Source organism: Carcharhinus amblyrhynchos, chromosome 13 (genome assembly GCF_965287045.1).
Source record: "Carcharhinus amblyrhynchos chromosome 13, sCarAmb.v2.hapA, whole genome shotgun sequence".
In the NCBI taxonomy this organism is placed as follows: domain Eukaryota; kingdom Metazoa; phylum Chordata; class Chondrichthyes; order Carcharhiniformes; family Carcharhinidae; genus Carcharhinus; species Carcharhinus amblyrhynchos.
In genome coordinates, this window is record NC_137336.1 from 44,201,402 (window position 1) to 44,273,490 (window position 72,089).

Sequence of the window (72,089 nt, forward strand, 5' to 3'; positions counted from 1 at the left end):
GAGTGGAATCCCTTCCTATTCACAAATATTTGTGGATTCTTAAAGGCAACCTGTCTGCAGTTGATCACCCCCTGCATGTTAGGCATCCCTGCAATGGTTGCAAACCCTGCAGCCCAGGCTTCCTGTTGTGCCTGGTTCAGGTTGAAGTTGATGAACTGGCCAGCCTGGGCATACAGGGTTTCAGTGACCTGCCTCACACAGGTGTGCATGGCAGATTGGGAGTTGCCACAGACGTCTCCACTAGGGGTCTGGAAAAAACCAGTCCCGTAGAAGATTAGAGCAGCTGTCAATTTGACAAGACACTGAGAGTGGATGCCCTCCCACCTCAAGGTGCCAGGTCCTGCAACAGGTTGCACAGGTGTTGCATGGTCTCCTTTCGGAGTTGGAGACATCGGTGACACTTGGTGTCTGACATCTGCTCGAAGTGCACTCGTGTACAGAACTGCCAGGGTTTCTGCTTCCTCCTTCTCCTGCAGTCCCCCTCTGGATAAATGGTGGCCACCTCCTGCCTCTGATGGTTGTCTCCCTCCGGTCCTGGAAGTGGTAAGGCCCAGGCTCCTGTGCTCACAATTCTTACTCCTGCTCCTCTTCCTCCTGGTTTCAGCAGCAACCAAAAGAACAGCAAGATCTATTGGCTGCATAGAAAAAGCCATGTTCTAACTCTGAAGTGAGGATGGGGAGAGATGGAAAGAGTGTAGAGGTTATGGAATGCAGCTTGCCCCTAGTCACTGCCCAAAACCCTGCAATTCTATCAGCCACATGCTCCCCAAAAATCACATCCTCCCCCCAATTTCCCCCAGCCACATGCTCCCTACAATCACAGCCCCTCAAATTCCCTCAGCCACACGCTCCCCACAATCACAGCCCCCCAATTCCCCCAGCCACATTCTCCCCACAATCACAGCCCCCCCAATTCCCCCAGCCACATGTTCCCCACAATCACAGCCCCCCAATTCCCCCAGCCACACGCTCCCCACAATCACAGCCCCCCAATTCCCCCAGCCACATGCTCCCCACAATCACAGCCCCCCAATTCCCCCAGCCACATGCTCCCCACAATCACAGCCCCCCAATTCCCCCAGCCACATCCTCCCCACAATCACAGCGCCCCCCAATTCCCCCAGCCACATGCTCCCCACAATCACAGCCCCCCCCAATTCCCCCAGCCACATTCTCCCCACAATCACAGCCCCCCCAATTCCCCCAGCCACATGCTCCCCACAATCACAGCCACCTCCCAATTCCCCCAGCCACATGCTCCCCACAATCACAGTCCCCCCAATTCCCCCAGCCACATGTTCCCCACAATCACAGCCCCCCAATTCCCCCAGCCACATGCTCCCCACAATCACAGCCCCCCCAATTCCCCCAGCCACATGCTCCCTACATTCACATCACCCCCCACCAATTCCCCCAGCCACATGCTCCCCACAATCACAGCACCCCCCTCCAATTCCCCCAGCCACATGCTCCCCACAATCACAGCTCCTTGCAAAGCTGAGAGTCTGCAGCAGTGCTATTTGCAAGGGCTTTATGCACATCCTTCAGCTAGAAATGAGCTGAGTGCACTATGACCCAGCAGCTCTGCAAGTCCCAAGGTCAGTGCTGTGACCTGGGTATGGGCTGCAAGTTAGACATCGGAAACCCTGCAGAGCAACAGCCTCCCCGCCTCCCCCCCACATACTTGCAGTGCCGCCATCGGTCCGAGATAGAAAATGGCCACAACAGCGGGACACACAAGTAGCAGAGAGTCATTAGACACTATGCACTTATCTCTTCACTAACCCTCACTGACAGACTTTTATGGAGCATGCCTGATTCACGCCAATTCGGTGGTAAAGGGGAAGTGCTGGTAAAGTTGGGTGTCCAGCTCATTAACTCAATTTAAATACATTCAAATACATTTAAATTGCTGTCAGTCCATTTTGGATGCAGACCCGATTATGGCCATTTTAGGCCCTTGGTAAAGGGGGAACAGGTGCAGAGGTGGGCATGGATTGCTCTACTCACCTCAAGCCCAACTTTAACAAGTGTTCATGCCTGTTTTCAGGTGCAACTTGATGGCAAAATCAGGCCCAGTGAGACTCATTTCCCAAGAGAGAAGGAATTGAGTGACATGGTGAGAATTTTACTTCTATAATATCCCAACTGATTTAGGTTAATTAATTTTAAATGTTATTTCTTATCCTTTAGCTGATAAACAAGAGAAAGATGAACAATACTAGAGAGGAGTTACTTTCCTAATGTTCATGGTACAATTGAAAATGCTCTGGCAACACAATTTTTCAAGTTGCACAATGGGTGCTGAGTAATGGGTGACTTTAGGAACTTTCAAGCGGTTATTGGATAGGCACTGGAGCATGGGGAGTGGGACGGCTTGATCTTGGGTTTGGACATAGCTCGGCACAACATCGAGGGCCGAAGGGCCTGTACTGTGCTGTACTGTTCTATGTTCTATGTTCCAATGCTCAGTTCCATAGTTTGTTGTTGCCCATCGATGAAGAAGAGAAAGATGATGACTTAGTCTGAAATGAAAGTGCTATGAAGTCAAGCAGCTCAGTTAAGTGACACAGAAACAGCAAAGTCAAGAATACAGAAAGAGAAAAGCAATAGAAGAGATAGAAGAGGAAGACAGGAAGGAAACGAAACAGAGGAACAAAATCTCCATGCTGCTTTGAGAGAGACCATATAAACTTTACTTCATGAATGGTGATAATTAACAGCAAGATATTCGGTGCCTGTTCAAATCATCACACACACATTGTTAAATAGTTCCAGGATAATCTGCACAAGGTCTTATTTATTAACTCCAAAAGGCCCAGGAGATGGCCAGCTCTTTGTAGTCCTTACACGGTGTGAATCGTTGTATGGTCAACTCATGAGATTGGTCTTAGATTAACAGGTTGAGTTTTGTGAACATATTATGGAATATTTTCAACCATTGGAATGATATACAGGTCCATTACTCAACCCCAGCAAAGTGCCAGGAGTATCAATGTGCTGACATGGACATTACTGACACTGTGTTGCTGAGGACAAAGAAAACCTCAAAAGGAGGGCAGTGAGAGCTACCCCATGCTGATTGGCCCTCCATGTTCTTCAACTTGCCTACCATTCCTAATTGGATGGCGAACCTGGAGGCACATATTGGTCACCTTCTGGAAAATTGATTGGGAAGTTACACTGCTCTGGTGGCTCATCTATGAATTGTAAATGGTCCGGACAGACAAACAATATTCCTTATCTTGAAAGTTCAGCCTGTTAAAGCTAAATCTAATGCTGTGGATCCACCGTATCACCATTCACACCCTTTGATGGATGTTAAAACTAACCTTTTCCTGAGTCTTTTGGAATCCAGCAACCATTGAACAATGAATGTGTAATGATTTAAGCAGGCAGTGATTACCTTGCTGGAATTGACATCATTCTCATGGCATCCATGCATAGCATGAAAGCTTATTTTAGCTGTGACAAAAAGGTAAAGGGATTGGCAACTACCTCTGAACATCAAGCACCATCTCTGACAGCAGTCTCCAGGAGTTGCTCTTGCAATGGCCAATGGCCAACAGATGTCCTTGGGCCTGCCAATTGCACCTTTTAGTCATGAGATAACATCTTATTTTCAAGCACTCAACCCCCCCCCGCTGTGTTGCTGTCTCCTCTGAATAGTCAAGATTCTGACACAGCATGGTGGTGTGCGTGACCCTATCAAAATTACATGGCCCTTGGGAAATTGCAGCTAATTGCCAATCTCTCAGTTTACTCTCGATCATCAGTAAAGTGATAGAAGGGATCATCAACAGTGCTATCAAGCAGCACCTGTTTAGCAATAATCTGCTCACTGATGCCCAGTTTGGGTTTTGCTAAGGACACTCAGTTCCTGACCTTGTTACAGTCTTGATTGAAACATGGAGAAAAGAGCTGAACTCCAGAGGTGAAGTGAGAGACATCAAGGCCACGTTTGACTGTGTGCAGTATCAGGGAGCCTTAGCAAAACTGGAATCATTGGGAATCAGGAGGAAAACCCTCCACAGGTTGGAGTCATACCTAACATAAAGAAAAATTGTTGTGTTTGGTAGACGCCATTCATTTCAGCTTCAGAACATCGTTGCAGATTTGCTCAAAGTAGTGTCCTAGGCCCAATGAATTCCAGGTGCTTCAGAAATGAGGATGTCATCGATGATTGCACAATGCTCAGCACCATTTGCCACTCCTCAGATCGTGAAACAGGCCATACCTAAATGCAGCAAGACCTGGACAATATCCAGACGTGGGCTGACATGTGGTAATTAACATTCAAGCCACAAAATGCCAAGAAATAACTATCTCCAATGAGAAAGATTCTAATCATCACTCTTTGACATTCAATGGCATTACCATCATTGAATTCCCCACTGTCAACACCTGGCGGGGGAGGGGGAGGGACAGTTACTATTGATCAGAAACTTAACTGGGCTAGCCATATAAATACTGTGGCTATAAGAGTGGGTAATTCACCACCTCTCCATCTACAAGGCACAAATTAGGAGTGTAATGGAATATTCGCTACTTGCTTGGATGACCATAGAAAACATCCTTTCTGGTTGTATCACCGCTTGGTGTCTCTTCTGCTCTGTCCAAGACCGCAAGAAACTACAAAAGGTTATGAACATTGCCCAATCCTTCACGCAAATCAGCCTCCCATCCATTATTCTGTCTACACTTTCTGCTGCCTCGGTAAAACAGCCAGCATAATTAAAGATCTCATGCACCCCGGACATTCTCTCCTCCACTTTCTTCCATTGGGCAAACAATACAAAAGTCTGAGGTTATGTACCAACCAACTCAAGAATAGTTTTTTTCCCTGCTGCTGTCTGACTTTTGAATGGACTTACCTTGCATTAAGTTGATCTTTCTCTACACCCTAGCTATGACAGTAACACTACATTCTATACTTTCTCATTCCTTTTTCTTCGAACGTATGCTTTGTCTGTATAGTGCGCAAGAAACAATGCTATTCATTGTATGCTAATACATGCAACACTAATAAATCAAATCAAAAGTGCAGCTCCAACAATACTGAAGAAGCTTAAAATCATCCGGGATGAAGCAACCCACTTAATTGGTACACCATGCATGAACATTCACTCCCTCCATCACTGATGCACAGTAGTAGCAGTGCTTACCATCTCCAAGATGCACTGCAAGAACTCACAAAGGCTTCTTAGGTGGTACCTTCCAATCCCATGTCCACTACCATTTCAAAGGACTTGAAGTTCTAGAAGGATGTTCCTCTCCAAGTCATTCACCATCCTGACTTGGAAATATATTGGCCACTCCTTCACTGTTGCTGAGTCAAAATCCTGCAGCTCCCTCCTGTTATTGCTGATTTCCTGCAAACTAACCACAGGAGACTCAGAACAGGTTACGATCACTATTTTCAAGCATACGAAGGAAGAGCACTGCTTCAGAGAAGAACAGTACTGTGGCTGTACCTATACCACATGGACTGCAGCGGTTCAAGAAGGCAGGGCACCACCACCTTCTCAAGGGCAGTTAGTGATGGGCAATAAATGCTGGATTAGCCAGTGAAGCCCACATCCCTTGAATGAATTGAAAATATGTAATATGCTCATTTGGCTTCCTACCATTGTCCAGCGGGATGATATCACACTTAATAGCGACCTCAGAGATAAGTAAGAGGAGATGGGAAAATGCTGGGAAATGAGCACAAAGTATTTTTTCTACAATTTTGCTCGATTCCCCCATCTCAAAAGCAAGCTGGTAAAACTCTTCCTACATTTTTTTGTAGGAGATTCACACCAATCCCCTTTGCACCCAATACCTCTCCCAATCAACGCAAAATCATCTCTTTCAAATGATTTAAATGCACTGATGTCCAATTAATAATTTTGGATGATTAGTTGAGGTCCTATTATGATTTGCACGGATATTTAAAATTCCACACTTGCAAGCTTAGAGTCAGAGGTTTACAGGTTGGCCCAACTTGTCCGTGCTGCCTATTCTTTTTAAACCCGTTAAGCTAGTCCCAGTTGCCCACATTTGTTAACAGTTCATTCAATAATATAATAATCACTTAAAAACCAGTCTAAGAAATCAACAGAAATTGACATAAGCACAAAATAAATTGCTGGAATTAAACGCCTCGATACTTGATTTTTAGAAAAAGCTTGTGAATGAGTTTAAGGAAAGTTAAACTCAAATAAGTTCATCATTGAGCTTCTTTGATTGGTTAATATTAGATCCATATTAAAGTTTGTTCATTATACTTTCGGTAGGACACAATGAGATATTTCATATTGTAAATATATGTAGTTGATATAAATATATTTTATATAAATTTATATATCATTAATCATATAACTTTTGTCTGCAGCCTGCTTTAGTTAATTTCAGGTTTAGAAAAGTCTCAACCCTTACCAATCATAAATCAGTATAGATATATGACGAAGGCATTAGGAATTAAATAGTTCAATCGTTTTCCAGACTCTAAATTCTGTACAAAATTTATCGCGTAACTAAGACAGCAGATTCATAATTTACAAATGTAAAGGCACAAAGCAAGCCAGAATTACTCATTTCTCAGCTATTTTCTCAGGCAGAAGAGAGACAAATTACAATAACATTGCCATTTAAAGTGTTGTTTGAATGCTGATCCCATCAAAGTTTTTTTTCGTTTATATATAATATGCATTATTCTTTGGATCCTAACATAGCATTCCTGTATCAACTGACACATGAAACAGAATTTGGAGTTTCTGGCTTAACTTCGTTTTGTTTCTTTATGATGTCAGTTTCAAAAACTGTGATCTGTTCCTTGTGTTCTGCTAAGGAAATTCACCACAGAGAATGAGTCTTAGCTGTAGCAGAAAGGAATTATTTAGGCTGTGTAAGACTCCGACGCAGATAGAAATTCCACGCACTTGGGCAATTTAAAGCTTGTTAGTTTGCTTTCTCTTTTTGTGGCTATAATCTCCAGATCCAGAGATTGTCCATAGGGAGAAGGAGGAAGTTAATTGTTATAAACAACCTCTGAGGCAGTTCACTCACGTTCCCAGGCACAAAGCTGGCACTGGTCACTGAGCCTCTCAATTTTAATGATTTCCACATGGATGAGGAGAGTCTCAAGCCAAGCCTACAATATCGTTGAAGAACTCCAAATTTAGAAGAAATATGAAAATTGCCAAATACGGCTTCCTTAGTGGGTAAAGCAAGTTCTGTGCTCAACTGCCACAGGTCACAGCAGGGTTCATATGACTTAATGTGGCCAATAGGATTCATTCAGGGGTCTGTCAGTTGTGGCATGCAACTGCATTGCCTCTTTTCAGTTCATATAAGGTAAAAGAAAAGGGTTTTCCAAAGGAAGCAGCACAGAAAAGTATTCAAAAGACCCACATAATTTATAAAATTCCTGAGTTGTAGCTCTGATCCTCAGCGACAGTATTTATATTCAGGAAGAAAAAATTGAGGCTCTGTCCATTCCCAACAGGTGTGACTCAACAGCCAAGCAGTGACAATAGAGGTACGTACTGTTAATCCCCGTAACTACAGAACTGAAAGTTACAATGCCTAAATAAATCCGAACATTGTTTACACTTAAATTTAAACTTTAAGTACCGGAGTTTATATAAATTGTGTTAAGAATTTTAAACCACGTTTTAAATCATTAACAGTAAAGAAGATAGAGTTTTTTTTATTGCTTCTACAGGATGATGCAATCGTACAATATGCCTGTGGCAATGAACAATTTAGCCCTTTTCAGGCATGCATTCACAAGCTCTTATTATAGCTTTGGTTTCTCACCAAAGCGGAGTCAAATTTTCCTTTGCTTTTGTATTTAATAGCTTCAAAAATATTCTTTGATGACTTCCATCTGTTTCATGCATCATTTGCAAAATGCAAAAGTGTTTTTCAGAATATACTAGGCAGACTATTGTACATGTTAATGCATAGCTTTACATTATCCAAGATTAGATTTAAAGTCATGTAAAGTTTTGTATTAATGAATAGGTTAAACATGTCCGCAAGATTTCAATAAGTAAGTTCTTAGTTTAAACATGCAGAATACTTGGACTTCAGAGTATATGCAAACTGTTCTGTTAACATAGAATGTAATTCACAGCAGTGGTTGTCTCTGGAACAGAATACTAATTCCAGATGGTTCCAGCTGTCTGCATAAATAATTTTGACTTCCGGCCAAGGCACAGTGTGTTTTTTCTCATTTTGGCAAAAATGTATTGCTTATTTATTGCTTCATAATTAATATATGCAATAGGGTCAGAACAAATTTGTTGATCTGTTAAATGTATGCATGTTTATTACTTTGGCATTTATTGCCAATGATGCCATATCTTAAAATGTGACCAGAATAAAGGAAACCATACAGCAACCTAGTTAAGAACTGTTGTTAAATGTCTCCTCCAATTACACAAAATAGCTGAATTGCTACATGCTTGTGGATGCTTAATGTTAATTAAATATTTGCAAATCGCTCTCTCAAAGAGGTCCAGATTCTGGCTTACCCTTAATATGCATTCCAGACCGAAGAGAACCGAGAATTTGTGCTGGACCACAAATTAGTTTTAGTCTGAAGAATTCTCATTATTACTTTGTTGTGAATTTAAGACAAATTTATCACTCAAGTTAAGCAGTAAAATGCTTCAAAAATAAAGTAAGTACTTGTTCTCTAATCACAAATTCATGCATTCTTCTGCTGCCTCTGTTTTCGCATCCTTGCCTCAAAGATGCTGGGATAAGACAAATAGAGAGTGGAAACATTAACAAGATTGTGGAGGTTAAGATCTGATTGTAATTAAGGCTGCATTGTTAACGTAGATTGTTGGCTACCTGGCATTGCTGACTTAGTAGTTCTCAATGCTGCTACTGGATGGCAATAGAAAAATATTCTAATTTCATCATGGAACTGTTTCCATAAATTAATCAGTGCAGTCGGACGCAAAACAAACTTCTAAAGGTGAAGAGTGAAAGTCAAGCATGGGAATAAGAGCATCAGAAATAGGAGCAAGTTTAGATCATTAGGCCTTTCAGCTTGTTCTGCCATTCAATGTGATCGCGGTTGACCTTCAACCCAAATGACATTTTACTGCACTATTCCCATATCCCTTAATGCCCTTGGTATCCAAAAGTCTATCGATCTCTGTCTTGAATATACTCAACAACTAAGCACCCACATCTCTCTGGGGTGGAGAATCTCAAAAATCCCCAATTCATTGTGAAAAAATTCCTCATCACAGTTTGAAATGCCTGGTCCCTTATCCTGAGACCAGGACTGTCCCCAGCCAGAAGCTAGGCTCTTAAATCAAACTCATCTTGCTTTAGTCTTACACCTGTGACTAGTTTCATTCACTTACCAATGGAACATTAGGTGGAACTTATCGCAACAGCAGAACATTGATCTGGTGGGAAGAACAAATTGGAACTACTTGCTGTTCAGAATGGAAAACCATTGATGCACTTATGTGCCCCTTGTTCATTTCTCTTTTCATATAAGAGAAGCATCATAACAGGAAGATTGACATTTTAAGAATCAGAGAAAGGAAGAAGAAAGATTATTCTTTGTAGTATTGTAAAATCTTTCACTTTCCAACTTCATTCTAATGTGTGAATTTGTTACCAGATGTAGGTACTGCTACATACTTGGTATCAGTATGATTTTAAATTATTTCTTTGTAACTCATGGATGGAGCAAATGAACTGTATCTGCTTTAATTGTGCTTTACACTTCAAATGCTAAGTAAACTAAACTTCCACCAGTAATATGATTATACTATTGCAGGGTGCAATTCATTTTAGTTTGCTGTCAATACATTTACTTTACTCAAGTGTCCCGAAAGGCCACTGTAATAATATCCACTTGCAAATCATATTTTGGTTGAATCAATCCTAATTAATTTCAACTTTTATTTTTCATGCCAACTGTTTCACTTTTGCTCTTCTCCCAAAGGATTCAACTTCTTGTTAAAGAACATTTCCATGGGGGCATGGGCCAATCCTTGGTTCTTCTACAGCTAACTCAGAAAGGACAGGGGGTGAAAATGGGATTTGGCCTGACCTGCATGGTTCTGCTACTCACTGGGTAGACAGCAGAACCACTGAGAAAGCTAAATTCGACTTAAAAAATTAAAACCAAATTCTGGAGGTTTCAAAATAAAATGTGTGCTTTGCATCATTGTGTTGAGCTTATTTAACTTGTACGTATTATCATTCACTATAAGCACTGACTTTTACTTAGAGTATTTTCCTCAGCTTCAGTGAACCTACATTAATATTTTGGAGGTGGCTACAGTGTTGGCTTTAGCTCTGTGAAACTCCCCACTCATGCAGTTTGATGCTCAGATGATTTTGCACCAGCACATTTTAAATAAGCAAATCAAAATGACTTTTACCACAATCTTGAAGGCACCATTTTTAACAGTAGTGCCAGAATGGAAATGCCACACATACCATTAATGAAATATTTGGTCTTGTTATGACAGCTGAAGATATATAAAATAACATTTGTGGAACTTCAGGAGGGAGCACACTTCCATCCTGTGTACGTATGTAGCACCAATCCCAAAATATTTTATTAAATTGCTAATCTGCATAACCAAAAAAGTTTGCAATTTTGTAAGTCATATTCAAAGCAGATTAAACAATGGGGCCCCTGATCTTTACCTCCTAATGCTTTTCCATCAGGAAACATTTTATTCAGTCCTTAGAGCCAGATGGTGTTTGTGAAAGTTTTCAAGTGTAGTACTACATGCTTTAGATTTTTTATTTTAACTCCACTCCAAACATATAAAACATAAATGCTTGTGTAGAGAAGAGATGTGTTTAAGGTAACTTAGAAAACTGCACACTTATTTCACCTCAACTTGCAACTTTAGTGGAAAATGAGCTAAATTCCAAAGAATACTGTGTTGTGAAAGCAGGAAATGTGCTGGGAGACTGAAGTGGCCTCCTCCAGATTTAAGCTGATTCCTGTCTAGATGAATGCTGCAGATCAGATGACAAGTTATACCTTAAAAGGCAATGGCCAGGTTTGCACAGTGGTTTGGCTTTTATTTGAGTCTGTAGGTTTGATCATTTCGGTTTGTGTACAGACGTATGTGTTCTTCTCAGTCAACTGTAATTAATAATTGTTAATCCAAATTGTTGCCATTTTCTGCATGCATTTCAATAAAGAATTTAGTTTTCCATGATCTTATCAATATCAAAGATAACAATTGGGAAAGACAACACAATAATCCTTTAAAGTAACATATTGTTAGAAAAATAGTTTGTTGTACATTGAAAATGAAAAGTATTTGTACCTTGAAAGATAATATTGTATGATCAGAGAAATAGCTTTATTTGGAAATTTAACATGTGGAATGCTTAATATCAAATGTTATCCAAGTTTCTCTTTTATTATCTCCATTAAAATTTTAATGGAATCAGCAAAATTAGGTTAAATGTGTTCTGTACAAGGGATAATTACATAAATGAAAAAAATAGATATTTCTATTCTGGGCTTTGGTGGCAGTGGGGATAAATGGGGAAAGAGCAAAAAGGTAGGAATGACAAGCTAGCAGAGGGAAGAACTCAATAGTGAGGTCACCTATGATGTGTGAAGGTCTCTATCAGACTCCATGAAAATTGAAAGTCTTATCAGTCATGTATTGAGTTTTCATGATCTTCAATTGGCCTTACCCTAGAATATGAATTGTTACTAATGAATTTAGGAGAGCCAACACCAATTTATCTTATTAAAAAGACCAGATTAAAATGCTTTCAAAACAAGTACAGACAGATATTCATAATTATCTATAACATTCTGGGCAATCCAAATGGAGGAATTTGGTGACCCAGCATTATCCTTTATCTGCAGCAAGTGTAAGCGACAGGTCTGAACCATTTTCACCATAACGTCCTCTTCAAAAAATTTAAACATTGAATTTAAAACAAATAATAACCATCTAAACTTCTTTTAGTAAAGTCCATCTTGTATTGATTCAACATATCAACTGTAGCAAAATATAGAACACATTTATTTTACAAATGGTTTTAAAGTAGGTTTCTTATACAAAATTTTTTAAAAATATATTGGTTTTAAAACAAACATTATTCATCTTAATTTATTTTCACATTGGGCTTTGTTACGGACTAAATTACAAGGGTTATTTATTTATTCCAGGTGTTGGTTTATTTCCTTAGTTTTGTGATATTTTAACTTTTTTCTTAAACTACTATGGGTCAACATACAACATCTGGATAAGCCTAATACATGATCGTACAAGAGACTGTCAGAATTATATCCTGATCTTTTATTTTATAAAAACATCAAACTCCATAAATAAACTGAAGCTGTACACCACCTACAACACCAAAGAACAAGGTTATTCCTATGAAATAAATACATTTCTCGTGATTATATTCATAACCTCTGTGATGAAAAAATATACTGCTTTTGACACAAAAAGATGAAAGAAAACCTGTAACTAGGGCTCTGCATTTCAGGTTGTTGAATACTTGAGAATATTTCATGGTTAATATTAAGATGAATGTTTTATTGTAAGGGTACATGCACCTGGTCTGGAACATAATTATTTCACAACATAAATCGCAACAATATCAGCTGTAACCTGTGCTGTTATTGTCCAACCTTAACCTACTGACATTGTCCAAGCACAATTTTATTCCACCTAATTTGAAAATGCAGTACCAGTCAGGAACTCTGTACTCTATTAAGTTCTCTCCATGCAGACTTCCTTTTTGTTCTTTACCACAAAGTTGCATGCAAAGGGACAATTAACCTTAAACTGTAGTAAAATTCCTTCACATAAAATGTTACAACATGTTCTGTAGCATGGGGCTTCCTGAAGGGAAATGCATCCTTTGCTCTTAATGCTTTTGTGTTAAAGCAGCAGCAATCAGTACTTAGTGTACACTGGTTTAGGAAAATCTCCATAGCAGTACTGTGTTTTCTCCGTAACAAAATTATATAAAGCATGTCTACAGCTTACATTTATAAACCAATTTAAAAAACAAATCTTTTAGCTCCACCTCCAGTCTAGTTTAACATTTAGGGTCAGTTCCTGTGGAAATTTGAGGCAACAAATGGATATAGGCCAGTTATATAATAGATGCAGAGTTTTTATTGAAGGAAAGTAGTTTTAGCTTCTCTTCAATGTATTATAAATCAGAAGAAAAATCAGTCAGGTCACACTTGGCTAAATGGTATGAAACTCACTTTTGAAACTTAACTTTTAATCTGATCACATAAGTAAAGTGCTATTTTGTTGACTCCTGGTTACCATGAAAATGTAGCCAACATGTTGATACTTGTGCACACAAGCATTAATTAATCTGTTCCTCCTACAGCCAGAGTGGGCATAAAGCCATTAGTATAAAGCATTTCTGTTGACTCCGTTCAACAAATCAAATAAAAGGCAAAAATCTCTATGCAGTGGAAGCACTTAATAAATCACTCAGCATGTGCAGAGAACAGACAAATTAACATTTCAGATGCAGACTTTCATCGGGTGAAGGTGTGTACCATACCTGAAATCTTTAGTTGTCTGCACCTGCACAGTGTTTTACGGCAATTTGTGTTAAGGCTTTCTTTCAACAGTGTCAGTTTCAAACTGATACTTCCAGCGTGATATTTTTAATGATCAAGAATTTTGTCCATTATGGCTGACGTTAACTAGAAGCAGAGAATGGACAGGCAGCAAATGGAATGTGCCCTCTGCTTGCCTGTTTGTGCTGTTTTACAGCCCAAACCTTTGAGACTCATTAACACACTCTGGGAGAACGGAGAAATGGCTGACTCCCATGCCGAGCTGGTCAACATTTGGAGCTTGTGGGCAGCGGCAGATCTGGGATGGGGTGTGCTTAAGGGGCTAACAGCACGTGGCTGTTTTGTGTATGGTTCTCCAGCAGACCTTTGGGGGACTATTTATCCATTGATGCAAATGGGTGAAGCATACAAGTCGCACCTGATTGTCCTCAATTACAATCTGGTTTGACATTCAATCATAGGACCCTAATTCGTACTTCCTGCCTTAAAACAGGCAGGCACTCTGACCTTTGAACCATAGACTCTCTCCAAAAGGCAGCAAATGGAGTATAAGCTGCTGTTTCATTTACATCATATGGAGGAAATTAAAATCATCTCTATGAAATATTAAAGCGAGAAGAAACTCTGAGATGTAATCAGACCAATGGTGCCCACTGGTCAAAGAACCAACAGTAAATTCCCATCAGTTCTGTGTGTGGGGTGGGGTGGGGTGGGCGGTGGGGGGTGAAAGTGAGTGAGGGAGGTCAAGGAGGGTGGAGGGGGGGGTGGAGGGGGGTGTGCACGGAATCAAATGGCTTTCATGTATGTGATAACTCCCATAAGGTCCATGGAGAAGCACTGATTGATTGCCGTATGGGGCTCATTGAGTGAGAGTTCCCCTGGTAGCAGGCAGTGGTTTGCCCAGCTGGAACTCATTACCTCAGTCTTTTATAAGGCAGGCCCGGGGCTGGGCCGGCTGAATGGCATCCCGGGCAGTGACTAGAGTGTGCATATACACTGCGGTAGTTGTCCAACTTTGCATTCCATAAAAAAAACTATGTTTCTTTCCAGTCAGACTTCCTGAGTCATTACAATGCATTTGTGGCAGCTGTTGAGCCTTCCTTGTGTTTGAGGTCCAGACACATAGCCCTGTCTGTCGAAAGCTGCCAGCCAATCAATTGGGCACAGAGTGCTTGTTAATAAGAGGTCGCCTCCAAGAGGCTGCTGGCAAACCCAACAGCGTTTGCTGAGTGGCCTTCTGAAGGCACGGAAAAGCTATGTTACCCCATTTAATCCCTGTGCTACCACCAATTGTGTCAATTGGCTCATTAATGATCTTAATTGACATCCTACCACACGGCAGCTGGGAATCCTATGTATCCTTTTCCGCCCTCTAACTTAATGAGGGGAGGTTATGCTGCCACCATGGGGCTGACTCGGTGTCTCCCATGATTACGTGGGCCCAGCCACCATGTTTCCAACAGTGATGAGCCCCATTAAATCCAGCCCTTTCGAAAATTTTGGGGCACATTTGGCAAAAAGATTCTCACAGTAGTTTGGGTGTTTAATAACTACTCTAGATGTGTGCACCAAAAGGTTAAAGTGACTTTTCAGGCTGTCTGAGTCTCAGACATGGTTTGTTGATTCACCCTCAGTGTAATTACAGCTATTTGTGGTTAGTTCACAATGAAAATTAATCTGTTCTGTTTTGGTAAGCCATGTATGATATCATCAATTTATTTTTTTAAGACAAAAATGTCAAACATACATTAATTTGTAAACTTAAACAAAAAATATTGTGCCTTTATATATTTTAGATTTCTATGCTTTATTAGAGGACCACTGATTTCCTTTCAGGTCTCGTTTTACAGAATCATTCTTACAACTGAGTTCTGTTGGGCAAAAATTGTGCACTTTAAAACGTGCTTAGCAAAATGCTTTGAACAAAATGTTCCGACTCTCTATCTATTCAAGTAACATATGTGAAATTAATTATCTTTTTGCTCTGATGTTGATGCATGAAAACGCATGTTCAAATTCATAAAATATCTGTTGTGCATATTAGACACATTTGGCGGAAAATTGGAACATGCAGAACAGGAGCTTAAACAGATTGCTGTTGCTGAGAAAACTCTTGTGTTGGAACCATCCAGTGTACTCATATTTCCCTGCCCTTTCCCATATATAGTATTTCCTTTTCCAATGCTTATCCAATTCCCTTTTAAATTATATTGTATTCTTTACTTCAAATACCATTGGTGAGAGGGTATTCAATTTTCCAACGGCATTTTGAACAAAAAAGTTTAACTTTCCCTTTCTTTTTTTAGAATGCCAACTATTATTTAAGCCTCTTATTTTTGATGCTTCAACCAATAGAAACAATCTTTCACTGTTTACCTTCATAAAAACTTTCAAGATTTTGAAGGCCTCTAATAGGTCCTCACTAACTTATTTTTAAAAAGTCTATCATTCAAGTATTTCATCAGAAACATTGTCTTATGCAAACTATCATTCCAGTCATTTTTTCCATTATCTTTCCATGTCTCTAATATCTTTCATCTGATGGGGTGTCAAGAATTATATATAACACTCCCAGTGTACAAATTCTGTATCAGATCCTCGTCTTTCTACTTGGCGACTCTACATATAAACCCCCTTGCCGTTTTATGATCTTGTCTACCTGCATTTCTGATTTTTGTGTGTTTGCACTCCTAACTCTCTCCACTCTGTTCAAAATCCTCATACGTTTCCTTTCACTGCACTGCTTCGCAATTGTCTGTATGGAACTACATCTGCTATTCTTTGCCCATCCTACAAACCTGCTATTTCCTGACAGTCTGCCATATCTCAGTTGGCAGCAATTTTGCCTCCGAGTCAGTTGGTTGTGGGTTCAAGCCCCACTCCAGGCCATGAGCACAAATTCCAAGGCTAATGGTCCAGTTAGATGCTGGAAGCGTTATCTTTTGGATGAGATGTTAAAGAAAGGTCCCATCTGCTTCCTGAGCTGAATGTAAAAGATTCCACAGCACTATTTCAAAGAGGAGCTGGGAAGTTGGCTCTGATGTCCTGGCCAATATTTATCGAAGGGCAGATAATCTGGTTATTATCATGTTGCTCTTTGTGAGTATGTTCTGCGCAAATTGGCTGCTGTGTTGTCTACACTGCAACAGTGAAGAACACTTCAGAAGAACTGAATTGGCTCTGAAGTGCTTTGAAACAACCTATGGTCACGAAAGGTATTATATAATTACAATGCTTTCGGTTTTACAGTTGGTCATGCTCCTTAATTAAGCATTTCCATGCAAATCTCAATACAATTTCTCTTGCACCTAGATCCAAATAATTTGCATAAATGGAAGAGAAAGTAGAATACCAGTCACAACATGATCTACTTAAAACTAATCAAAAAAATCACTTACCCTAGGTTTCTGTCTCAAGATATGGAGCTACATTCTCTTTACTACCAAGTGCTTTAACTTTTGTAGCAAATTTAATGTATGGAACTTTATTAAGAGTTTTCTGAAATTTATATGTTCAACATTTGTTGCATTCTTTTTAATGACATCTGTGATTTCCTCAAAGTAATAATTTAACAAATCATTCTACAAATATATTTTACACTGCACGAAAAGGACGAAATGCAACGTTCACTAATTTGAACAGTTCTGTAAAAAAATACTCAATTTCTTACACCAGCAATGGAATGCCACCCTACCTTTGTGACTTTATCACTGGTGAACTATTTTTCAGCTGCAAATCCAATTACTTTATGTAGATCCTGTCTTATGTTACGGATCAGACTTTGAGTTCAAGTAACTGTTCATAGCTGAAATTACTAGACTGAAACTGAGACACTATTCAAGATTACAATCATCAGGTCTTACCAACAAATCAACTGGTGTGGAGAATATTAGTAATTTACAACATAAATCTTTAAAAAAAAGATACCTGATGGAACTATAAGACCCATTTTTTGAATTTCTTCTGGCAACATGCTGATCAACAGAGACATTATGTCATTTTAGAATTTTGTACTGGAAAGCTTTGGTTTTTTTTAATGAAAAGCATTGAATATTTCCTAAATATACAAAACAACATTGCTGTCAGTGATAATACTTGTGAATAGCAATGCTTGTAAGCCTGTGATTTTGCAATTATCTTTCCGAACATAATTTTTCAAATCTAGGTTAAATATCTCTTCAGATGACAGAAAGAATTGCATGATCTTAAACCACGCTCAGTAGAAAAACATACTGTTCTGTTTTCCAACTTAGCCGAGAATGAACAGCTACATTCCAGATAGTTGACATTCAAGTTCATCAAAGCAATTTAGCTTAGAAAGATTAAAACCATCTGGCTTGTGGCACTTTTTCATTTAATTCTGCCTTATAATTGGCCATAGAGTTTAACTGTGGTTAGAAAAAATATTTTAATGTTAAACCTATGACACAGAAACTGTTGGCTATGATACAAATCTTTGCTCCAATTCTGGGATACTATCATGCCTTTCTGGTTCAGCATAAACTCTTCAATAATATCTTCTTAAATAAACAATCATTACTTCTTACTAATTATCACTATGATTTCTTTCCTATTTGCTCATATAATCCTTTTCTGTGAGAATAATTTCCTAGTTTCATCCTCGGCTATTCTTACACTATAATTTCCAGCTCTCCAGCATTGAATTTGGAGGGGGGGGTGGGGGGAGAGAGAGAGAGAGAGAGAGAGAGAGAAAGTGGGAGGAGGGAGGGGGAGGGGGAGGACGTGCACGCAGAGGGCAAATGGAGAGTAGTGGGGTGGGGAGGGATAACCCAAAGATGCACTGAGGAATCCCTCTAGGAACTTCATTAGTAAGGGTTTACATAGCCAGAAGTGCAAACATCCTCCGGGCAATTGTCCTGTGGTGGGAACCATCCAAAAATGCAATTTAAATCACAAACTACTTTGGGTGGTCCCAATTGGGGTTATACCAATAGTCATTCAGGAAACGTTAGCAGAATTAAAACCTCTTAACTTTTGGGTAATTATCATAAAGACCAAGACCAACCCATCACGGCAATCTCCTTATTCATACCATTGACCCTCCCTCTCCCCTGAGACTCGTCCCCGTCTCCTGACTAACCACTTCTCTCCAATACCCCACTGTTCAACCCCTCTATGGGATTCCCAGCCGCATCCCCCCCCCCTCCCCCACCCATCCACACTGGCCACCACAGGTCTTTGTTCCCACACTCGTCCAAGTGGAAGCTCAGCACATCTGATTAACTCGTATCAATGGATTTCCTCCAAGATTCCTTTAGTGACATGTTTTCTGAATATTTATTCTTCTTGCCACTCAAATAAAAGTGATTAGCAAAGTATAAGCCAGCAGTCTTACAAAAGGAATAAGTACAGTAAATAATAAGCAACGAAATATTCCATCAGGTCAAGGATGGAAATATTTTAAAATATCATGGCAACGACTGGAGCCTTTATCCAAAAAAATGGATATATATATGCCATTACCACTTATTTTGCCATGAAGGAGGACAAAGAGGAGAAAGAAGATAGAGAAAAGATGCACAACTCATCGCAGAAACTATCCCAATAGAGGTGAGGATTGGGGCCACATGCTCACGAAGCAAGTTATGCCTGGGCAATGAGACCTGAAATCACACCTCACCACCTATCAAACTCTACAAGTGGCTATGAAAAATCACCATTACCATTAACCTATATACCACAGATACTTGTCAAACCTCCACAAAGAACGTTGCAGAGCCAGATAAATTGGACATCTAAAATGTCATTATCCTTATATACTTCTTGATCTTCACATTGTTTGTCTAAACATGTACTACAAGTAAGGTCGTAAATTGGTGGAATAAAATTAATTCCATAGCCAAGTGGTAGGGCGTATGGGACTTTTAAAATATTATTAATTTATAATGTGGGTGTCACTGACTGGGGCAGCATTTGTTGTCCTTCCCTAACTGCCCTCCATTTCAGAGGGCATTTGAGAGTCAACTACATTGCTGTAGATCTGGAATCACATGTATGCCAGACCAGGTAAGGACAGTAGATTGCCTTCCCGAATAGGAATTAGTGAACCAGATGGGTTTTTAACAGCAATTGACAATGGTTTCATGATCATCATTAGACTTAATTCCAAATTTTTATTAAATTCAAATCTTAACATACGTCATGGGGGGATTTGAATCCAGATACCCATATCTCGCTCTGGGATTCTGAGTTACTAATCCAATGACAGCGCCACTGCCTGTTTATGTGTCTAATCCTAATTGAGTTATATCAATGCCAGATGTTTCCTTGGCTGAAGTGCTCTAGATGATGGCTGGAGGTTTCCACGATGACAATGACATGAGATCTGCTGTGATTCTTCATCATAATGTACACTACTTTTAGCTCTTGGAAGCCTAACACCCAATTCTCCATGTAAATATTACTTGTCACCATGTTATGCTGCGTCAGCCTCCTTAGAAACCAGGCATATTAATGTCCTTGTATAGCTCAGGGGTGGTAATCAGCATGTTCGAATTCCACCTTGTACCACGTAGCTTCCATCATTTTCCACCGCTGCTCACCCATTAGCAACAGTGATTTGTACCTTACATTATGCTTCCTCTTCAACCTCATTGACTTTTTTGTCTATAGTACATTTAAACAGGGCAAGGGAAGGATTGGGAGGGAAGGGAGTACGGAGAGTTATTTGGCCTGGATGTCAAGCTTAGAGGGGGCCTCAAATTTAGACACCTGTTAATTTTTGGCATTTGATAATTTTCGTAACCTGTTTTTATATGCATAACGAAATAATTTAGGAAAAGAAAATGTTTTGCTGTTCCATATTGTACATCAGGCAGTGACTGCACAGCCTATCCTACTGGCGCATAAAGGAGTGTGTAAGTACATGCATACATTAAGAGAGCAGAGCTAGGACACAGCTGTCGTACTATTCTGGATAGTTAGTCCTAAGAATGAAAACACACTGTTCTGGATCACATGTTGAGGGAATTGCTTCAAGAAATACTTGAACTTGGACGCTCTTGGGTGTTTCCTAATATCACAACTGCAGTGCATACTTTTTTTTATCATCAGTTTGCCTGTATCAGCGGTTTCAGGTAAATACACTTTCAATGCATGGAAGCAGATAAACAACTATCTCCACTCAACTATGGGACAAGATCATTTGAACAGTCTCACCATGCTTAATATCAACCGTGACATTGCACAAAAACTAGATTTCTTTCCTCAATAATTTGTGTCTTTGCACAGAAAAAGGCTAGAACAGTATTTATTAAATTTTAAAAAAAGTCAAATTGTCTCTCCTTTTTTTCTGTTTTTTTTTCATGTATCTTCATTTTTTTTATTATGGCTAGGGGTTTCAAAAGCTGGAAGTGGCCCAGGCCTCTCTGGACCTCTGAGAGGGCCTACATTTAACACCAGTATTATATGAAAGAGCTGCTGATGGCTAATTGTCTTCAGATGTACATTATGGATCAGTGAACACACTTGCTTTGTTGAGAGAGATTGAATTATAAGAATATATTTTACAGTACCCTGATAGATGTGGGTTTGTCATAACTGGGACAAATATGTCTTTTTTTATTCATTCATAGGAATCAAGTGTTGCTGGTAATGCTAACATTTATTGCCCATCTCTTCACAACGGAGAGCTCATAAGGTCATTTCAGAGGATAGTTAAGAGTCAGCCATATTGCTCCGAGTCTGTGAAAGGACAACAGATTTTCTTTCTGAAAGGACAGTAGTGAAAGAGAGTGGTTTTTGAAACAATTCAGCAGTATCATGGTAACCATTATTGACACCGACTATTTCTTCCAGGTTTATTTTTAAATAATTGAATTTAAAATTCCCCAGCTGCTGTAGTGGGATTTTAATTCATGTTACTGGATCAATAGTCCAAATCTCTAGATCACTAGTCCAATAACATAACCACTAAGCCCCAAAGGTTAAAATAACATACAACTTCAGAAGCATAGAATGATTAATATGGTGCGTGCCAATGATTCTTCGCACCTCTAATCACCACTATTCCAATGTTGTCTAGACTTTCCTTCCGAAATAAGCTATTCTTTCATCAAAGGTAATGCATTCATTATTGGATAGAGAGTACAGCAGCTGCTGCCTGTTGGTCTTTTAAACTACAGAAGCAAGATCTGGCTGATGGAAATCCCTAATTATCTACTATCGTAGTATGCGTGATGTATTTGCATATCATTGACACTTTAATGTTGATTATCTTATTACGTCCCTGTAACATCTCTCTAGATCAGTGTAATTTTTTTTTATTTCAGTTGTATCTTATGTTGCCTTGCTTTCTTGAAAGAAAACATGGAATTTCTGCTGGACCTCTCACAAGGTTCTCCAGTCACTGGGCCTTTGATGACTTTTTCTGAGGCAAATTACTTGGCTTCTTTGTTTCACTGAGCACTACTCAACCTCAGCCAAACAGCATGCCCAGCGACTGATTGGTAAACTGGCCTTTTTAAACTGGGCAATTTTCAATTAATTTTTCACAGTTTTCGTAACAAGCTTTTCAATGTTTAGATCAGTTCTATTAGTTATGCCTTATTATTAAAGCATCATTATGACAGATATGTTTGTATTTGACTTTGTGGGGTAGGTCAATTTTGTGCAATTGTGTTAATCATGTTTTATTGAGTCAGAAGCCTGTTTTACATCGATCCCAGTTTTTAAAAGTCGGCAGTACTGTAAAGTGTGCTGATATCTGCCCTTTCATATGATATGCTTGAAATCAAGACTTACCTCAGTGTTTTCTTGTTCCCTTACAAAATTGTGTTCTCATGAAGCACAGCGTTTCACAAGTTCTTTTGGTGTTTGCTAATTTTCACTTAATCAAACAGAGAAAAAAAAAGTAGCCGTGTAAGTCATCAGAAACAAACATTTAAACGGTGCCTGTATTATATCCATGGACATTTCTACTGCAGTCCCGGAATGGGCAAAGGAGTTTAGTTTTTTTTTTATTGTTCATTTTGCAGTTCCAAGTGCTAAATTCATTTTGGCCAAACTGCCTGGATGCAGAGCAGTTTTTGAATGAATCCAGTCCTACCACTTCTCAGGAAACAGTTACAGCTTAAATGAGGGGGAAAAAAATGCCCAAAGCAAAGGTATCATTTTGACCCCTTGCAGAGAAACGTTTCAAAGTTAGACTGAGCTTTTTAAGTTTAACATGTTATACCCTTTACAAGTCGTGGTATTCTAATTTATCCCAGCAAAAACCACAAATTCCTTAGATCTTTTGGCATGTTTCCAATAACATGATTAAGGCACTCTGAATCACAGTTACTGGAAACTGGCTTTTACCATATATGGAACTGATTTTCTTTCGGAGAATGGAAAAAAAGTAATGGTATTTTAAGTTAACATTAAACTTTGTATGAGATCACCAATATTCAGCCTTAATATCAGAACCAGACTTTTTATTGCATTTTGTATAATCTATCTTTTTTTTGCAAAATAATTTGCGCTCTTTCTATGTCTTATAAATTAGAACAGTGAATGATTTGATCCTGATTTAATGAACATAAAAGGAAATTAAATAATAATTTGTTACTTATTTAGGCATGTACTCTGCAGCCTTGTTAGCCAAAAATGTTATTTATAAGCAGATTGTGTGTTTAAAAAATAGTTACCGTTATAATTACTATTTAAGGAAGGGAAACTGGGGCTTGGAAACAATAAGTAAATGAAAAGGAATGTGTTTATCGAGGATCAAAACTTGATAAACTGTATCTGGATGTATTAACTGTATGCAAAACAAGTAATTGCAGTTATGCAGGAGAAATTTCAATGCAAATTTCCAGCTAGTACATTTCACGTTGACAGATTGACTCTGATTGAGAAATTGATAAATGAATTCAGTAAGGAACACAAATGAAGATCTTTGAACGTAAATTATTTGGCTTAAAATTTGACTTTATCATTTTCAGCGCTGGAGTTATTTTCAAAATGAAACATCTTGCAGATGTTTCGTGATCAAAAACACACTCCAAGCTGCACAGGGAATTTAACATTCCGAGCACTCTGCTTTACTACTAATCACTTTTGTGTGTAGGCGTAGGATGCAATTTTGAATTTGTAGTTGCATAAAGAATGTTTCGTGTCCGACTAGTTACTATGAGGACACTAGCCAGTGGGAAAATTTTGCCTTCATGAATTATATTATGTATAAATTATGTAATGCACAGACAGAATCCTAATAGTTATGATATACAGCCAATCAAGTGTCTTTGTTGGAATATGGGTTTGCTACTTCATGGCTTGATTTTTTCCTCCAATTCCAGACTGTTCTCAGAATATATCACAATTCTTTTTGTAAAATGAAAACTTCGACCCTAAGTTGCATAGCTGACACTGAAAGCATTCAGGAAAATGGGTTAGTAAATACTAGAATACATTATTTAGCCTTTATTACCAACTGTTTTTGTGAGTTATTAGATTGGGACAACTTATGAAAGTGTCGATCTACATATCTACGCTATTACTTTACCACAAAGTAGTTAGTATTTGCTGTGCAAAATCTTACAGAAAGTCTCATTAGCAGGCCAACAGACTAAGCACAAGGTTTAAACTCATGTAGAAAAACATCCACTGTTAAAGCAATAATTCACCATGGAGAACAAACTCTGGTATTTACATCAAAATGGATGCCTCAGGAAGAAACAAACATAACTAGATGTTACTCCTTCTTGATGTAATTGAGGCCAGATTGTAATATTTTAAATCAGTTTGCATAACTTGGTGATATAAAATGCTTCAGGAAAGAATACCTACTGGGAAATCTCAGATCAAATATTTGAAAAATGATATTTCTCAGATCTGTAAGCGAGGATTATATCCATGGTTCACTTTAAAATTCACACATTTGACTAAACGTTATTGCAGCCTGCTTTCAATGAATACCAAATATTTATATTTAGACATCATACAGCTGAATCTTCTTACAATAATTTGTTATTTTGACCATGCCTTGTGTTCTGCCCCACAGCTGATGCTAACTCAAACCTTAGATTTGAGAGACTTGAGCCACTTAGCAGATTATCTTTGCAGTAACCTCCCCAATGCAAGCCACAATGAAAACCAAAGCTCTGCCCTTTACATGGGATGACCACCTGCACCCACAGGCATCATGTACTCACCCTGAACAGCCAGCACTCCAGTGTCCACTTGTCAATTCTGTCTGGAATGGGAGCTGTATACCAAGATGGGAATAACCCCATTGAGTTAGTTACTCCACCTGAACCTGGAAATAAACAGTATTTAGAGATGAGATTCTAGCCTTTACTCAGGCCTTTCCGTAGTGGGGTTTTAACCTCTTACTTTCTGACTTAGAGATGGAAAATCAGCACAAAGCCAAAGTATTCCTCCAAACTATTATTCCATACTTATCATAAGAAATGTTTGGGCCTGTCTGTCATAATCAAAGAAGCTCAATTTGTTGATAAGATGAACTTTCTTTAAGAACTTTATTGTTATATGACATTCATCAGTTTTATACAGTGAGATAGCACTCAACATTCTGCTTTTTATAATCAAAAGTATATATCAGATGTGCCCCAAATCTTTCATGGCTTTAAGCTACCATATGAATAAAAGTCATTTGAAATTTGGACCAATATGATAACTAGAGTGCTGTCTTAAGATGCATTCATTCTGAGTTAAAACTTAGGTGTTCAGTTCCAGTAATTCTGTTTTATGCTAGTTCTCTCCTCCTACCAGGATCTCATTTCCAGTCTGACACTTACCCTAACTCCCTTGGTGATCGCCAATTTGATCCAATCATCGGTCAAACGAATGACAAAAGATTTGTTTTCCTGTGCAGCTGAAATGTCACAGACAAAATCCTCAGTTTTGTTACACATGCATGTTACATGGATGCAGAGTGAGTCACATTAACAACATGTGTGGCTGTGAACATTGCTTTGATTGTCTTTGTAATTTTTATTAAAAGTCATCTAACAAGATTTTGCTTACTTGTTGGAACAATATGCAGTATTTCAGAATTTCTTTAAAGAGTTGCTTAATTTTCATCCAAAGATGACAAGTCATAAATAGGAAAGAATAAACTTTCTCTGGAATGGTAAATTGTTGGTGTTCCCCTAATTGTCCAACAGAGTTAGAATTCCCATGTGATATAGCATATGAGTTATGAGTCTTTCACTTTTCTTGGTAGATCTAAATTAGAAGGTGCAAAGCATTGAAACTCCCTTGTCCCTCCAGAGAAAAGAAAAACTAGATTGCTACATGATCCATCCAAATAACAGTAACAATGTTAGTTATTTAACACTGACTGTGCTGATTTACCATGGGCAGAGATAAATTTATCATTCACCACCGCACTGTCATTTACTTTGGATGTGCGCTCCCTGCCTGAGGGTTGCAAGATTTAAGGTCCCTGCTCCTTCAACCTCATCTCTTAAATTCACTTGTCAGACTTTCCAATGATTCCTAAGCCTGCTCTGAGAAATTAAGGTAATCTAGTAAATTAGAGTAGTAAATTTGCAATAGAAACGTATTGCTATAGCTCATTTGTCAGGTAATTCTTAGAAGTTTAGCCTTCTGCATTTATTGTACCTCAATTGCGTATAGTTGCATTCAGAATTAACTAGGGTCTCACCATTGCTCATACACTTAGTAGCAGGCTGAAAGTGTATTTGGAGATGCACAGTATTTAACTTGTGTTTCTCTAAATAAGAGCTTAGTCCCAGTTTCCTATTCTTCACAGTCCGGTTATCTGGATTTTAACATACTATGTCATCTTGTAAGTTATACAAAGGAATGTGCTTCATGGCAACTGAATAAATCCTCTAGGCTGTGGGTTTTCTTTACTTGACAATCTTAGATATAGAAGTGCACACATATGGGGCTGACATTTCACCCAGGAGCAGAGTTGGGAAAACTCCCTCAGAAAGCTAACTAAGAAGAAAATGGGCTAATTTTCATTCCATTGAGAGGAGAGGTTGGAGATGTGGGGGGTGGGGGGCAGGGGAGGGGTGGAGGCAGGTGTTCAAAGTGGTCATGCCCGCTGTCTTCAAACACTCCACTCAGTGTTGAGGCAGATAGGGCAATAGGCTGGGATTAAGTGAACCAGCACTTTATGCCAGCTGCAAAATAATCTGGAAAAAAAGCCCTCACCTCCCCTCACCCACCACATGGGTACTGTGCACTATCCATGCCAATCCATACAACCACATGCTCCCACCCCCTCCCCTACTTTAACACGTACAGCTGCCTCCATGAACCATGGATGTACAAAATACCAGCCATCCCCGCCCTCCCACCAACTCTGCACCCCTGGTGAAAATGCAGGTGCCTGGTTCAGAGTGGGATTTCTGGGATTGGGCATTCAATGCCATTTGGGATATGCTGGAGGTTTTCTCCCTTGTTGCAAAAATTCAGCAATGCTCTTTGTCTAACTTGAGAATGGTATTGGAAATACTCTAATTCTCAGTTGGGGAAAAAAACAAGCCAACACATCTGAGGGATGACAAATACATTCATTAGAAATTGCAGGTAGACTGGAGATCCTTTGATCCATAGCCTCATTTATGTTGAGTTAATGAGAAAGGAAATATATGAGGAAGGATTATCTTCCATCCGTGCAGCTGGTTGTGAAAAGCTACCTCGAGCTTTAAGAAATGTTTTATCTCAATTGTTAATGAAGGTTTAAAGTTGTTTGCAACAAAAATGAACGTTGGCCATTTACCAGCTCAACATTTTTGTGCTGTCTCTTCTGGGATTAAGAGCTCTAGATATAATTGATATTGGCAGAGCAGAATAACACATTAAAAAGTGATTTAAGTACAACACAGTAATGTAGTTTATGAGTCTCATGATCAAAAAGATTTCACATGAAACATGTTCTCTATTCTAATTGAACTATGATGAAATCATAGGAAGTTTTGGCGATTTCAAAAGCAGTGAAGATGTCTTCTCTAACTTCCCCCCCATATCCAAAAATTCCTTCTCCTTATTTTCGTGTTACTATATGAAAATGTATATTTTCAACATTATGGCTGTTGGTTGCTTGTGAAACACTTTTTTAATGATCTACATATCTTTAAGCCATCATTTTACTGCCCAATAAATTATCTAATACTAATAAAACATTCATCTATCCTGCGAAAATAATTAACAATTAAATGAATAGCCAACACTCTCTTATTTTAAGTTGAATTGATTGGAAAAGTATGGATTTTGTTTGGTATCGTTAGCTTGAAAGATCTTTCCACTTCATTGCTCATTTATTATAGTATCATTCATATGGCTTTATCACACACTGAATGGATTCAGCTTCTGGTAAGTATTAATTTAAAAAAGAGCAAACTTCAGTATCATTAAATTGAGGTTATCGCAAGAGATTTGTTAGATATTAACATAGAACATAGAACACTACAGCACAAACAGGCCCTTCGGCCCACGAGTTGCGCCGATCACATCAACACCTACCAATCCATAGACCTATCTATAACCCCCAATCCCACTAAATCCCATATGCTCATCCAGAAGTCTTTTAAAAGACCCCAGCGAGTTCGCCTCCACCACCACTGATGGCAGCCGATTCCATTCACTCACCACCCTCTGAGTGAAAAACTTACCCCTAACATCACTTCTGTACTTGCCTCCCCGCACCTTAAATCTGTGTCCTCTCGTAGCGACCATTTCAACCCGGGGAAATAGCCTCTGAGAATCCACCCTATCTATTCCTCTCAACATTTTATAAACCTCTATCAGGTCGCCTCTCAACCTTCATCTCTCCAGGGAGAAGAGTCCCAGCTCCCTCAACCTATCTTCATGAGGCATGCCTCCCAATCCAGGCAACATTCTTGTAAATCTCCTCTGTACCCTTTCAATAGCTTCTACGTCCTTCCTATAGTGAGGCGACCAGTACTCCAAGTGAGGCCTGACAAGGATCTTATAAAGTTGCAGCATTACCTCCCGACTCCTAAACTCAATCCCTCGATTAATGAAGGCCAGTACACCATACGCCTTCTTGACCACATCCTCCACCTGCGAGGCCGATTTAAGAGTCCTGTGGACCCGGACCCCAAGATCCTTCTGCTCTTCGACACTGCTAAGACTCCTGCCCTTGATAGTGTACTCGTTCATCCCGTTGGTCCTGCCATAATGGACGACTACACATTTATCCGCGTTGAAGTCCATCTGCCACTTCTCCGCCCAGTCCTGCATCCTATTTATGTCCTGCTGCAACTTCTGACATCCTTCCAGACCATCTACAACACCACCGACTTTCGTGTCATCGGCGAACTTACTAACCCATCCCTCCACTTCCTCATCTAGGTCATTTATGAAAATGACAAACAGCAAGGGTCCTAGATATTGACATGTCACTCTTCAGATAGTGCACATGGCACAGTGGTTTGCATGCTGCCTCAAAGTGCCAGTGATCTGGACTTGATTCCCAGCTTGGGTCACTGTGTGGAATCTGCATGTTCTTCCCTGGTCTGCATGGGTTCCCCTGGTGCTCCAGCTTCCTTCCACAGTCTGAAAGACATGCTGGTTAGGTACTAAATTCTCCCTCCGTATACCCAAACAGGCACTGCAGTGTGGCGACTGGAAGGATTTTCACAGTAACTTAATTGCAGTGTTAATGTAAGCCTACTTGTGACACTAATAAATAGTAAACTTTAATAACAGACAGTGACTCTAAGATTATGCAGAGTAACTAAAGCAATTAACAATACTCATCAAAACATTAAGTTTACAATGAATCTATATCCAGTTTGGCTATGGTTGATGTATAGTTGGCCAGTTAGGTGTGTCCAAATCTGTTTGCAGCAACTGTGCTCGAAATCTTGGAACGGTTTCCTCTGAGAAACAGGGAATGTCATTCCTAATTATCGAAGGTAATTGCATTTAATGAGGATGAGGCTTTCACAGTAACTGAAATGATTTTATAATAGATAGTTTATCAGGCTTAAAGTTGTACCTTCAAACAATAGCCAGCCCTTGCAAACATACGTAGAATCTGCTATCACTGATCAATCCTTCTGTGAACTGGCCGAATAATAATACTGTGATCTGAAAAGTAGAACATTCATACTTGAAATTATTTCATTTATAATTAAGATCTTTCAAAGGAACATGAACATTTATCATTAACTTCTAGATACAAGATTATTAAATATACAAATACTTCCAATATACTTTGTAGATTGAAGATGACATTACACCATAAATAGAATAAAGATTCATTTTTCAATGATACTTGTATCAGAAGCAGAATTGATTTGATAAGAAACTAATGAGCTAAGTGTTTGTTTTTTTCTCATCTTCATAATAAATCAAGGTAAATCTACCAAAACATATAGTGTCTCCTCGTGAGCGTAAATATTTTAATTGTAAATTAGATTTTTGTGTTCTTATAAACTTTCAGCCGAAGTGGCTCTTAACTAATTGAACTAATTTAAATTTTGTAATAAAACTGAACAAAGTGTATTACTTTTTCATGCTTTCCATAAGTAATCACATCTTTTCTACAGAAATTTATTTATTTAATAGGAATAGATTTACTGAGATAATTTTAAAATAATGTGCACAATAGTTCAGGCAGAAAAGCCTTTGTCGCGTCTATTCACACAATATTATTGCCACGATAGAGACATATCCCAGCCCCCATTTCACAAACAGTATACACATGTGAACTGTGGGAAAGCAGTGAAGAGGTCTGGAATGGGGGACTGGAATTAAGAATAACATGAACTCCTGGGCAGTCGAAGAGTAAAGCATTTCCTTTCTTGGTGCTGAGATTTACTACGTCTGGTTTTGTATATGACAAAGGTTGGGCTTCACTGACAGCTGCTGTTTCCTCTCACGGCACGGGCTTTATAAATCCTCAGTTTCATGAGTCTGAACAAATGTCCTCAATAAAGACATATCTCCCTAAAGTTCAACATAAATAGAATCTCCAGCCTGCCTTTGTTTGCTTTTCGAATATAATAAAATGGGATTTAAAGAAACAAGCAAAAGCTTTCTTTTAAATGCTCTATCTGAATACTTCCATGTACCTATGTAAGCATTGGCCATTTACAATTACACACTGATGTACTATTATTTTTGAATATGAATTTTTTTTTGTCTTATTTATTAGGAAAAAGAGAATTGTTCTGTCTAATGTTCGTTGGGTGCAGCTTTTCAAATGATGAGGAGAATCTTTTCAAAAAATGGTGGTGTGTTGTTTCTGGCAAGAGAAACAAGTCGGTTTTCCCTCCACATCTTAGGACACTGTGCCTAAAGAAAAAATCAAGGGTGTGTGTTTCATGCTGTCATGCAGAGGGAGGATGGGGGTTGATGGGGTGCTGCTGCCAGAGATTGGGTACCAAGTTTAAAGGACATCCTAATCAGAAGTTGAACGATCCTCCCATCCAGGCCACCACGGAGGTGTCAGGGGCTCCCCTTCCCACTCCTACGCAGAGTCAGCACTTCTCCATCGCCACCCTGATCATCGGCCCTTCCCCACAAACTCCCCACACCTGACCATTGCACCCCCCAACACACACATCTCCAGCTCCTCCTCCTGCTCTCAGCCACCACCACATACAAATTCATCCTCACCCCTCCCCTATGAGGCTCCTACTGGGACCCACCCTTTGGCACAGAGTGGCACTGCCAGGTTGGCACCAGGCCCAAGGGGCAGTGCAAGGCCATGCCTGGTCAGTAACCCCATAGGTTATACTTAATATTATACTCGGGCAGACCCCTGCGACAAGTTCACTTCTAGGTGAACCAGTTGCAAACTTCACTGACATCATGTCAGCTTGGTGTCAATATACAGCAAAGGGAGCTGGTTAACGAGATTTAAATTTATGGACATGAGGCTGATTACATTGCCTGCGAGAGGTGGAGAAGATCTGAAATCACAATCTCATCGGCGAGATCTTCGGACTTTCAGAACTTAAGCCCATGCGGCATTTGCACAGACTACGAGCGTGGACTCAAGATCCCCCCAATATATTCAAGTAATCTTCTTAGGGGCAATCCCTCCTGATTAATGACGACTTGCAACTACTCCGGTTTGCTGAGTTCAGGATTGGCTGAAATGTCCAATGCATGGCCTATAGATTCTGCCACATGCAGGGCAGGTACTTGGGTTAATGGATTAACTTCTGCACATTCCCGATTAAGTCTTTTGACGCTTTGAGTGCCTTCCTGAATGAACCGTCACCATTTTGGTCAGTCACAACCTAGAGACTCCCATGAGTCAGCGGGGATGTTTGAGCATTTCAACTGTCTACCTGGGAGTCTTCTGCTTTTGAGGAGAGCAATTGCTTGGGGTACCTGGTATCAGGCATATAAACTACATGTCCCACCTAGCGGAACTAGTTTTGAATGATTCACACAATGATGCCAAAAAGGTTGTCTTGGAAGAGGACGCTGTCATTAGCCATTGACAAGAGTCTTGAGGGCCCTGCTGGTGGTATATCTCCAGTGTTTTGAGTTTCCTGCTGTAGGTTGTCCAAATTTCTGAAGCATGTAGCAGTGCAGAGATCATAGCTACCCAGTAAACCACAAACTTAGTGATGGTGTTCAGATCCTGAGGTTCTAGTAATAGTTACCATTTCTTAACTACAAATGGGTTATGACTTATTTCAATAGAAGCAATATGATACTTAATTCTTGTGAAGTGACATATAGAAGTTGTGCATTCAGCCAATGGAATTACAAGTACATTAGATCAGGCCATTTCTTTGATTTGTACAGTATTGTTTAGTCACAAAACACTGATAACAATTGCCTAATAAAGGAGTCAGTGTGTATCATGAAGTAATGTAGTAAAATTACTCTCATTGTTTTACGTATACCTTAACACAACATGACAACAATTGCTTTTACGGCCTTGATCAAGCAAGGCCGGAACTTCCCACCTGATGTCAACGAACATTTCCATTGTCCACCCTTCTCCTCCTCCGATTCTGTGTAATTCCAATCTTTTTGCAAATGATTAAAAAGTGTACAAATGTATTTGGAAAATGTTAACTGTCCCCACCCTAGGGGAAAAACCGCCTGTTATGCACCCCACCTTTCCATTAAAGTTAAAATTAGTCTCAATTATGTCTGAATAAAAGACTGCTGCATACCCTTAAGCACAAAATTTTTTAAAAATCTTTTAATCAGATGTTCCAGAACAGTTTTTTGGCCATAACATCAAAGCAACTAAATGATAAGGCTTGAGGCATTGATTAAAAGTAAGTTAAGTAAAGTTTATTTATTAGTCACAAGTAAGGTTTACATTAGCACTGCAATGAAGTTACTGTGAAATTCCCCTCTTTGCCAGAGTCTGGTGCCTGTTTGGGTCAATGCACCTAACCAGCACGTCTTTCAGAATGTGGGAGGAAATGGGAGCAGCCAGAGGAAACCCACACAGACATGGACAGAACATGCAAACTCCATACTGACAGTGACCCAAGCCAGAAATCAAACCCGGTGATTAGGTGAATTAATTAAATAAATGACTACGATGCCATTACCAATGCGTCAATACAATAAAACAGTGCAATTTGTGTATCATTCTAGACAACTAGTTCAAGACACACAGTTTATGATAATGGTTGTCTTTTATCATATGTTTATACAATGAACATTGACATTTAGAGGCCAATTAAGTAATAGCATGTGAAAAGCACACGGATGAATAACCAAGTTGTTCGTTTACCAGACATGTGATATAAAGGTCTGATTTGCCACAACATTCTGACAGTTGTTTACAAAAACACAACATCCATCATGCCCTCATTCTGGCCATTTGCTTCACTTGCTGATACTTTCAAGTGGGCATAAATTTAACGTCTGACCCTAGGTAAACCATCAGAATTGCACGTCGGTTAAATTCCCAATTTTATCTAAGCAGGGAGCTTATGTGAGATAGCATCTTACAGGAATAAAATAGGTGCCTATCTTACAGAACCAAAGCAGGAAATTATATAAATCCTAGATTTAAAGAATCTCAAGAATCAAGAACATTGCTTTTCCATTCAGCCATAAGCAAAAAGGTGCTTTAAAAAAGGAGATAAATTAAAAGGTTAAAATTGTTCAGCATAGAATAGAGCATCTAACATAGAGAAGTTGTGGTAATAAATTAGATCATTTATAATGTTGAAGAGGAAATGGCTTAAAGAAGTTGTAACACTCAGATTCTGTTGTTAAAGGGTATAATAGTGACCAGGTCTCTCAGCGATGAGTTTGAAGAATAATTATTCTCAATAAATAAATTTACAATGTTGTTAGTAACAAAACAATTATCCTCTCACTTCTATCCTGATTGGTTAATAATGGCAAAATGATTTGTATATCTGGAATTTTATGCAGCATTTTATACAACAGCATATTGTCACTTTTCCAGCAGTGTGACCAACTTTTAAAAGTTTAAGGTTCAAATATCAAGAGATGCAAATTAAAAATAAAGTTAGGAGAAAGAAAATAAATTAATGGGATTCCAAGATGAATTAATAGAGAAGGTCTTTGAGAGACAACTAGATGTGTTCCTGGAGAGAGAGGGAGAGGCATACAGATACAATTGAGGGATTTGGTAATAAATTGGCAGTTGGACTTCAGATTATCAAAAATGGGCTTGTTGGTTCGAACGGTTTCAAGTATGTGCCTGTTTTACTTTATAGAGCTACAGTCTGAGGTAAATCAACTGAACTTCTCAATAAGTACAAGATATAACCTTTGAGTAATTGTAACTTTAATGCATACAAAACAAGCAAGTTCAAAGCTATGGATAGTTTAATACAGAGTACTGTTTCTCTGTCATTCTAAACAAAGTTAACTATTTTGTAGCTCCTTTAAATTGTTTGTATATATTGTCCACTGACAATTAGACGTGACCCGGGGGCCAGGGTTTTTAGGATGGCATGGCTTCTTGTCCCATCATCTAAAGAGTCAGAGGTGAACATATCCTCACTGACACGGTCGGTCCTGCAGCAACCTCATGCTTCAAGGTGTGTTAACGGGCTGCAGCCCATTAAACCTTCCCTTTTGTCATTAAACCTTCCCTGTCTTCCTCCCACTCCCAAACCTGCCCCTTTTTTTTCTTGCCTCCTCCCACCACATCTCTTACCTTGATATTTCTTAAAAAGTTACACATCTCCAACATTTTTTCCATTTCTGATGGCAAGTCACTGATCTGAAACATAGGTTTAATTTTTCTCTTCTGAGTTGGAAATCAAGAGTCAGGACATTTCCTGACAGCTGTGGCTGGACCTGACCCCACTATCTTCATGGCAGGGTGGCAGAAACGGGTCAGCGAGGCTATGGCTTCCCACAGTAGGCCTGAGGTGGAAAGAAAGTTGGGCTGACAATGAGGCAGGCAGGTTTGAAAGGCCACCTCCATTTTCTGGGACATTACCTACCCACAGATCTTATTCCCACCTACCAACATCATGCCCCCTCCATTCTCTTCCATACCATGTCCATTTATATTCCCCATACCTTGCTATCTCCTCCAGGTCCACTCACTCAGGCTGCACTATGGACATAACCCTGCAGCCCTCTCATAACATTGGGAAGTTACGAGATGCTAATGATACTATCAAATTGAATGAGGAGTCATTCATTCAATAACCTCTTTAAAAAAATTACTTTTCCAAGTTGTCCATGAAACTGTCAATCAAAATAAAGTTCAAAGCCCCCTTTTCCGCTCTGCCAACCATCCTTGCTAAACTGCAGTGAAATTTGGAATTCAGCCAAGTATTCATGATCGGATTCCAATGCACAACTGAATCAACAAAGCTTGCAGAGCTGAATACTTCAAAGCTTGCTTAAGTAGTGGAACTGATTATCACCTGTTATACAGATAGGCTGAATTAAAGTCTTTTGAAACAGCCTGAACAGATGGGTATCAATCAGCTGTTTCAAAGGCTGAACAGATGACTGGAATGAGAATCAATGTAAAGATTAAAAGCACAGGGTTTAAATGACACATTTGCTGGGATTTTCTGACCTCCCTTTCCTCAGTCGTGGGAGGTGGCACAGCATACATAAAACAACATGACTGTAATTTTACTATACTTCATGAAACATACTGATTCCTTTATTATGTAATGGTTATCAGTGTTTTGGCCAGCAGAGGATCTTCTGGTCCCGCCACTGTCAGTGGGATTTCCGATCAGTTGCATTACTGGAAAACACATAGCGGGATGCGCCAGTGAGATTAAAACATCCTGCCAGCCTGAAGAGTCAATAGGTCACTCCCTATGTGATCTGAATCTCAAAACTGTTGAATTCATAAAATGAATTAAGCACTCTAATGCATCTGTAAATGTCACTGAGTGGTCACTTACCTTGTAGGACCAAAGTCCTGTCATCAATCAGTGCATTGAAAACATACTTAAATCATCACACAGCAGCAAATGATGAGATGCTGCCAAGAACTTTTAAATTGGCCGGTCAAAATGTTCCTGAAAGCTAGCACGAGGGGGCATAGCTTTAATTTAAGGGGTGGTAGTTATAGGACGGATGTCAGGGGTAGGTTCTTTACCCAGAGGGTGGTGGGGGATTGGAATGCCCTGCCTGCTGCAGTTGTAAATGCGCCTAGTTTGGGGGCGTTTAAGAGATCCGTGGATAGGTTTATGGATGGAAAGGGATTGGTTTAGGTTAGAGGGTCATTGCTTTTTAACTGGTTGGCGCAACATCGTGGGCCGAAGGGCCTGTTCTGCACTGTAATGTTCTATGAATTCAGAACAGGCACCCCCATGGTTTACAAATCCTCTGATCGTTCAGGCATAGCTCCCACAAGTTTCAGGAACCCACCCACCTCACTCAAAGAAGAGCAAAGAACAAAAACAGCCCGGGAAACAGGCCCTTCGGCCCAACGAGCCCGCGCCGCCATTTTAACATTACCAGCCCCCCCTCCACCCATGACCCTTATCTATAGTTTATGGCATTTCACATTGAGGGAAACTAATCTATGGACAATTTATTACCTCCAATCAGCCTAAATAGCACATCTTTGGGGTGTGGGAGGAAACCTGAGCACCCGGAGAAAACCCACGCAAACATGGGGAGAATGCGCAAACTCCCACAGACACTGACCCAAATCCATGTGTCTGCACGGCAAACAGTGATAGTCACTGAGCTGTCGTGTTGCCCAGCATCTGGTCCAGTTTAAGCACACGCTAACGACTTGAAGCACTGGGCTACTCTCGAACTTCCAAGAGCAGCCCCAGTACGACCCATCGCGTGTATGCCCCTCGTTGGACAACAAGGCGGACTGACTTAAAACCTGTGAACTAAAAGAGAAAAACATTAGTATCACTCAAAATTTCAAACTGCAGGAAATATAGAAACACGGATGAGACAAATTTCTGTCTTCATGCATGTTGTGTCACACTCTGTCACATTTCCCACATCAGTCAAAGTGGCGGCTGGTAGAAATCGGGAGGCGATTTCAGAATTCCAGTTCCCCACCTGTTCTCCTCCATGCCAGCCATAAGTTTACCACACAGCAGAACAGCAAAGTTTGGTCCACTATCTCTGAGAAAGATCACTTTTATTGGAGCTTTTCCTCTTCTCTTTATCACCCTTATTTCAATCTTCTCCTTTAAATTCATTTTCCTTACAAACTTTCTTGTTTCTTCTGTGTTTCATACACCTGTTTTTAATTCATTCATTACTGTGTTTAAAATGTTAAATCTGCTATTGCTTTCATTTGGATTTTTCCAATTATATGCTTTACAGTGTTTTTATTTCAGCCACATAGATTATTGTCTTATCCATTTTCCCTGCAGCTTCCTAACACTCAACAAGTAGAAGACGTAACATTCAGAACTTGCTTACGTTAATAAGGCTTCATACAAAGGCACAGAGATGGCAACTTATATACTCAACTTTTCTGACATTGTTTACTAGGTGGTTCAACATTTGTACAATCCTTTTCTCCTGAGATGCACTTTCCCCAATTAACTAATTGGATCTGCAATTGTTGGAGCCATTGTGACAATGTGCAGCAGCAATAGCATGCAGGAATGAGATAATGACATACTGACAAAGTCAAATGATAAGCAGAATTCTCATCGGTGCTAGTTTGTTAATTAAGGGTAAACACTCTGAAGAGAACATGCAGATGAAAAAGCAACATATTGCCACATGAGAACCAGATGCCTAATTATTACTCAAATAAAAGCCAAGTTGTCAGGGACAATTTGGTTCTGATTTATACTTTATTTTGGTTGTCACATACTTGGAGCCATGATGTTATTGGTGTGAACTTATTTCTGGGTGATATGTTTGTGATGAGTTAGAACCCACAGATCTGACTTTAGCTTACGTGTCTCCTTGCAGTTTCTCACAGTCTCTCAGCTTTGTAATGGGGATAGATAAATAATTGAGTATCTCGAATAAGTTTTGACCACCAACATCAGAATTGTCAAATCTTCTATTTCCTGAACTAAGAATGCTGCAAAGTTTTGTTTATCTTTCCTCTTAGAACCAATTGATCAAGTGCTGTCGTGAAAAATCATTTTTTCAGCTGCCCTTTGGTCTTGAATTGTTTGAATGAGCATGAATAATTGTTCTGTCAACATCAATTCGAGTGGTGGACATTATTCGGCAAATTGCTATTTCTAAGCCACATGTTTATGGGTGGGGATTCTGGTGACTACTGGTCATAGGGAATATTGGGAAAAAACATTCAAACTCAAATCTAACCTCCACACATTCAGAATGGTTCTAATCAACATTAATTCTCAATTTAATTTCTATATTGATATATTTGGGTAAACTAAATATTTGAGCCATTTTTTGGCCTAATGGTACCATGCCACCAGTTTTACATCCACTCAAGGTAATTATTTCTACTTCCCCCACTTGGTACATGAGAACAATCCTAGATCACTGAGGGTGCAATCTTACAGTCTTTGAAGATTTACTGATAATAGGATCAAAAGCAGACCCTAACCCCACTGGTGATGCTTGGCCATTCACCTGAGATCTTACTGGAGGGGGCCAATTAAGAAGCCACCGCTGGGATCACCATCCAATTAAGAGTGGTAGGTAGGATTGGCATGCAGCTGGCCAGAGAGAGGGTTTGCAGCATTGTCCTGGAGAGGTAGACGCTGCTGATGAGGCAGGCAGGAGACTGTGAGAGTACCTCAATATGGAGACATCCTCAGAAAATATATGAATTGGTTAAAATTAATTGTGATCAGGCCATTACTGATGGAGGGGGGGTGGTCACCTCACAGGATGGCAGGCTGCTACAGCTGTCACCCTGTGACAGAGGTGGCTTCAGGACGGGGTGTAGTACATAAAGGAAACTTTGCCTGCAGCATAGGACCTGTTGCAGCCTTCCCAATTGGGCTGCAAGTGACCAATTAATTGCTGCTAATAGACCAATCACCTGTGCTTATACGCCACCCGCAAGATCAGCACCCAAGTGAGAACATGGCAGCCTGTGGACAATAGCCCAACCTCCTGGTCCTGCCTCAAGCCACTTCTCTGGTTCTTGTAAGATTCTACCTGAAGTACTGACCTGATGGCAGCACTGCTGCCTCACAGTGCCAGGGACCTGGGCTTGATTCTGGATTTAGATGACCATGTGGAGTTTGTGTGTTCACCCCATGTCTGCATGAGTTTCCCCCAGGTGCTCTCATTTCCTCCCACACTCCACAAATGTACAGGTTAGGTGGAATTGTTAATTGTCTTTTTAGTGTTCCAAGATGTGTAGGGTCAGTGGATTGGCCATGATCAATTTGCAGGGTTACAGGGATAGGGTGAGGGGAAGGCCTGGATAAGATGCACTTGTTGGAGAATCAATGCAAACTTGATGGGCCAAATGGCCTCCTCTGCATTGTAGGGATACTATGATCAACACTTAACTGATAAAAGAGCTGTTAACTCTTTCTCTCTCTCCACAGAAGCTAACAGACATGCTGAGTGTTTCCAGTCTCTTCTGTTTTTAATAAGTTATTTTAGATGCTTTGACATTTAGCCAGTCAAGATTTGTGTGTAAAGATGTCTCATGTGCCCACACACGAACTGTTTAGCATGCAATTATTTTGAAATTTATCTGTAAGGATGGTCAACTTTACTGTGATATAAGAAACCTTTTAAAGGTTATAAATATTTATGCTGCTAATGGAACAGCTGCAACAATTTAAATACTTCTGCACATTTTTGTAAATGGTTAAAGCTTTTAAATAAGAAAATTATTGAGAGAAGGATGGAAATAATATTTTATATGATTGTGAATAGATTAATTTTGGTTACTTTACTTTAAAAATATATTAAATTAATAAGTTTCAGGGCCGTATAAAACTTGAAGATTTGTTTTAAATGAAAATTTTAGTCAACATAGCTCAGTAATGAATCTAAACATTTACTTACATCAGTGAAGGAAGGAAAAATAATGAATAAGGATTCCTTCAGCAACTTTCATGACTTCAGATTCTCCCAGAATGCATCACTGCTTTTTGAAGTGCAGTCATTGCTATAATGTGGAAAATGTGCCAGTCAGCCAATTTGCTCACAGCAAGCTCTCATAGAAAGCGATGTTGGATCCTTTACATCAATCAGAGAGGGTAGACATGATCTCAGATTAACATCTCAACTGGACACTGGCACCGGAGACACTGCAGTGCTCTCTCAGGACTGCGTTGGACTGTAAGGCCACATGCTCAACTCTCTGGAGTGGGATTTGAATCCTACTGAACTCCAGGGAGTAGAATTGTTCTGACATGGTAGACACCCATGCTGTCAAGGATGCATCTGGTCTACCTGCTATTGCAGCAGCTCTGGACTGTCCAGGGCTGGGATGGTGTAGCTAAGGCTAGTGGCCATGGTGGGGAGTAAAGTGAGGAAGAGGATGCAACCAAAGCACAGTTGTTCTCTTTTGTAGGGAAATCTTTTTTTTTATGTAGGGATCTGGTCATGTTTACACATCTACTGTTGGGTCAGCTGCCCCCACCCCTCCTCCACCCAAATAACAAACTTACAGTATCTGTATGCTGGGTCGTAATGAAGGCCAGGATCATTGGGAGTCTGATGTTCAAAGAGTCCCTACCCTCAGCTCACCACCAACACCCCCCACCCCACCCTGGTACAATGGCAATATTCCAACCAGCCATGGATTTTCAAGGTCAGTATCTTGCGTAAATGTCAATTTTCCCCATGATTTGTACAGACTATCCTATTTTGAGAGAAGTTTGACAGATTTGTAGATGGACAAGTTTGGAAAGTTAGTGCAATCAGAAGGAAATCTGACAAAAATCTGCAGCAAATTCACAAATAATATGAATGTGCTTGTGCCTTTTATCCCATACTATTGGCCCATGCAATTAGTTCAAAATTGCGTGAGCAATGTAAAATCTCACTCAATGGGATTTTTAGTGGCCTTAATTGGTCCTCTGTTATCAGTGGGCATAGTGATGGCTCCCACCAACCTCAATATTGCGCGCAATGACATCAAGGCATGTGCTACTGTTAATTTTGCACAAGTTTACATGATGCTCAGCTTGTATATGCAATACTCTTCTCCAAATTCCTTTATAGTATCTTATACTGGATTTAAATGCAAAATCTAATCATTGAATTCTTACACATTAGAACTGATAATTCTGTATCTTGTTTCTTCTAAAATATTCCCACAGAATTAAGGTAACCAAAGATGTGCGGGTTATGTTGATTGGCCGTGAAAAATTGCCCCTTAGGGGATTAGGAGGGCAAATGTGGGGTTACGGGGATGGGATCTGAGTAGGATTGTCGGTGAGAGTCAATGGACCAAATAGCCTCCTTCTGAGCTATAGATTATGTGATTCTATCTATAACCAGGAAGAATGCCGATGCTTTTGAGAGGGTGCAGAGGAAAATTACCAAAATGTTATGTGAAGAGGCTTGAGACACTGGGGGTTTCCCCCTTGAGCAGGGAAGAATATGGAGAGATTTGATCAAGGTGTCTCAGGAATGTCTATAACCAAAGAACATGGATTTAATGTAATTGGCAAAAGAACCAGAACTACCTAGAGGGGGGAAAGTTGTGGCAAGTTGCTAATATCCAGAATCCACTGGCTGAAATGGTTGTGAAGCAGATTTAATCATAATTTTTGAAAGACAGTTGGACAATATAAGAAGATAAAGTATTTGCTGACCTATGTGGATAGAACAGAGGATTGGGATTAACTGGGTAGCTCTTTTAAAGATACATTGGGCTGAATGGCCTTCTTCTGTGGTGTAAATTTTGATTCTGTGAACTATCAAACCTCTTTCCGGTTAATGAGTTTCCATACATTGATATTTATTGTATATATGCACCTCTGACCAGATATTATCTCTAGACCAATTGATGTAGATTATCTGGGTCGGGACCAATTTTCAAATCAGGAATCAAATAACCAAACCTAACTTAAACTATTAAACATGTGCTTCTGCTCTGTAGCTAGCAGTCATGAGAATACTCTCATTTCTATTCAGCTGGGGATGTGGAAAACATTGGCCCTGAAGGGTTAACAACACAACTTAAATTATCTTAAGAGCTGGTCATAAGCTAGCAACTCCTGGGAGAAATATTGAATCCCACACATGGGAAAACTGATGTCATGCCCCCCTGTGTTAAGAAACACTGACACAGGAGTGTGGGAATGGAAGGGAAAAGACAGTAGGTGGAGAGGACTTGGAATTTATGTAGTAATTGAAAGGGGTAAAGCTGTAACTGAAAATGAGTACATAACTGGATTACGTAACTGATGCTGCCTGACTTGATTCTATATACGTGAACACCAGTTAATAATTGAGAAATAGAAGTGATTAGTCTGGAATATTGATTTGATCTGAGATGCAAACTATTTAATATTGCCGTACAATTGTTTGAATAAAGAATTGTGCTTAATTCTTCCGCAATCTGTATTTAATATCACCTTAATTTTACGTGATTGTTTCAAACACATGGACAAAATGTAATAATAGGCATTAATACTGACTTTCCATGACTCAGTTCCAGATGTTTTAAGTAGCACATTCGACCTCAGTATTGGCACGAGTTTTCCACTCAATAAGCTAAATCCAAGTTCAGCAAACTTAATTATTTTCCTTGCACAACCCTAATCAAATCTAAACTTTTTCATTCGGAGTAGAAATTTAACCTTTTCCCTCTTTTTGTTTTGAAGGTGTGACCACCCACGATTGTTGTGTTGAATGGGCAAGGAGCCAAGACTAACTAAGAGGGCAGCCAATGCACATCAGCAGGTCAAAAGGTCATCAATTTTCAAACTCTGGGAAAAAAGAATTCAACTAAATGCTAACTTAATTCATGTTTCCATGATCTGACTTCAACCTCCTTAGCCCCAAGCTCTGGTTTATTTTTGAACAGGAAGCAGATTTTTAAAAACGGTATAACATAGCAGATTTGCACTGTAAGTTAATCAAACACTGAGCTTCACAGGTACTGATTTTAACTATCAAATGGCAAAATGCAGGCATCATTTCAAACATTCACAGTGCTAAACAAATTTAAAAAAATATTCTTCAACACTTTTAATGTCAACTGAAAAAGTCGTCTCCTCTATTTCAGTTGATTGGTGCAGACAGTACTTTAACAAATTAATTCATCTCATTCAGCAACTCTTTATTGTGCAGAAATTTACTTGTTAATATTTGTTGTTATTCTGTGTTTTGGTATTTTGATAAGTCACCCATTTAACTATAAAATTATTTGGTACCAAAAATAAGCAAAAAAGAGATGTGCTCTGAATGGATGTCACCTGAAGATGAATTTTCCCTCTGTTTTGCAGTTGTATTTTCCTGAATAAACATGGCAGTGGAAGCCCGTGGGGCCCAGAGGAATAACACTCCTGCTTCTCATGTTTCCACAGGCAAAGTTTTTTTTGTGTCGTTTTTTTGTGGCCTCTTCAAAGTAGCCCCCTACTCATGGCCCTTAGTTAAAATTTACAATCAGGCTGTGACAGTATCGTCATGTGTATTTGAAAAAGAACCTGCCAGCTCCAAAGTTGGTAAGTGAACCGGGCAATTTTAACTGCCCGCTTGCCTGGTTTCCAGGTAGAACAAAATTAATCCCCTTGTTCTTGGGTATGCCACAAAATTTAAATCACCGTTTCTTTATGTTTAATGGGATGAAGTTGTAACCATCAAACTTGCATGCTAAAACGAGAATTATTCAACAATAGTGTAAGTGAAAGATACTTGCAGACTGGTTTATACCTATAATATCTAGTGGAACATGTTGTTCATAAGACATTTGACAGCAGCTTATTTTTGTTTATAATGCCCCTCCCTTCATCTGAGTCTTATTCAATTGTGATCTTACTCAATGATTAAAGAACTAAATTTCCCCATTGTAGGCCTCTAGAATGAACAATGGAGCATGAGGCCTCACACGTGAATCAGCCAGAGGTGCAGTGCTGCATCTCTGGTCAGTTGTGAGTCTGAGATGAAGCACTGTAGCTCTGGAGGATGAACACTGCAGCAATGGCCAGGAATGTAGAGCGGAACAACACCACATAGAATGAAGGTAATGTGTAGACTTCTGCATTTATAAAGTTTCCTTGGTATAGTTGGCAGGTTTTTCATTTTTGCCAAAGATTTTGACAAAAGCGTCACTAATGATATATTTATTACTCAATAGCCAAATAAAGCTATGAAAGAATTTTCTAGTGAATTTTATTTAATTAAAAACAAACAGCTTCATCATGCATAACTTGAAAATTGTATTTAAAAAGAAAAGCTGTTTGGTGATATGAGCACTGTATTCTTTTTATTGTAAGCTTCTAAAAGTCTACAGATAGAGATTTTAAGTGTTATTTATGCTCAGGAAGAGGCTTTTTTGTCATGCACAAACTCATTAAAACAGTCAGACTTCATTAGAACAAACCCATGGGAAGAGGAAAAGTATTCCTTATCAGGGGCTCATCATCTCATTGCTTAATCTCTTTTCCTGCCCATAATTGAGCTTCTGCTCAGAACCGGAGAAAATATTTGCTGCAGGAAGAAATTTGCATGAATACACATTATATTTTACTGGCACGGTAGTTAATGTAGAAAAAAGGGGAATGCAATATACTATCCTGTATGAGAGATTATTTATTTATTACTGTCACAAGTAGGCTTACCTTAACACTGCAATGAAGCTACTGTGAAAATCCCCTAGTCGCCGCATTCCGGCGCCTGTCTGGGTACACTGAGGGAGAATTTAGCATGGCCAAAGCACCTAACTGACTGTGGGAGAAAACTGGAGCATCTGAAGGAAACCCAGGTAGAACATGCAAACTCCACATAGTCACCCAAGACCAAAATCAAACCTGAGTCCCTGATGCTGTGAGGCAGCAGTGCTGACCACCGTGCCACCCTGATTGTATTCAGCCAGTCTGCTTAATTTGAAAAGGATGTCATTCACTAATGTCATGGGAGACTAACAGTCTGTCGCAATCAATCCTGAATGTTATTCTTCCCACAGTATCATTGCATTGCCTATTTTTCACCACTTTAATTAATGGCATCACAGCTGCAATACCTCAGAATTTGAGAATTGTGACAGGATTCTTAATCAATCAGAAGTGTCACAAGAGGGATGTCAAGAAGCTGGTAGGTGGCGTTACTTGGATCACGTCCTCATGTAGAAAGGGTCACCTTTTTAATAGGCAATTCCCAATCCATTTCCTAGCCTTATCCCATGTATTCCATAAATCAAACTGGAAACTGAAAATTCAAAGTAATCTCAGTGCGATTCCAAAGCACTGTCACTGAAAAAGAATATGTGCAGTACTGTCCCTGCACTACTGTAAGAAAAAAAATCTGCTTTAGAACAACTTCAAAGAATCGCCATTTTGACTAACAAAATGGAAGCCTGATAATAACAAACATTAATTACTTTATCCCTCTTAAAACTCAATCGCCATCATACAAGATTTTTTTTAAATCTTGTAATTGTTTTTGCTATTTGTGCCAAGGAAAATAAGAACTTCAAATTTATTATACATGACAACAGATTTTACAAAACAAACTTAATTTCAAAGTTACTATTTGGATCAAATATACATATTTTTTGTCTTAAAAAGCTCACAATTAATTATGTGTGATACATCAGGATATTAAAAGCAAAAATGCAGGAAATCTGGATTAAAGGTAGAGATTGTTGAAAGATTGAAGCAACTTAGTCAACATCTGAAAGAGAAATACTGGTTAATAGCTTTAGGTGAAACTATTGATAAGAATCTAGAACATGTACATCTCTTTCTCTTTAAAATGTTGATTGACTTGCCACTGTACATTTCTGCAATCTATTTTAGGGATATAAAGATAAGTTTTGTGAAGCAACATTCCCTGGGAGGAGCTTCATTCAACAAGAAACTGACTATGAAGGTCAACATGTATAATTCACTAAAATCCAATCTGTCTGTATCAATTTTAGGAAGGGAGTCACCTTCACCAGGGATTCTCTGATCCACATTTCAGTCAAACGAAAATTTGTTAGGAATGGAGCCTCAGAAAACTTCCCCTGTGTATCAGTGTAGAGATTTCATTGCAGAGTGTATTTCTGATTAGATCTTGGAAGTTTCCTTTTGTAAATAAATGCTTTCTTAATAATAATCATACATTTGCTGATATATTCTGCACAAAAGATAACAGCATTGTTTTTATCTGATTGGGGTACTCAGACCTTGAGCATTGCTGAGAGAAACAAAAGATTCATCAATTTAAGCAAAACTTGAGGACAGCCATTCCCAGGTTTATTCCTCGTGGCAATGCCTTGACCAGAGTTAACCTGCCTGGTTTGATTTTGAACAAACTCTTGGCAGTTAACTGTTCCTAGTTGCTTCCTCCATGGCAGTGCCTCTATCAATTAGAGTCCACTCGCCGCCTAATCAGTGCTCTTTTCTCATGCAATATCAGTTGTTGTTCCCATTACAATTAGTATTCTTGCAAACTGTCCTGGTGAGCGCGAGACAAAATGTTTCGATCGTGTGCTATCTTTTTACAGAAATACTCAAGCTCTGGACTACCAAGCAACTAAACATTTTGATGGTTTTGTTTACATATTTCCAAAATAAATTGTCAGAGGGAATGCTGTCAGATTTTCTATTCTGTAAGTAATGTATAAATAAAGCAGCAGAATGTTTCTCTTGAGAACGTTTTGTCTCTCCACATTCCATCGCTTCCGATCTTCCACTGACCTTCTCCTCAGGGTCCAGTTTTCCCAGGAATCCCTTCTGTACTGATAAGGGGATTCCTGGAAATACTGTTCTTGGGGGCAAGGCTTGGCAGCTGTTTAAGAAGATGAACAAACCAGGGATTGCATAGAAGCCTCTGAATTACTGTGGAAAAAATAGTTCTTTTGAATTATATGCGGCAGAATATACCCAGAATAATGTAACCTCAATTTTACCTGTAAATAAACATCAATTATGAATTACTGAACTCAGTGTTTGAAATTATTTTCAATCTAGTCAAGTGTGTAGAACACCAACTTATTTTTATCTAAAGGGTCAGCACATTACTTTTTTGTTCATCTGCAGATTTAGATTTCTAATTCAATTCTTTTTCAAGTCAGTGAATGCCAGTTAGGAACACCAGCTTATGCAGCCCCCATTTTAAATTATACTTTGCTATATAACTTGGTGGCTTGGTTTTTTTTTAAAGTATAAACTGCTTAATCGCTGAATCAATTTATCCATTATACATCATGTCTCACATTGTAAGACTCACGCAAACCTATGATATGCTTGGTTTAATTATTTCATGAATGACAAAAACAGCCTCACAACCTAAGATACAGAGCAAAAGAGAGAGCAGTGTGACCAATCATCTAAATAAGGACCCAAAAATATATGGGAACAATAAAACAATGACGACAATTTTATTTACAAAGTAAAACATTCCCTATCCTAACTTAAAACATGTCCGTTCAGCCATCACCTGTGTCCTTAATTGGATGACTGATAGTCACACTCCTCATATTTGAAGTTCATGGACTCTGTATCTTAGGTTGTGAATCATCTGACCCACATTGGCTTCTGTTCCATCAGCACATCAATATTAAAATATTCATCTTCATTTTCAAAACACACCATTGCCTGGCCCCTCCCTGTCTCTTTAATCTCAAGTCAGATCTTGAATGAAGATTGACACCAAACCACGCAAAGAGACATTAAGACAGGTGATTAAAAGTTTGATCTGAGTGGTAAATTTTCAGGAGAATATTAGGAGGAGGAAAGCAAGAAAGAGGCAGAGAGACGTAGGAAGAGAATGCTGAAGCACAGCAGTCAAGCCGTTAAAGGCATAGCAGCCAATCGTGGAGCAATTAAAATTGGGATCATATGAGGCCAGAAGTGGAGAAGCACAAGTAAATCAAAGGATTGTAGGGCTGGAGGTGATTACAGAGAAAGGGAAGGGGCAGGCAATGAAGGTTTTAAGAGTAAAGTAAAAAAGTGGAAACATAGTCACAAGTAAGGCTTACATAAACACTGTAATGAAGTTACTGTGAAATTCCTCTAGTTGCCACGGTCCGGCACTGGGTACACTGAGGGAGAATTTAGCATGGTCAATGCACCTAACTAGCATGTCTTTCAGAATGTAGGAAGAGACTGGACCACCCAGAGAAAACCTACACAGACACAAGGAAAATGTACAGACTCCACGCCAAAATAGCCGAGAATCGAACCCAGGGTCCCTGGCTCTGTGAAGCAGCAGTGCTAACCATTATGCTACCATAAATGAAGATGAATGTTTTAATATTGAGGTGTTAATGGAACAGAAGCCAATATAGTCAGCAAACACAAGGATAATGGCTAAATGGGACATGGTGAGAATTAGAGTATGGGCAGCAGAGTTTTAGATGAGCTGACATTTATGGAGAGTAGAAGATAAAAATTTATCAAGGAGTACACTGGAACCACCAAGTCTAGAGTTAACAAAAGCATAGATCAGGATCCAGCAGCAGATAAGCTGAGACAGGGGACAGAATGTGGAACAGTGATGGGCATCCTAGATCAGTGATTGGGAAGCATAAGTAGTCCTCCTTAATCTCAGTGGGCCACAAGATCAAAATCAGATTTGTTCATTAACTATGACCCTTGAATAAGATTAATACGTTTAATACATGCTGAATATTTCATAGCGCGTTATAGAAAAAGGTCAAATATTAATAAACTATTCCAACTACAATTGGTTAAAAATAACTTGGTTGATTGGACGCAGAGGGAGTGCACAACACTTGCAGTCAATGTTGTGCGCAATCAATACACACCTCATTTCACATGTCTTCACTTAATATGTGCATCACTTCAGTCAGACCAGTGGGGGGAAAAAACTACGCAGGTGGAAACTAGAGAAATGGCAATTCTGCACATGGACAACAGTCAATAAAACGTCTTGAGCTGCACTCAGGACCCTGATTCCTGATGAACTACATGTTGCCCCTGGGTGGCAGGGTGCCCACCACTTATGGAATGTCAAGATTTCAACTTATTTGTTTGTTACAAAGGTGGAAGGAAAATTGTTGCAAGTATTAATTAAAATTTGTGTCTTTTATCATGGCTTCTGTATTAAACTAGCAAACTAATGTTTCTAATGTAATAAACAAAAATAATCAAGAAAATAATGTACGTTATCTGTGTAGAACATTAGACATGCTTTTGTAATGTTTTCTATTGGAGGCTTGTACCTATGTTAGAGGCTAATGTTTGAGTTCCAACACTCCCCAAATCTATCACTAGAAATATTCAATAAGATAGAAGGCAATGGTTCTCTGAGGTTTGTGCCAGCGACATTCATTTTTTTCTAATTGGTTACTAGTATGTCATCATACATACCAAGAACCCCTTTCATGGAAAGGGATTGGGAAGAAGCCATCAATCCCCTCCCATCCACATCACCCAACTTCCCAAGTAAACCATTATTAGGATCTGTGAAAATAACCAGAATTTAGTTTGTTTGTATAAAATACTTGCTTTTAAATTGTAAAGGCTTTCAGACACATACCTGGAAACAAAAGCAATGTATACAATCTACTAATGTACCTTCCACAATGAGAGGCCTCGAATGCATCAAGAGAACTGAAAACAAAAATGCCTAGGAGAAAAGCAGCGAGTGGGAAGCCTGCACATTTAGTAATTTGTTTTAAGTGGTTATACCAGCTGTATTTCTTCTATTTATGCAAATCTTGGAACTCAAAATAACCAGGAAAACAAAATGTTTCAAAATGACAAATCTAGAATAACTACACCATTATTTAAGCTTGCTGGGAGGTTTTTGTTAAAATGTCCCGATTTAAACAAATGTATTTAAGCAGAAACTTCAAGTATTGTTGGAAAGATATTTTCAACCACAGCTTTTAAACATACATCTCAACCCTCATGATAAAAACTCGGACACAGATAATTTCACACATTCCAAACAGACATTTACTTATTTATATGAATCCAGCATGCAAGGGAAGGAAATGCATTAGTACGGATATTTCTACTTTCCACACCCACCATCACTAAAGCTTCAATTACTGAGGTTAACCATTCAGTTCTGGGAGGTTTTATATATCCAGCTAATCTAACTTAACTATCAAACGTTTTAACATAATAACACATGCTTGGAGTCGACAACATTGGTGAATGTTTTGCATTGTTAACTCTAAATACAGTTTAGTTTCAATTTCAAAATCATTATTATAACTGAAACACATTACAAGAATTAAAGGGAATATTTCAGAATATGAGGCCCTATGTGTGAGGGATAAGGCTACCATCTTTGTAGGTTGCCACCCCATTCCTTTGGTTGTTATACCAATGAAGAGTTTACCCACTCTGGTCCCCATACTGAAGCTGCTTTTACTAGAAATCCTTCCTTTGACAGACACAGTGCCTTTTGTTTTATTCATTTGTGGGACATGGGCAGTTAGGGATGGGCAATAAATGCTAGCCATCCCAGCAATGCCCATTTCAGAGGGCAGTTAAGGGTCAACCATGTTGCTGTGGCCCTGGAGTCACATATAGGCTAGACTAGGTAAGGACTGCAGATTTCCTTCCCTAAAGCACATTTGTGAACCAGATGAATTTCTCCGACAGTGGTTTCATGGTCTTCAGTAGATTTTTAATTCCAGGTTTTTTTTATTAAATTCAAATACCACCAGATGCTGTGACGGGATTTGAATCCTCGTACCCAGAATATTAGCTGAGTTTCCTGGATGAACATTTAGTGATAACCACTAGGCCATCGCCTCATCCCACCCACCCACGATGACTGGTGGGAAAACTTGGAAGCAGGATGGCATTGCTGTGTCTCAGATGGAGATCCAGGGCAAAGTTTGCTGATTGAATAAATGTGTTCTCAACCTGCAACCTGATTCCCTGCTGATGGGTCTGTTTACATTAAATTTCACCAATTCTGCTTTGGATGGTTTGTATTCAGATATTCCCACATGGAACAATTAATGAACGCCAAGTAGAATTTCTTCCAGCTCTATAAAAAGATTGGGTTCAACATCAGCAATTATTTGGAGAAGAGGAGAATGTGGGATGGGGGTTGGGAGGGGGGAGTCCTGAGGAAGGACCGGGACCAAAATGAGGCTTTCCTCAGATCCTGCCAAATTTACCATTGCCCAGTCATTCAGATCGAAATACTGCGTCGACTTTTGGCTCCAGACAGCAGCCCAGGAAAGGGCAGGGAGGAGGGATTGAAGCAGCTGGAGTGGGGGTGGGGAGAGAATCAGAGATCAGCGAGGAGAATTAAGCTGTCGAGGAGGTGAGGTGAAGGCTGAGAGTCATGGTGATCAGAAGGGTGGAGTGGAATAGAATCATAGAGTAGAATCACTACTGTGCAGAAGGAGGCCATTCGGCCCATCAAGCCTGCACTGACAACAGTCCTACCCTAGTCAAAGCAAAATCCTGTGGATGCTGGATTGTGAAACAAAAACCCAAAATGCTGGAAAATCTCAACAGGTCTGACAGCATCTGTGGAGAGAACAGAGCCAATATTTTGAGCATGAGTTACCCTTTGTCAACACTCCATTGATGCTGTCAGACCTGATGAAAGTTTCCAGCATTTTCTGCTTTTAATCTCACCCAGATCCTATTCCCCATAACCCAACCTATTTATCTTGCTAGTACTATGGGGCAATTTAGCATGGCTAATCAACCTAACCTGCTTATCTTTGGATCATGCGGGGGAAACTGGAGTAAAGGAAACCCACACAGATCCAGAGAGAATGTGCAAACTCCATACACAGTCACCTGAGGCCAGAATTGAACCTTGGTCCCTGACACTGTGAGGCAGCAATGCTAACCACTATGCCACCATGCTGCCCTAATAATAAATCAAACCAAATTAGACTTTTAATCCTTAATTTTTATTGAATCTAAATTTCACCAACTACCATGGTGGGATTTGAACCCCAGCTCCTAGAACAATACTCTGGTTCTCTAGATTACTTGTCCAGCAATAATACCTCAATGCCAATGCCTCCCCTACAAGGAAGGTTTGGGGTAGATGAGAGGCTGCATCACAGGAGGAAGGATAGAGTGAGGGGAGATGGGACAAATTAACCTGATGGAAGATTTTGGTTTGGGAAGATTGCCAATCACAGTGTAAAGGGTAGAAGGACAAAATCAACAATGAACTGCCCCACCCACCCCATCCAATCTTCATTCAAACTGTGAATGAAGGAGTTGGAGGCAAATTAGTGTCAGGAATGAGATTTTTAACATTTCTGCATCTCACACAACCCAGCTATTTTTTGGGGGATGGGTGGGTGCTGGAGTTGTGGGTTATAACTTCCCTTATGATTTCATTTCATTACATTTTAAAGAAAAATAAGTTCCTTTCTCACTAATTTCTCAAACACATGCCAAGGGTTTCAGGGAGTCTGTCTCTCCCTGGCAGGCCAGTTTCCACTTGGGTTTCGAACCAGTATCTTGGGTTCATGTCACATTATGTGTAATCCCCATGACTTGCCTGGGCTTGCAACATCTCACTTACTGTCCTGTCTGGAGACAATAACATCTCTTTAACCTATGCTTAATGCTATCTCTACTCACATTGTCTGCACCTTTAAGACTTGATTAGCTGTAAAGACTCGCATTCTAATCAGTATTTTGTAAACTGAGTGTGTGCCTTTACATGCCCTATTTGTGATCAGACAGGGCATATAAAGGCACATACTCAGTTTACAGTTGAGTGAGTTCCGACCCACTCACCTGATGAAGGGGCAAAGCCCCGAAAGCTAGTGGCATTTGCTACCAAATAAACCTGTTGGACTTCAACCTGGTGTTGGTGAAATTTCTTACTGTGTTAGGCCAGTTTCCCGCAGTTACGTGGGGGGATGGGGGGTGGGGGTTGGGTGTTATGGATGCATGTAAAATAGGAAGGACGCTCATTCCACCACGTTCCCACCCGCCCACGTCGCACAGTAGCTAGCATTGCTGCCTCAGTGCCAGGGACCTGAGTTTAATTCCATCCTCGGGTCACCGTCTATGTGGAGTTTGCATGTTCTCCCTGTGTCTGTGTGGGTTTCCTCCGGGTGCTCCGGTTTCCTCCCATATACCAAAGGTGTGTGGGTTAGGTTGATTGGCTATGCTAAAATTGACCCTAGTGTCAGGGGGATTAGCAGAGTAAATATGTGAGGTTTCAGGAATAGGGCCTTGGGTGGGATTGTGGTTACTGCAGACTTGATGGGCCTCCTTCTGCACTGTAGGGATTCTATGATAGTTGGGGAAAGGGGGGTGCGCAGGTGGACACTGAAATCGGCAGTCCAACTGCCATATTTGAATGGATAGTTAAAGGTCAAATAGACTTGTTATCAAGCCCACTGATGCTGATAATACAATAGGCAATCTTGATTCAACTTTACAAAATACAGATCATCTGCTTATTCTCACATTTTCTTGATGTTTGCGAGTGTATCCTGTGCAGAAATTGACTGCCGTGTCTGCTACACAATAGCTTCAAAGGAACTTTAATTACGGTAAAACTCTTTGGATAATCACCAATGGTGCTACATAAATGCAATTCTTTCTTTAGAATGTTATTGGTCATTATGTGTGGTATGCTGAATGGTCAAGAGAGACGTGTAAACCAATGGATCGGTGACCACATTCTCAAGCTGCAAATTACCCCTAGTAATTAACCTCACAAAACTAGTAAGCTTGGCAAATAAATCATTTCAGCTGCCAGATATATCTGTTAATTTATCAACTGCTGAAATGTTTGTGGCTATTCTGACACCACTGAAAAGAGCAACAAAATTCTAATGAAATCCTCATGAGGGCTTCTAAAACAAATTCTAGATGGTGATAATGTGAATAACAGCAGGGGGTGAATACTGGGAGAAAATACTGAGTAGTATTAAATGGAGATCAAGCAAGACCCCCACATCGCTTCTTTTTGGGAAGGCCTGCTGCATTAACTGAGCAGTGTTAGGTCTTCCCCAGGATCAATGATCCCTGGAAAATAAATCCTGTCTGCTTAGAGCCGCCATCCAAACATAAGCCAGCAAAGCTTCTTGATCAGCAATGCCACGGGAGAGGTGGAGCTATACTCATCCAAAGCATTACACTACTGGCATAGGCACTGATGAATGGTGGGTTACAAGGTGGGTGTTAAAGGAGAGGAGTGCGGATAGGGTTCAGCAGGAAGGGAAGGGCAGCAAAGTAAGGGGTAGCTTTCAGCAGCCCCAATCCCCTTTGCATGAGGGGTTCCTTGAACTAAGGATATCCCCCCCCGCCCCCAACAACACCCAAAGACCCCACAAGCAACTCCGACTGGGTGTGCTTTCTAGTTTTCCCCAAAGCAGGTTCCCTACTTCCCACTGAGTGAACAGCAGTGGTAATGGGATGAGGCCCTTAAGTGTGCATTAATGGTCTACTTAAGAGTCTTAGTTGACTGCAGGAGTGTGGGACTTAGTCAAGGCAGTGGTGTAAAGGCAATGGGTTCCGCACGTCATCTTCTGAAATTATTAATAGCCTCCTCAACACCAATCTCAGTGTGTGGGGGTATTCAATTCTGTCCAGAGCGGCAATAATTATTAGTCAATGGCAGCAATGCTAAGTGAGCTCATAGCAAATTGATCGCTGATTTTTCACTCTGCCTAATATTCTTTCCACAGAAGTTCACAGAACAGTAGTTCAAACTCTTCTTAGATGATTGATTCTCAATGTCACTTTTACCTGGGCCAGAATTTTTTGGATCTCCCTTCCCACCATTCAGAGTCACAGAAAACACATCCCTACTAATACTATTTGCTCCACAGTCATCAACAGTTTAACAACTGTTAGTTAGTTAGGGATGGGCCTGTCCTTCACCATGGTGGAAGTCCCACCTCAAGAGAACTGCCAGTCATCTGCAGTACCAGAAGCTGCAGTGGGCAGGGCTGGGCCTACCAGCGATCTCCATAGCCTAGATTATACCAGGAGTCCAGGACCAGGTATCTTTTGAAGGGTCTCAGCATGGGTGGCGAAGGGAGTCCCAGGAGGGTCAGCAGAGCAGGGTGAGCAAATGGAGGAGAGACTGAGGGGAGGGAGGATCTGAGACGTCCCTCTCCCTTCCTGCCCTGGCAATGTGCCATCCTGACATCAGGTCTACAGACACAAAAACATCTATCTGATTCCCTTTACAATAGAATATCCAAACACTATTACTCTCAGACTGTGTCCTCTTCCATCCCCCCTCTTCCCCTCCACCTGCCATGTGCAGCTGAGCATGGATCTGGCTCTGTCTGCATTCCCCTGAGAAACCTACTATCCAGACAGTATCCAAAACAAAAAAAAATCTGTTCAAGGAGAAGGAGGACCCAGGGGACTCCTGCACTACTTGCTCAGTGTTATTACTCTGTCTAGCAGTTACCCATTCCTGTCCTGCCTGCGCACTCTTTACCTGCAATGTGACCACCTCATGTACACACTACCCACGAAGTTCTCATCCTTGTGGATGCTCCAGACTCCAGTCGCATCTCCAGTTCCGAAATGTTGATTCCAAGTAGCTGCAGCTGGAAACACTTCCTGAAGTGGAAGTGACCCTGATTTCCCACATTGCACAAGTGGAGTATTCCGCATGGCTGAGCTGCCCTTCATGGCTTTCGCTTAAGTTACTCCCTTTTCTTTTATTTCCTTTAGTGGAGTGTACTGTTAGAGAGGTTCAGAAAACCCTGGGATTTAAAAATTAATAAGATTACTAAACAGCAGAAATTAATTTAGAAAAAGGACCACAATGTCCCTTATATTTATTTTATACAAAAGATATTACTTGCATAGATGCACACATAACTACTGTCATAGAAATTGAACATGTATTTTGGATTTAAACAAGTATTTTTGAATGTATTGTGCACCTTGGCAAAATGCAAACTGCCCTGGAGCATAATGGGAAGAGAGTTAAACTGGACAGGCCATATTCTATGGTAACAATAAGAAAAGAGTTATGTTATCAGAAGAAAGTCATGGAGTGCGAATTCTCCTATTTTAGAAAATGAATAGAAGTATTCACGAAGTAAATGAAGCATTCAATTTCTACCAATAATAAGGCAGAACGAGGGAGTGAGAAAGTCACCTTTCTAACTTAATGACTCACGGTGAGAAATCAACCTTTGAACCTTATGGAGTTACGTAAGTGATCTATCACAGCTTACAACTTCTATGCCGTTCGGCCATTCGCACATTTTATTCATTCTGTGAACAACAATTAGCAGTCTTTTCCCCTGGTTTCTATAGCTATGGCTCATCTTTCATTCCCTCACCTTACTGTATACTTTCTATGCCTTTTAGCTTTGACAAAGGATCATCTTGATTCGAAACACCAGCTCTTTTCTCTCCTTACAGATACTGCCAGAGCTGCTGAGATTTTCCAATGTTCCCTCTTTTGGTTTCAGATTCCAGCATCCGCAGTAATTTGCTTTTATTTAAGTGATGCTTGCTTAGTGACAGGGTAAGAACTTCTGAGTTCGATAGACCAATGAATTCCTAATTCTGCTTGGAGATAGAATGCAATTGGCCAAGATAAATGTGTACTAATGAGATTGGAGCATCCAATTAGGGGAGGCTGGAGAAATGACTTTGACGACATAGAACTGTTTTGCCATTGCATTGTAAACTTCAGAAAGGAGTTGGCATGTCCGGCTTCCTTTCTCCTAGCGTGTGTTGGTCAATAAAAACACCTTTAACCAGCATATTGTCTTTTGCGAGTCTTTGTATTTACCTGTTCAGCATCTGAGAGAAAACTCCAGCTTCAGGTACATTAAGGACAGTATAAATACTCACCAAGTCCTACTTATCAAAGCTGCCGCACCTCTTTGAGGAACAGTTGAAAAGAAAAGGGTCACCTAACTCCCTCCCTCACCAAACTCACTCTGTCATCAAACTCCACTGTCACACTTCACTGCAGTCCAAGCAGCAATCCAGTGCTGACAAGGCAGCACTTTAAGAATACCTATTTTTATACTCAAGGGAAAATAGCCACTGGAAACCTATCTAATCAGCTAATTGCAGCTACAAGAGGAGTTTGTATCGACTTGTTTTAAAGCTAAAACTAAAACACATCTTCTTCCAACCCAAAGAGTAACTTTTAGTTAATTGCTAAATTAAAGAAAGCAGAGTATTCAGATAGAAATTAACCCTTAAATTCCCTTGGTCACCAAACTCCAACTGTCACACTCCACTGCAGTCCGAGCAGTACTCCAGGCATATGTATCATAAGAACATAAGAACATAAGAACATAAGAAATAGGAGCAGGAGTAGGCCATCTGGCCCTTCGAGCCTGCCCCGCCATTCAATAAGATCATGGCTGATCTGTCGTGGCTCAGTTCCACTTTCCCGCCCTCTCCCCATAACCCTTAATCCCCTCTCTTATCAAAAACCCATCAACCCGCTTCTTAAAAATATTTAGCGAGGCAGCCTCCACCACTTCAACGGGCAGAGAATTCCAGAGATTCACCACCCTTTGAGTGAAGAAGTTCCTCCTCAACTCCGTTCTGAACCGCCCCCCCTTTATCTTGAGGCTGTGCCCCCTAGTCCTACTGTCTTTTTTGAGCGGGAAGAGTCTTTCCACCTCTATCCTATCCATCCCATTCATCATCTTATACGTCTCAATGAGATCTCCCCTCATTCTTCTAAACTCTAACGAGTACAAGCCTAGTTTATTCAGCCTCTCCTCATAGCTCAACCCCCTCAACTCCGGTATCAGCCTAGTAAACCTCCTCTGCACTCCCTCCAAGGCCAAAATATCCTTGCGCAGGTGCGGCGCCCAAAACTGCACACAGTACTCCAGCTGCGGCCTCACCAGTGCCCTATACAGCTGCAGCAAGACCTCCCTACTTTTATATTCAATCCCCCTCGCTATGAAGGCCAGCATCCCATTCGCCTTCTTATCAGCTGTAGAAAATTGAGTGCAAAAATGTTCTGCTGGAAAACAGAGCTAGCCTATATCTATGCTATCAGCACATATACCTCAATAGCAGAAAGTTCACTCTCTGCACCGATCACCAAGCTGACTACATTTTTAGCTACACCAAGATCTCGTATTCCTTCCTATGCATCTACAGCTGGCTAGATTATCTTTAACCGGACAACTCCGAGGTTGAATATCTCACAGGTTTTCACACCAGAGTTGTCACACAGAATTAAAACTTCAAATCTCAGCATTGTCATCAGAGACCTTTGTATCACAAAGTCTATCTCAGAGAAAACTGACAAGCTGAATTCTTAAGAAATGACTTGATGTATATTTGTTTATTGTTTAAGATGATTTAATTTAAAATATGATTTTGGTTTACAAGTTGGGAGTGGGGCTGGGGGGTGTGTGGAACGTAGGGTAGAATTCTCCCCTCCCACCTGCAGCAGGTTTGGCGGCAGGCAGGAGCAGAGAATCTAACAGGAGTCAAAGAGTCAGGAACCCAATGACCTAAAGTCGCAAAGCCTCACGATGGTAAGCAGAGGGGCACGGGGATGGACAAAGGAGACAATCAATGGAAGACAGAGGAAAGACTGAGGGGAGAAAAGTTGGACCCTGAAATTTCTCAATCTTTATGCTGATTTGGCTGGCCTGTACAAAGTAGCCAAAGGTTTGTGTTTGTTTCCATTTGAGCAGATAGTGACGCAATGCACAATAAGGCCACGCTAGCTGTCTATTGAACCCACAATAGAAAAGATGCATTAAGATGTTAAATCCCCTGACAACAGACATACAAGTACATCCAAAACAGACAGCTTTTTCTTTCATGAAACATCTACAAAGTTGATTGTAAAAAAAATGACAAACATATAACACAGAATTAGTGAAATGTACAAAAACAAAATACATTACATAATTCAGTGTCATTGGAACTAATTGAAAACAGTTTTATCATAATTTAGTATAGATGTTACGACTGAAAAGTCACTGCAAGCTTTTAAAAAGTTAACAGATTCATCTCATTTTACACCCAGTACACATACTCTCACACACCGCTAATGTTAATTCATTCACTCACTCACATTGGAAAATATGAACAGCAGCCTGTCATTCAACTCCTCAAGCCTACGTTCAAAGAAATCATGGCTGACTTGTACCTTATCACAATCCACTGCCTTGATCCATATTATGCTATATCTTTGGCTAGCATAAATCTATCAACCTTAGATAATTAATGTATGTATCAACAATTGCTTTTTGTGAAAAAGGGCTCTGCACTTCCACCATTTTTAGCTGAAGAAGTGCTTCCCAACTTCTCCTAAACGGCCTTGCTCTGATTTTACGGTTATGTTTGATAGTCCCAGACTCCCCCAACATTGGAAATATTTCATCTTTAAAATGGCCTAGCAAGCCACTCAGTTCAGGGGCAACTAGGGATGGGCAATCAATGCTAGCATTTCAAAATCCTAAAAACTATAATTAACTGACCCCTTACTTTTTATATTCCAAGTTATTGAAGCTTAGTTGATATAATCCCATCTCATAATTTAATTCTGGGAATATTCTGGTAAACCTGCACTGATCTCCCTTCCTGTGTCAATATATCTTTCTCAAAATGCAGTGCCGGAACTGCTCACAGTTTTCTAGATGTGTTCAAACCAGCGCTTAGTGTAGTTGTAGTAAAATTTCCTTTCCTTCATACGCTAGCACTTTACTTATACATTATTTTAGGCTTTTTTTGTCCATGACTACTGCATATTAGTGAACAATAGATCTCTAAATCCAAGAGATTTAGAGCTTGGAACTTTAAATCTCTTTAAACCTTCATTGTTTCTTGATTTTTATTGTTTAAATAATCAGATCTTTTTTTTTCGTACATGGGAGGAGAAGGGAAAGGGTCAGGAGGCAGTGAGTAAGGAACAGAGAGAAGGAAGGATGCATGACTGCAAGTACAATTTGAACTTTGATTTTCAATTTATCAAAAGGTTGTGTTGGTTTTACAGAAATTACAGGCTAATGGCCCATGGTCTAATTTCAAAATAATTTTAAAAATCTGATAGTCACACACCGTGGCACAGTGTTTAGCACTGCAGACGCAGCACCAGGGACCCAGGTTCAATTCCCGGCTTGGGTCACTGCCTGTGCAGAGTCTGCGGGTTCTTCCTGTGTCTGTGTGAGTTTCCTCCAGGTGCTTTTGTTTCCTCCCACAGTCAGAAAGAGGTGCTGGTTAGGTGCATTGGCCAGGCTAAATTCTCCCTCAGTGCACCAGAACAGGCACCAGAGTGTGGTGACTAGGAGATTTTCACAGTAACTTCATTGCAGTGTTAATTCAAGTCTACTTGTGACACTAATAAATAAACTTTAAATGCTAAAACTTTAAAAAAAACCTGATAAGCTTAAATTGTCCAACATTAGTGAATTATAAGGGTATTGTTACTTCATTGGAGGTTTATTTGTGCATACCCAGATCCTGAAAAATGTTAGGGACAGTTTGTGGTAGAACATCTGTTTCAGAGCTAGACTCTGAACTGCTGGGAAAATATTAGGTACTTCAAGGGATTTAAAAAAAATCTTAATTTTTATAAAGCGATGATGTAATTGTTCCTCAGCTTTTCCCACTAGTGGGAAAAATAAGATTTCATTCTCAATTTAGCACTTTCAGCCCATGTTGAACGTTACTACTTTGGGTGGTAGGGATGATTAAAATTGGACCTGTCTCCTCTGGGCATTGACGAAGGAGGAAAAAAAAAATCAGCCAATGCTGCCAAGTCTGCTCATTATCCAGCAGTTCCCACAATATGATTCTCCATAGTCGAACAGCCTGTTGAGGATTGTTGTTTAGGTTTGCAGATGAGGAATGGTCAGTTTGACAAGGTGATGGTCAAATCAGTTTAATTGCCATCCACAACCTCCAAAAGAGGACCGAAAAGTTGAAATATTTTCTTTTCAGTTCATACACAGTCCAATTTTGAGCAGTGTGCCTTTCTTGTCTTGCTCTCTAGCAACATATGTCCATTTTGTGTCAAGTGAATTGTTTGTAGCACAGGCGATTAATGGCAAAAATATTTAAGTCAGTAGTTATTTTGCCATGTCCTCCTGTATATAAAATGTGATAATCTTTTACTTAGGTTGCTTTACAGATGAAATTCTTCCTGCACTGTCAGTAAAAGGGATGTTTCTTTTAGTGCCACATTAGTAAAAGCATATAAATGGGAACACTGCCACCTGCAAGTTCGCCTCCAAGCCACTCACCAACCTGACATTAAAATATAGTTTTAAAAATTAAAATTATTTATTTATATCACAAGTAGACGTACATTAACACTGCAATGGAGTTACTGTGAAAATTCCCTAGTCATCACACACCAGTGCCTGTTCAGGTACACCGAGGGAGAATTAAGCATGGCCAATGCACCTAACCAGCACTCTTTCAGGCTGTGGGAGGAAACTGGAGCACCCAAAGGAAACCAATGCAGACACGAGGGGAAAGTGCAGACTCCACACAAGCCAGGAATCGAACCCGGGTCCCTGGCACTGTGAGGCAGCAATACCAACCACTGTGACATTCCTTCATAGTTGCTGGGTCAAGATCCTGGGATTCCCTCCCTAATGGCATTGTGGGTCAACCCATAGTACATGGGTGGCACGGTAGCACAGTGGTTAGCACTGCTGCTTCACAGCTCCAGGGTCTTGGGTTCAATTCCCCGCTTGGGTCACAGTCTGTGTGGAGTTTGCGCGTTCTCCTCGTGTCTGTGTGGGTTTCCTCCAGGTGCTCCAGTTTCCTCTCACAGTCCAAAGGCGTGAGTTAGGTTGATTGGCCATGCTAAGAAATTGCCCCTTAGTGTCCAGGGATGTGTAGGTTAGAGGGATTAGTGGATACAATATATGGAGATAGGGCCTGGGTGGGACTGTGTTCAGTTAGACTTGACGGGCCGAAGGGCCTCTTTCTGCACTGTAGGATTCTATGATTCAGTGTTTCAAGAGAGTAGCTCATCACTACTCTCTCAAGGGCAACTAGGGATGGGCAATAAATGCTGCCAGCAACACCCATGTCCCATGAATGAATGAAAAAAACTATTGGTATGATATGGAGAGATCTTGTGGGAGGACAAACGTTTTGCTTGAACAAATCAGTGCCTGAAGTGAGGACTCATACTTTTAAAGACATCTAGGCAGAGCCAGGGAAATAGGTGGAAATAGACTCTCAACCTTATATTTGGTAGTCAATGCTTTATTTCTGATAACTATTTCCAGTCAAACCATTTTAATAAGGAGTACAATTCAAAAAGCAGGCTTCAAGGGAGAACTCTTCAATCAGAGTCCACAAACCCCTGCAGTCACGGTTGCTCTGCATCTCCTTGCTATGTGTTGTCAGAAGTCCACATCCACACAGCAGATGCATGTCTCTCTCTGCAGCCATGTTGCTCAATAAACAGAACACCACTACCATTCCAACAAATCTCTCCAAGTCATCTTTCCAGCTTCCCAGCAACAGGTGCTAACCTTTCATTAAAATTGAGATAAAGAATGGACTTTTGTAGAAAAGAACATTACAAAAAAAAGGAGCTTTCTGCACAAGGGAGCGTATGTTAAAAATGTATTTGGAGCTGCGCTGTCCTTATATTTTTTAAGAGGATATAGCACCCTCTTCTGGGGAGAACAATTATATCAAAACTGAATTTATTCTGAAGTGTTTGTTTTTTTCCCACTGAAGCTTTTGCTTTAACTTGGAGTAAAACACAATGGGTGTCACATGCCCCCAGGTCTTTCAAACAAGCAGCCATTGTTTTCTTGTGGAAGGTTAAAAAGCAGCAGCAAACTATTCTTTCCATGGGGAGCATCACAGCAAAACCTGATTTAGCTTTCATCTGCTGTCAAAATTCAAGTTTTACAGTCAACATCTGAATAAGCCATAGCTCATTTTCCCTGAGCATCACCACAGCTGAGATCAGCCAACTCATCACTGATGAGAAAAGTGCAGTTTAACAACTGAGTCAGTGTTTCAGTAAAGGAACAACTTCCAGCCAGTGACTTGTCCCTTGTCTTTTGATTCCATTTTAGCCCAAGGCAACAGCACAGAGAATTAGAGAGAAGTCATCAATGTGTACTCAGACAAGGTTTGAATAAATCAGAATAATTGTTGAAAGTTGAAAATTCATGATGTACAATACATGAGAACTCCAGTGAGAGGCAAGATCACTTTTCCTCACATAGTCTCAACTGTGTTGTTAGGAAAGAAAAGCAGAGGTTTTTTCAAAAGGACACATTCAATGACAACTGATGTTTCTTTCAATTTGTATATAGCATTTGATTAACAAGCGCATGCTTACTTTTACAGATCCACCATAGAAAGCATTCTTTCTGGTTGTATCACAGCTTGGTATGGCTCCTGCTCTGCCCAAGACCACAAGGAACTACAAAAGGTCATGAATGTAGCCCAATCCATCATGCAAACCACCCTCCCATCCATTGACTCGGTCTACCCTTCCTGCTGCCTTGGAAAAGCAGCCAGCATAATTAAGGACTCCACACACTCCAGAAATTCTCTCTTCCATCTCCTTCCATCGGGAAAAAGATATAAAAGTCAGAGGTCATGTATCAACTGACTCAAGAACAGCTTCTTCCCGGCTGCTGTCAGACTTTTGAATGGGCTACCTTGCATTAAATTGATCTTTCCCTACATCCTAGCTTTGACTGTAACACTACATTCTGCACTCTCTCATTTCCTTCTCTATGAGCAGAATGCTTTATCTGTATAGCATGCAAGAAACAATACTTTTCACTGTATGTTAATACATGTGACAATAATAAATCAAATTAACAATTTATACAGTGTTGCTCCATCGGAAGCAGGATGATAAGGTACAACTCTAGTGTGTTCTATCCCTGTTCATTCATAGGATATTTGAAAACTCTTCTGAGCAAAACTGAGCGTTGTTGCCAGACACAATCCCCTCTGGGAACCTATTAGGAGCAAACCACGCAAAATGTCTATAGTTTTGCTCGATTTTGTTTGATTTCTGGGAAACACCTCAAACCATTTTGAAAGGCTATCTATAAAATTTTCCATGACAAGTTAGAAGCTACTTTCCACTTTCTCTCACAAGATAGAGCTTGAGAATGTCCAGTTACCTGCAGCTAACTCAGAGCAACCAACAGCACAACCCTTCTCCCACAAAGAAATGCTGTTGGGTTTGTCACATTCATTCTCCCTATCCCTACTCTATGCAGAAAAATTTAAACTTTTCTCGCCCATGTATAATTCATTTAAACACTTTTTCAATGCATGAGGGTTTCTGAAAATTGTCCCCCATGCCTGGCAATTTCCACTGTCCAGTCGTAGCACCCACATCAACCTCAGACCTCCAGAACCCTATTAACTGTTTCTCCTCAACAATATAAAATTATTTTTGTTCCTGTTTAGCCTCAAACAAATTTCCATATTTTTGAACAATAAATTTAATGTTATGCTCTTCATTTATTTGCTTTTCTTTAATCTATTCTTTATCACTCATCTATAAGCATTTTCAAGATTGCAAGGCAGCAATCATAGAAGTAACAATACGGCAACATCAAAATGGATACAAGCCAGCAAAATACTAAACTACAAACGAGTGACAGACTGTATTCTTTGACTTACTGGGGGCAATGTAGCAGGAGGTTGATTAATAATGAACTGTATTGTATAAATAGATATTCACTGACAGACTGTAATGATAAAGTCAAGGATCTAATTCACTCAATATTATCAGCTATGAATTCTCATGTAAATATACAGTAATATTATTGATTCCATGCTGTAATTTTTGATCTGGCAATATAGTGATTAGCCCAGTCAACTGAATCTACTTCTCACTCAAAAAACTGGAGTTCTAGAACATTGGACAGCACAAACAACCCTTATAATAATCCCAAACAAATATTTAAAAAAATGGAATTAGGAATTGCTCTGCATACACTGACATTTATACGTGGATACAGAGTAGGCCCTTTTCTTTTAAGCAATAATAATATGTAAGATACTTTTCCATTACAAGTATTTTCTATTAAAGTAATCTTTAATCTCCAACAAAAAAATTTTTAGTGTCCACAATGATATATTCTTACTTTAAATAAAATGAATGTTGGGCACCCTTTACAAATCATACATTTCATGTTTTGTTGATCAAATTCTTCCTGTGCAAGGTGAAAAATTGTCAGGAAGTGAAGATTTGCGGTTTGAACACAATTTTTAAAAAATCTTAAAGAATGTAGGAAGAAAGCAAGTAGCTCACATCACATCAGTGTAGGAAGGTTGGGGCCATTAGTCTAACCCTAGCAAATATAGTGAATAGACAGTTCAATGACAGCAATCCTCATGTCATTTCAGCTGTTCTCTACCTTGGCAGCAACCTATTCAAATTTCATTCAATCATTCCAGAGATGCAGAGTTGAGTTTAGACAGTCACTTTTTAAAGGGAACAGAATGAATTCTCTATTGAACAAGAATAAAAAAAGATAAATTTTCTGTTTTCTTTCCTGAATTTTTTCTTCCTCTCCTATGTGATATAGCATGCAGAGTGCTCCAATATTTCATTCGTGATCATTTACTCATATTGGATTAAACAGGGAACATCACTGAACCATTTGTCTATAACATTTGAGCTCAACTAACATCCAGACACTTGAGTCGAGATCACTGGTACGATATCAGAATTAGTTTGGTTTTCTTTAGATTAATTTCTGTTTCTTTTAGGCCTGGGGCTATCAAAGCTAATTGAAATGTCATAATTTCAGCAGATTGTGGCAGAGCTGTATATCAAACTCACAGTGGAGGAACTTTGCCCAAGACTAGTGAGTCAATAGCTTTGATATTTTACCGCTAGAACTCATCATGGACAGGAAATTGGCACTCTGTACAAACATCTCTGGCTCTGCTGGAGGGAGGGAGGGGGCAATATCCCACGATACTCATGATGCAAAGAACCTGTACAAGATCAAAGGCAACCTCAGCAATTGCAAAAACAATCGGAGCACCTCTGAGCACTGTGGGAAAAGCATTTGCCAATGAAGCCCTCGTCAGATGTAGATTCTGGCTGAAGGCGCCTCTTTCCATAGCAACTTGATAAGTAAGGCAGCTATGACGGGGGAATATAGGGATCCTTTGAGAGCCACAGTAGGCTCAAACAGGGTTGTGTTCTGGCACTGACACACTTTAGCGTATTCTTCTCTTAGCTGCTTTCATATTCTTGAGGTCATCAACACAAGCTGTCTACTTGCATGAATTCTCATGTAAAATATATATTCATTTTATAGATTTCATACTGCAGCATACTGATTTACCTAGTCATTTTAACACATTTTTCATTCACTGAGACTTGAAGTTTTTGAACATTAAAAATGACAAAAAGCTGGTCAGCCTTGTTTGCTTAAGATCCAAGACAAAGGTGGGTCAACTCCTCAAAGTTGCTCTAAACTAAAGATGCTGCACTAACATTCCATACAGTGCAACTACTGCAGAAGCAAAGGGCAGACTGTCGTATGCCTGTAACCATCAGGAACATAAATGTCATGGTCCAGGATGTTGCAATACCACCACCTATCAGTATTGACAACACGTTGTGCTTGAGATTGTTAATAGCTTCATATATCCTGGCTCTGCAATCACCTGAAATAGATCACTTGATACAGAAATCAACACACATTTACAAGAAATAATGGGCTATCTTATTGCTTTCTTTTTCATTCAACTGGTAACATTACATTCCTTGTTCACAGGTAAAGAAAGAGAAAACTTAATTTACATAGCACTTTTCCAAATTTCAGGGTATTCAAAGGTCCTTAAGGCCGAGGAAGTGCATTCACTGTTGTAATATATGAAATATGCCAGCCAATCCTTCAAACAGCAGTTTAAAAATTGCCAGGTCATTTGTTTTAGACCTTGGTTGAGAAAGAAATGTTTGTGACAACTCACTGCTCGTCTCTTGAATAGATCTTTTACATCTACCTTTGAAAGCACAAGGGCCACAGTTTACACATCTCATCCAAAAGTATACAGCTCGAAGCAACACAACAATTTTCAAAAATATCTTATTCTTGCTGAGGCCACTAATATGTCTGTGCTTACTTAATGATAAAATTAGCTGCACCAAGAGCTGTATGAAAGAATTGTAATTTAGCTGTCTAATGAGCAGAAAGCTTGGGAAGTCAGCACAATTTAAAAATAACCTGAATCATACAGAAATGAAAAATGAATTTACTTGTGCTTAGTTCAAGTTAGCTTCATGCAATTCTTCACTTCGGATTCAGATGTCTGCTGTGCTGTGACGTGTGTAACATCAAAGAGGCGATGTGAACTTATATAACACTTTTAATATAGAGAAACATTCTAAAGTGCTTCATAGAGGGGCAATCAAAATGCATCATATTTATTGTTCTTCACTGCTGCAGCGATCCTGTCAAAAGATACTCACTGTAGCACTGGCTGTAACTAGGTAATAACTTATTTATATCCAGTAATAATGCTCAATGGCCTGTGCAATGCATTAGGGATTTATCAGATCAAATTGAAGGACGTGATCACAGCTTAACAGCACAACCTGCTACATTTAGATTCGTGTTACAAAATAGATGTTATCAAACAAAAATGGCAAACTGTACATGGCTCCCATGCTATTATGAGTAATAGATGTCCAGCACATATTACAATATGTGCACATTATAGTAATAGTACACATTACAAAAATGAATATAAAGCATTCATCTTAACAATACTTAATGTTGAAACTAAAAGGAGTGTCTGCTATAAAAAGCCAAATAGCCTCAAACCAATGCGCAAATTGAAAATCATTATTAATCTATCCTTGATTTTGTTGTTTTATGTTTTTTTACAGTAAGTACATGAAATTCATTAGCTGTCAAATTCAGATGTGGACTCTATATTAAACTTGTGAGGAATAAATATTCAGGCATTTCAACACTAACAACTTGTATCATACTGTTTCAGATCTCAGGACTGTTCTCAATGAGCTCACTCAGAAATAAATTTCAGAGACATTGAAGGCTATCAGATTAGTAAGCAGTCAAATCTGAATTATTGTAAACTTCACCGAGGTACTAATTTTAGAATTAAAGTCAGGGAAGATGGCCAAACCCCCGAGAGAATTCTTACCTTAAATGGAGTTACTCAAGACTCTGTTTGGGTTATGACATTCAAACTTTCATAAACAACATGAAAGGCAATCTATTTAATTTGGAGATACTTGTTCCACAAATACCAGCCAGAAAGATCATCAAACTTTTTACTGTATCTGGACGACATTGTTTTGATCTTGGCGTCGCTTCTGCTGAAAATACAGTCAAATAAATAGTAGATCAAAGAAATTTCAGGTCAGTTATGAAATCACATCTCTAAAAACACAACTTTGGTGATTTAATTTCACTTCGCAGCATCTTCAGGTTCCCACGCACCTACTGCCCTTGTCCTTCTAAGCGGTGCAGGTTTGAAAGGTACTGTCACAGACATGACAAGTTGCTGCCAAAAAATTCAACCAGAATTGTTAATATTTGATCTTTTGTCAAGGTATCACAATAAATACCTTTGGAGTTTGTGCTAGTACACACTCCGTATTGCTTGCTCCAACAATCAATCGGAATGGCTTTGTGTTTTTGTAAAAGTAGAGTTCTTCACCTACAACATCTACAGGGTTGAATGGGGGGATATTAACTGCTTAACAGTTCAAACACAAACTAAAATGTTTTGAAGTAAGACACATACATAACCCTGCACACCATCAAAGTTTCAACTTGACTTATTTGTTCTAACAGATAAAGGGAAATCATTCTGAACCTTTTTTCTAACATAAACTGACATAAATTCATGAACACCAAGTTTATCTTAAATTTAATTACCAATCCCTAGAAGCAAGTATGCTTTAGCTGCAGCTAACACTACCAACGAGATGTATGCTCTACAGAACAGCAAGTTGGCTTTCACAGTGAGAAAACATGGAAAGGTACAAAAAGTAATAGCCTTACTGATCTGGCAAGTGGCAGAGAAAGGAAGATGCCTATCAGGAATTATTTCACGACAATGAATTGGATCACAATGCTCTCTTGTCCATTTAATGCCAATCCTTAATTACTCTTCAGAAGGTGCTGGTGAACCAACTACTTGAATCGTTGCAGTCCATGCAACATAGATGCAGCCATAATGCTATCAAGGTAGGAATGACATGGTTTTGATTAGCAACAGCAAAGGAAGGTGATACAATTCAAAATGAGCAGGGCTCTGTGACTTGGAGGGGATCTTGCAGGTTGTGGTGTTCCCATGCCCCCACTGCCCTTGTCCTTCTAGGTGGCACAGTGCACAGGTTTGGAAGGTATTGTCACAGGAACCTTGGTGAATTGTGGCATGCATCATGTAGATGGTGAACATTTCATTGATGGTGAAGGGCATTAACATTTTAATTCCTTGATTGGATGACAATCAAGCAGTGTTTTGAACTGGATGGTGTTGAGCTTCTTGTTCTTTGTTGCAACTGCACTCATTCAGGCACATGTAGAGTTTTCCATCACACTCCTAAATTGCACTTTGCAGATGGTGGACAGGCTTTAAGGGAGTATACAAAATGAGTTACTCACTGCAGGATTCCTGGTCTTTGACTTGCTCTTATAGCAATAGTATTTATATGGCTGGATAAGTTAATATTATGGTCAATGGTTACCCCCAAAATGTTAATAGTGGTGAACTCAGCATTGGTAATACTGTTGAATGTTGCATTACCAGAACTCCAAGCCAGTGGCAAATGTAAAGTAATTCACTTTGGACTTAAAAAGAATAAAGTTAGGTGCATTGACCCAAACAGACACCAGATTGTGGCGACGAGGGGATTTTCACAGTAACTTCATTGCAGTGTTAATATAAGGCATACTTGTGGCTAATAAATAAACTTTTAAAAATTACACTTTCTAATCAGTGGATAGCTGAAAGTAATGGCTATCCAAAGAGTTTTAGAGATCTAAATCTTAAAACAACATGGACAGGTACAGAAGAATCAGGCTCGATTCTCCCAAAAGAAATTCTAAGTGCTGAACTGGTGAGAAAAATGATGTAAATCATGATTGTTTTTTTCAGTGAAGTTCAGACTCAAATCTCCCAGACTCTGTGCACTAGAGGTCACAATCATGAATATCATTAAAAGCTCAGGGGTAGCAGGGCCTTTTCATGGAGTCTGACAGTTCCAGAACTCTGCGCATGTCAGACTGCAGTTTGCTGGCCAGCTCGGTCAAAAGGTCCTGCCCCTAGGCCCCATTTCTTGGGCACCGCCCGATGCCTATTGGGCAGTGCCAAGGTGCCCCCTGGGCATGGGCACTTTGTCCCTTGGGCAGTGCCAGTGTGTGTAGACTAGCACTGCTAGGGTGCCCATGCCATGGAGCACCACCCCACTTGCTGCCTGATCTGAGGGGGCCTTCACTCCAGTGAGGTCTCCGCTAGTTCCCCGCAAGTGGGGGGCTACTCTAAACCCCGGAGCGGGATGGGAGATGCCATTGGGCTCGGTCAATTGCATGCCGGGCCTGTTAATCACGTCGAAATAAGATTAAAAACTGATTTAAATCACTTACTGTCTTCCCGCCAGTTTGCAGCGCAGTCCCGACTGTTGGAAACGTGGACACATCAGGAACATGTGGGCGAATCCTGCAAAATAGCCAACACGGGCATCTCCCAACATGCAGACCAAAAAACATGCATCTTGGGATGGGAGAATCAGGCCCATAATCTCTAAAGCTAATGGAAAGTTAAGCCTTTACAATTTGAGGACCGGAATACAAGGGTTAGAAGTTGTGCTACAGCTATGCGAGTCCTCAGTTAGACTGTTATAGTCTATTACACCACCATTGTTAAAATGTAAATTAGACAGCAAGTTCCAGCACTGCACATGAACAGTTAAATACAGAAATCAGAAAGTTGCTGTCTGAATTACCCTGCTCCTCCAGAAGCTGCGCGCTCCTGATTTTTAACTGAAAGATTCAGAATTGAAATGGATGCAATTGCGTGAAGTTGCTGTATTAAGGTGATAGCCGTGTAATAAACACACCATAAATGGTTATGGCTTGCTCATCCCAGTGTAAATATATTTTAAACAGCATGGTAAATCTTAATTTACGCCAAACAGCCTCTCTGGCACTGAAATGTAATCTAAGTATGAAGTCTCATTCCTTTAGATTTTAATTATTGTGGGGGGGGGTCATTAAAAAAAGTTAAAACTTTTCTTTCTGTTATAGGATCAGAATCTCTTCCAACCAGACTTCTATTAAGTATAAAATCCAAAAAGACTCACCTGATGAAGGAGCAGCGCTCCAAAAGTTCGTGCTACGGAATAAACCTGTTGGACTTTAATCCGGTGTTGAGAGACTTCTTACTATGAAAACTGAAAAAGCTTTGTGGCCATAAATACTGCAAACATGTCAATCCTCAACTATATGGGGTTAATTTTCAAAACTTATTGAGACCGAAATCAAGACGCTGGGGCATAACCATTTCAAAGACAAAAAACAGTGGCCAGACAATCCAATTAAATAAGTTGGGAGATCATTAGGGCTGATGGCCCCAGATAATAGACACTATGCTAACAAGCATCAACGACAGGAAGGAGGGGTAAACTTTATCACATACATATCAACATGGGAGCTTGAGACATTACACTTAAATGGGGTCCATTGTTCCAGTTAAAAGTTTAAATTTTTAAGTTTATTTATTAGTGTCACAAGTAGGCTTACATTAACACTGCAATGAAGTTACTGTGAAAATCCCCTAGTCGCCACACTCTGGTGCCTATTCGGATACACTGCGGGAGAATTCAGCATAGTCAATAAACCTAACTATAGGGAGGAAACCAGAACACCTGGAGGAAACCCATGCAGACACAGGGAGAATGTGCAAACTGTGCAAGACAGTCACCCAAATCAGGAATCGAACTCCGGTCCCTGGCGCTGTGAGGCAGCAGTGCTAACTGTGCCACCCACACAGGCTGAAGGTAAATTACTGTGCATGCTGGAATCTGAAACAAAACAAAAAATGCTGGAAAACCTCAGCAGGTCTGACAGCAGCTATGGAGAGAGAACAAAGCTCATGTTTTGAGCCGAGGTGACTATTCAGTCATCCTGATTTGAAATGTTAGCTTTATTCTCTCTCCA

The 72,089-nt window shown here is 39.8% G+C and overlaps 1 long non-coding RNA gene across 1 annotated transcript; it reads left to right on the forward strand.

Annotated features, from left to right (window-relative positions):
- Positions 1-7,322: 7,322 nt before the first annotated feature.
- On the forward strand, positions 7,323-46,958 carry LOC145351874 (uncharacterized). Its single transcript, XR_013888466.1, has 4 exons — positions 7,323-7,522; positions 42,700-42,786; positions 43,891-44,060; positions 45,835-46,958. It is a non-coding gene; the product is annotated as an uncharacterized LOC145351874 (long non-coding RNA).
- Positions 46,959-72,089: the final 25,131 nt, after the last annotated feature.